At 36.5% G+C, this 72,089-nt stretch overlaps 3 protein-coding genes across 3 annotated transcripts; all 3 read right to left on the reverse strand.

The window, feature by feature from the left end:
• Nucleotides 1–8,513: 8,513 nt before the first annotated feature.
• LOC120523314 (collagenase 3-like) lies at nt 8,514–15,139 on the reverse strand. The gene is made up of 10 exons (XM_039744524.1): nt 15,013–15,139; nt 13,759–14,000; nt 13,323–13,471; nt 13,017–13,142; nt 12,699–12,860; nt 12,168–12,291; nt 11,755–11,888; nt 10,527–10,686; nt 10,341–10,444; nt 8,514–8,817 (listed from the first exon to the last, which is right to left on the reverse strand). Exons 1-10 carry the CDS (start codon nt 15,115–15,117, stop codon nt 8,711–8,713), a joined length of 1,413 nt encoding a protein of 470 aa, XP_039600458.1. The 5' UTR covers nt 15,118–15,139; the 3' UTR covers nt 8,514–8,710.
• Nucleotides 15,140–19,128: 3,989 nt separating this feature from the next.
• On the reverse strand, nt 19,129–32,626 carry LOC120523313 (collagenase 3-like). The gene is made up of 10 exons (XM_039744523.1): nt 32,478–32,626; nt 31,334–31,575; nt 29,188–29,336; nt 27,981–28,106; nt 27,734–27,895; nt 25,597–25,738; nt 22,589–22,722; nt 20,466–20,625; nt 20,282–20,385; nt 19,129–19,256 (listed from the first exon to the last, which is right to left on the reverse strand). Exons 1-10 carry the CDS (start codon nt 32,580–32,582, stop codon nt 19,150–19,152), a joined length of 1,431 nt encoding a protein of 476 aa, XP_039600457.1. The 5' UTR covers nt 32,583–32,626; the 3' UTR covers nt 19,129–19,149.
• A 16,814-nt stretch (nt 32,627–49,440) lies between these two features.
• On the reverse strand, nt 49,441–56,013 carry LOC120523315 (collagenase 3-like). The gene is made up of 10 exons (XM_039744525.1): nt 55,886–56,013; nt 54,719–54,960; nt 54,323–54,471; nt 53,602–53,727; nt 53,333–53,494; nt 52,835–52,961; nt 52,298–52,431; nt 50,487–50,646; nt 50,285–50,388; nt 49,441–49,750 (listed from the first exon to the last, which is right to left on the reverse strand). Exons 1-10 carry the CDS (start codon nt 55,988–55,990, stop codon nt 49,650–49,652), a joined length of 1,410 nt encoding a protein of 469 aa, XP_039600459.1. The 5' UTR covers nt 55,991–56,013; the 3' UTR covers nt 49,441–49,649.
• Between the last annotated feature and the right edge of the window lie 16,076 nt (nt 56,014–72,089).

Raw genomic sequence — 72,089 nt, forward strand, 5'->3', positions numbered from 1 at the left:
TTAGTTATATATTATTAAAATTATAATGAAAACTCTCTGACTCATTACACTCATTACACACACTGTAGGAAAATGAAGTCTTCATCCATCACCAGCTTTTTTTAAGATCATGACTACAGTTTTCCGTGCATTTTAAAAAGACGTTTATGAATGTGTGGTGTCTAATAGGTCAGGTTAAATAAAAAAGTTAGAATATTCATCGCCCTATTGTTCCAATCTGAGTTATGGCACCAATATGATATAAGTTGAATATTAAAATGCATTACTGTTGATTTCACTCTTAAAATTAGATCATTTGTACATTTACACTCACCTTCTTTGAAATATCAAGTATTTAGTTTTTGGTGCAAGCAATACATCAAAACATCCTTAACTACTAGCTATTAGCTATTATTGAAATTATTTCAATGAAATCTTTGTCCTCAAATTATAATATCCTGGCCTTTGTCATATTGGTAGTTCAACATCCTAATACATTAGATAAATAACATACAGCATTTTATTAAACTAAAAAGTAAAATAATTAAGAGGGATCTGATCAGGTTTTCTACAGGATATGGGATAGTGGTCTTATTTTTCAACTTATTATTTTTCAGGCAATATATGCTAAAGAGGTACTAATGACGTCTACTGGCACTAAAGGAAAACAGAGCTCATAGGGCATGGGAAGAAGGCCAGCTGAGATCCATAGAATGAAGAGTAGGAACAGATGGAAGGCTGTATTAGAGCACCAAGGGTGCATATCCCTTTAACTGTATATAGAAACTCAAGAATGTAGGGGTATCTGAGTCCATCAAAAGAAGTTCTGGGTACATAATGTAAGATCACTCAGAGAGCAGTGACTCCAGAAGTAACTCTCTGTGGAGTTGAATGGCTGCTTCGTGCCAGTGGCTCCCAGAGATTAGTTGCCAGGAAGTGAATTGGGGCAAAGGCTCAACTGAGAGATGAGAGGAACTGAGGCCAGGGATGTGAGGAGAGATTATGAGAAGGGGTTGTCGATGATATGTTCAGATGTCTATGTGTCACTTTATGTCATTATGCGAACAACACACTATAAAAAATGTCCAAGTAATTTTGCAGTCCATGCATATGAATTAAAAAGACAACAAAGCAGTTCTATTGTGAAACTTAATCAGATATTTTTCAGTTAGCATTTTGGCTTTGTTATTGTTCTCTTTGATATTTTGAACTTCATTTTTAATTTTGTCACTTAATATTTTTGATTTCCCGGCTTTACACTTGTTTAACCATTTGGCTCTTTATATTTCCCTGTCCTCTCTGCTCAAATATCAATAATAACATGTTTCCCTATTGTTGGCAAGCCATTTTGTCATCCTTGGTCAAAATAAATCTGAGCTTTTTGTCAATGATAACGGCAGCATTATTTATCCGTTAAACATTACTCATAATATCTTCTGCCAGGTGCGCTTTGACCATAAAACTTTACAGTTATTGAAGACTGATTATGAAATGATAATCCAGGCGCAGTGTTTTTGAACTTTGACTAATTCAGTAGCAAATATTACATATGATGCAGAATATAGTGAAGGACCTGAACTAATTTACTACTATCATAAATAAATATAGACTTTACTGCTCTTTCCATTCATCCTTTTAATTTTGCCAAAACCACAGAACAAGGTCAAGTTGTTAAAAATCACTCTGTACAAGAGCTGCAATATAAATGGGTTTGGAAATTTTAGACATTTTGATCTCAACAATCCTATAAATTCTCCAATTATACCTTGTTGCTGTTTATACCAAATTCTTCTATGAAACAACAACTTCAACAATGTATTTCTTATATAGCCCAAAATCACACAAGGAATGCCACAATTTAAATTAAGTTTCATTCTGAATGGGCTCATGGTGTGGTGAGTGATTTTCTGGATATTTTGAACCATTGCTATGTTTTTTGACCTCACCATTTGGATTTGTAATGGTAGAATGGTTTCTATTTTTGTGCCTTTTGCAGAGCTTATCAAAGCTTATTTTAGTGTTACTGGGCATTTATGCAAAATTAATCTATTATCAATAAAGCTTCTTCTTTGTACTTTGTGAGTGACTAGCTGGGGTTGATGATTTCCTTCTCTAGTGGATATTTTTGAGTCATTGTTCATGGTTGTGTGCTTGGGAACTTTCGAGTTCTTAACACCTTTCAAGTGCAAATATGAACCAGCCTGCTGAGCACACATATTTAGATAATACAAAGTTCATACTAATAATAATTAGATGGGTTTTCAAGAGGACATATCATCTGCCATTTCATCAAGAATCCTTTATCCCTTGTTCATTTCTCACCAAAGAATTGTTCCTTCCATTTTGTGTTGAAAGACATTAGAATTAGACTGATATCACCTGTATTTTTTTGATCTTGCCTTAAACATTTTAACATACTCATTACATATATGAATGAAATAATTTCTTAACTTGAATTTTCATCTTTATTCTGTCAAGCTTTAAACATCCATTTTTGTTTTATTAAAATCTTTAAAAGTCAGATATTCACGTTCCTTTATTGTCTTTTTATTTATTTAATGAGAAAAATTACCTAAACTACAGGTGATAAAATTGTCGTAACAAAACAGACCTTTTCTTGTATGGGCTGATCTTGCGGAGGCTTGAACTTAGATGTTTAGCATTTGTCCTATAAATATTGTCAACTTTCACGCCCATGTTCAAAACTAGCAATGATGTTGTACAGGGCTTCCTCTGTTCAATCCTGGGCGGATGTACCCCTGGAATTTATGGAATTAAATCTGAAAACAACCCTGGGGCATTGTTGTATCCAGTTCATACTTGACTTAGGTTGTTTTTCTCAGCCTGTTCCAGATTTAGATGAAAGATTATTGAGGTCTTCAAATGGTGGTGTTAGCTTAGGGATATGTGCCAGTAAATAAACTGGAATGCAGACAGTTTTTGTTTAATGATGTACTGGCACCAGATACTCAATTTCAATTTATTTATAAAACAATAACAAGTCCTACAACCTCATTAAACTGTAGGATTAATAAATTCCAAGAATTTTTGATGAATTAATTTGTCTTTAATGACATTTATCTTATGATCTAATCAACTACATGTATTGTTCGAGCCAATAATCATTTTTTATGTTCCTGTGGCTACACAAATTAAGATAAAGCAATAGGAACACTATATTGTTTAATTTTAAGTGAGTAGCTGAGAACTGCAAAACACAGCAGATAACAAAAAGTTAAAATTATTTCCCCTTTTCTACAGGTTAACAATGAAATTCTAGCTATTCAGTTCCAAAATTCACTTTCTCTTATCTTACGTTGAAAAGCCATCATCACAGAACATGATCCCGTGTAACTGTTAGAGTTGCTTGCCCAGTTGCTCATCCCCAAAGACTGCCAAAGTGCCCATTTCATGCATTGAAACTTTCTTCTGGAGTGACTTGCAGCTGAGCTTATTGTCATTTCTTAGCTCAGGAATGAATGAATAAAGTCTCAAGGCCACAAAGACCACTACAACTCCTGGTCCATCTGTACCCCATAAAATCCAGAACTTTTAGACAGTTTCTAGCAGTGCTTATTCAATGTGTTGCATCAATCAGTTCTCTTGACCCCATTCAATTAGAACTTAGAAACAAACATTTTTAGTTTAGTTAGAGGAAAACAAATGAACATAGTATAATCTCAACTTTGATTTGCGTTTCAGTGTATTTGGCTTATAACAATTGATATTTTTATTTCTCTGTGGTATTCTGACTGTTTTACCTGTCCTTAACCTCTTTCTTGCTCTGTCTTGTCTTTGCTTATATCTTCGTTAGCATCTTCCAAGAAGACCTTAGTGCTATGATCCAGCCTATGTCCTTCACTACAACTTTGGTTTGTATTTCTGGATACTCATCTTCAGAGGTGGGTAGTAACGATTTACATTTACTCCGTTACATTTACTTGAGTAACTTTTTTAAAAAATTGTTCTTCTAAGATTAGTTTTACTGTACCATACTTTTTACTTTTACCTGAGTACATTTGTGAAGAAGAAATGCTACTGTTACTCCGCTACATTGGGCAACACTCAAATCGTTACTTTTTTTCCATTAGATACGCTATACAGTACAGTATTTTTGCCACAGAGAAGCTGCCAGTGGATCTACTGCATGACTGTTTCACCAATCAGACGTAGCAACAATAATCACAAGACTGTTTCACCAATCAGACGTAGCAACAATAATCACATGATTCCGTTTCACAAATCAGGTGTAGCCATGCAGTCACATGACCACACACAAACTGTGGCGGCATAGACCCTGCCTGACTGCAGTGTCTCTGTATAGGAGATCCCGCTACAATAAATAACCGCGCTGTTCCTGTTTCAAGCTGAATAAAGATGGTGTCACTAAAGTATTGAGACTCAGCTTTGTGTTTTGGGGTGCAAGACAGAGACTCACACATCACAGCGCACACACACGTGGTCGCAATACTAATAAACAGTATACACTCATGCGGATGTTGACTATATGAGTGAGGCACGCCGACTGACAATTGCCCACAATCCCACAGTGAGAGAGAAGAACCATCAGCTTAATTGTGATCACGTGATGCTCGGCAGACAAAGCGTATACGGACTACTTGTATTGCAAGACCTCGCTCGTTTATCAAGTTAAAATTTATTAAAAATTTTAGCTTGTCTTGCAAAACACTGCAAAACCAAGTTACTCGCAATCCAAGGTTCCACTGTACTTGAAAAATAAGAGCCAACCATTACTTCATTGAGTGAAGAACAAACACGTTTTAACCAAACATGCGCAGACACAGACTGTCAAGGTAAAGTGAGACTACTTGTATGTACACAAGCTGCCTTGTTCTAATGTTATTTTCTATCAGCTGTGCTATTTGGAGGGCAAGTGAACATGCAGTATTATACTGTCAGTGTTCAGTATATCTTGTCACTGTAGTTTGCACTGTTGAAACATACATGTTACCTTCTGTAGGTATTGGCTTCAAAAGCTTTGTTGTGAAAAACTGAGATTTGGAACTTTGTGTTATTTGTGCACCTTTATTTTGTAAAGATGTTATTTATTGTTACTATTTTTTTATTTTATTATTTGTAAATAGCAGAATTTGCACATTATTTTATATTTTTGTCTGTCTTATTTCAACATTTCTAAAACATAAATCATTTATTATAATCAAACAGTTACTCAGTACTTGAGTAGTCTTTTCACCAAATACTTTTTTACTCTTACATGAGTAATTTTTTGGATGACTGCTTTTTACTTCTACTTGAGAAATATTATTATGAATTAACACTACTCTTACTTGAGTACAATTTTTGGCTACTCTACCAACCTCTGCTCATCTCCCTTTCTCTTGTCACTTGGTATAAGACTCCAGCCTGATTCTTAAGACTTTTATTATACCATTTCATGCGATCTAGTAATCACACAGCCTCCTTTTGATCTCCCTCAGATCATAAAACCTATCAGCTTTCTTTGTTGGCTCGGCGATGTCTCAACCTCCTGCCATACTGATTAAGGTTTTCATTTCTCCTGCTTAAAAAGCAAGGCATTCTTGTCATTAGCTGGGACACCGGCGCTTTAACATCCTAAGGAAGTAGCACCAGTTTCCTCCAAAGTTTCACTTCTCTTGCTTTTTCTCTGATGCCACTATTTACGGCATGCTAACATTCCTTACTGTCTGCTTTGTTCAACTGTGTATATGTTTCCACCCATATTGTTATGACAAGTAAAATGGCCACTTGCGTGTTTTTTCTCATTCAGGTAGGACCTTGCTGGAACTTGCCTCCCTTCGCTTCTAAAAAATACAATGTTTCATAGTATATTGTATAGCAATTTCGGTCTTAGGTTTGGGAGTTAATCTGAGCAGCATCTGATGCAAGGCATAAATTAACCTTTAAGGGACAGAAGTATCTTTCCTTGTTAACTCAGTTATTTCTTTAACTGATCACTTCCAAAATTGATCACTGATGACTGTGCTGGTTTTCTTTTAAACAGTTGTGAAGACATTCACCGTATTATATTGAATTTTTAATAGAAGAATTTTTAATAGAAAAAATTAAGTGACTTTAAATAAAAAAACTCAAACGTTCAATAGGATAATATGGTAAAGAAGTACAGATAAATTGAGAAAAATTCAGTATCTAGGTAGTCATTGCAGACATTGAACTTACAGTACATGTACTTTTATGAAGTAAGACTCCTTATTTATGAGAAACCTGGAAGACATGCAGAAGGCTCTTTAGCATGTCAAATATAAAAGGTTTTTAAAGTCCTCCTACTTAAGCAAAATAATACATTTTACAGCCTTGATACTAAAATAGTAAATGGTTAACATAAAGACAAGGATGTGCAAATTCAGCATCTATGTTTTTTTGTGGGGCGGCACGGTGGCACGTGGGTAGCACTGCTGCCTCGCAGTTAGGAGACCTGGGTTCGCTTCCCGGGTCCTTCCTGCATGGAGTTTGCATGTTCTCCCCGTGTCTGCGTGGGTTTCCTCCCACAGTCAAAAGACATGCAGGTTAGGTGGATTGGCGATTCTAAATTGGCCTTGGTGTGTGTCCTGCAGTGGGTTGGCACCCTGCCTGGGATTGGTTCCTGCCTTGTTCCCTGTGTTGGCTGGGATTGGCTCCAGCAGACCCCCGTGACCCTGTGTTTGGATTCAGCGGGTTGGAAGATGGATGGATGTTTTTTAGTGTCTAGCACTTGATTGTTCAAAATAGAGATTCAGAATGTTATTACTACAGTATATAAGTAAGATAAAGGTCAAATCATGTGAATGTATAACTTATAGGGGTAGCAGACGGAAAACATATGCAGTGTTTAAATTTACATTTAAAATGCTTAGTAAAAGAGCAGTTTAATACAAAATGTGTGTTACTTTGGCCATTGCATAATCAGTCCTGTTTGATGTTTGGATTCACACCTTTAAGAATAAAAAGCTAATGTAGCACCTTGAGATCAAAGTCACTGATTTTAAAGAGAAGGAAGCTGGCATGTGTTGCAACAGGAAATAGAAGGCATTTTTCCAGACACCCTTTAAAGCAATAGTCTGCACCCCTAAAGTAGTGTCTATGGTGCCTCCGATTGAAAAAGGTAGACATACTATATACAGTATAAGTTACTGCTTGACATAAGCACAGGTTAAAAGATATACAATGTCTAGAGGCATCGACCTCAGAGTTAGATGTGTCCAGCTTTTTTAAGCAATTTGTATGCTGTAGCTAGACAGCAACTCTGATGCATTTCTGACTGGGTTCAGGAGTTCTAGTAACTCACTAGAAAACGCATTCACAAAAAGATTAAACTCATGATAGTAGGACAATCAATTAATAGTTGGATAATGCTAGAAACTACATTAGCAAGGGGAAGTTTTGCATAGTGAATTACTTTTTTGGTGCACAGACTGGGAACATTCCTGAACATCTTAATGAGCTCTTGGCCAGAGCTGGGGTAAATATAATTGTCATTGTTCACATTAGAAGAAAGAGCTTAGACCAGATAAGACCAAGATAAGGGTAAGTTACAAGGTCTGTGAGAAGTCTAGTAAAATGACACCTTTTATTGGCTAACTAAAAAGATTACAATATGCAAGCTTTTGAGGGAACTCGGGTCCCTTCTTCAGGCAAGGTCTGCAAGACAAATTTGAAAACCTGAAATTAGGGACCAGGCTTGACAAGGTGGCCTCCCAGTGCCTTGTGGCAGTACAAGAAATTTTAAAGGAGATCAAAAGACATGTCTTCCAAGTCTTGCTGTAGGATGGTGTTGTAGGATTTATTGGGCATTGAACTGCCTTGTAGGAGGGAGGTATGGGTGTATTGGGAAAGTGTATGTATGGGATAGTTGTGCTCTAAAGAATAAGTAAATCCATCCATCCACTTTCCAACCCGTTGAATCCGAACACAGGGTCACGGGGTTCTGCTGGAGCCAATCCCAGCCAACACAGGGCACAAGGCAGGAACCAATCCTGGGCAGGGCGCCAACCCACCGCAGGAATAAGTAAATATGTAAGTAAAAATAAACTAAAAAGTACATTAATTCTGGAAAAACTAATATAAAATACATGAAATGGAGTTGTAAACAGCTGTAAATAAATACAATATTTTGATAGCAGAAACCTAGTTAAAGTTTCAGGGTGAGAATAAGTATAGTAAAAAGGGATGCATTTTATTGAGATTAGATAGCTATATACTTAAGGAATAATTGAAATACAAGATTTTTTTTCAAATGGGAGATTACTTATGTTTCTGTGAAGATATATTTGGTTTAGAAAATTAATCCACAAGGACAGAAGTGCAGATTTTGCAAATGCATGTTATATTATTGCAATGCCATGCTGATGTTTTTATATTTTCGCGGTGCCTCCCATCACCTGTAAGTAAAAATTACAGAAAAGAAGGGCCAGAGAAATACGACGGAAGTAATTAATAACATAAACGGAATAAGCCATTTATTATATGTGTTATAATTTACAACATATTATGAAATACAAATAGAAAGAATGACACAAGGTAAGGTAAGTAAAAAAAAGTTTTGTTTTAATAAACAATTGCAAAGAGCTTTTACAAAATATAAAAGTGCAAAGTAAATATAAAAACACTTTGAACGCTTGATAACTATTATAGTTCAGTCTAAGTTACACTCACATGCACATACTGTAAGCAAGTATATAAAAAAATCACAGTAAGATACTTAATATATTTTTTTGAACAAAACAGCTTTCTTTTATTTTTGGCAACCAAGAAAGTAATTTCCATTTAAAACACCAAGCACTTTCTTTGACTGAAAGTCATATTCAAATATTCTTGGACCATTGAAGAGATACATGATACCTAAAAAAAAAAAAAACAAAAAGAATCATAATGGAATAGTTGGATAATTAAAAATGAGTCATTTAATTCATAAGTAAAATTTCAACATGCCTGATGAAGGCTATACAGACAAAATGTTCTACCTCTGAAACATTTGCCACTTTTTATTTTTGCAGAAACACAGTAAGGTGCCCATCACTAACTCCGGTAACTTAATTAAATAAATGACATCTTGCTGAACAGAGTGTGGTACTTTGCAATGCTGGAAAACAAATTTATAGGTGGTCGAGGACTTTTTATTCCTACAGTTGTTTATGCTTTCTTTATTGATTTTTTATTTGCCAAATTATTAGAAATATCAACTTGTGCTGCATAAAACTTCTTAGAGTCCTAGAATAATGCATTGGTTGAATCTATGGCCTCATTCTAGTTCTTATTTGCCTATTCCTGCAATTACAGAAAGTCCCATTCATCCATTTATTATCAGCACTTTCATTCATATTGCTGATACCAGGGCCTATTCTGGGAGTATCGGTTGTAGGGAGGGATCCACCATTGGATAGAGGGCACTGTGCTGGGCACAATCATACGCAGACCCAATCTTGCTATTTTAGAAAAGCCCATTAATTAAATGTGTATGTGTTTGGGATGTGCAAGGATGACCACCCAGAAATGAGGAGACTGATCAAACTCCAAAGAAACACTAACTAGTCCAGCATTCAAATTTTTTTCTCATAGTATGGTGAAGCAGTGGTGCTAACCATGGCACAACCATGCCAACTTAACAGGGTAAATTTTGCTTTTCTTAAAATAGCAGTGTTCTGTTTCTTAGATCACAGGACAAACATATATTTGCAACGGTAAACTTAGTGAATTAAGTACAAAGAAAAACATTCCAGACATTTTATAATAGATATAATTCAAGCCAAAGTATTGTATATGTCATTGTTAAAATGATCTGACTTATAATTGACAATGATGTCTGCTCATTAAAAACTCCTCCTAAACAGGACCATTTAGAAAACGGTAGTCCAATTCAAACTAAAAAGACACCACAGCCACCTTTATGTGAACAATTATTACCAAGCCAAAAGGAAACCAAAAAATATACATATATATTAAAGAAGTAGTTCAGCTAAGCAAGAGGTCATTTGCAGGAATAACCTGACTTCTGATAAAAACGTTCAGCTGTGAAAACCTGCAGCCCTACTGAGTCTTCAGGACTGAGTATACCTGTGTATATTTGGGACTTACGTGGCGCCTACAGTGAGAAGAAGTGACAATGCCAAGGCATTGTGATACTTTGTGTGCTTTACTATGTCTCTACCATCAGAAAGTAGAGAATTTTTTTTCCACATTGACACTGTACAAAAGCAAGACATAAAGATCCAAAGACTTTCATATTTGTATAAGGAGAGCTTAAGCTGTAAAATATTTCTAAATTACTTAAAGTGATCTTGAACAAATGGGAGATGGTGTCATGTAGTTCATTAGGCTTTTAACTAACAAGCATTAATTAAAAAAAAATAATTTGAAATAATTACCATTGCTTTCTAAAGCAGCATTAACTTGTCCACCAATTCCTGGGAAGTCGGCTTTTATTAATTTGGGGTAGCCTTTTTCCATTTTTTTACTTGTCTCATCATAACTGAAATTTGAAAAAAAAAAAAATGACTTTCTGTCCTTCAAAATATGAAATGCTCTACAACATTTCATGAGAAAACGATTACCTGTAATAATGAGTTCCAACAAAGAACAAAGTCTTTCGAGTCTGTTCAATGTACAATGCAGCATCGACCTTTTTCACTTTTGGTGGGAATCCAAATTTCTGGATACTTCTTGGATAGCCTTGTAAGATATCATAACCTTGCAGACCCCAAACCCTCTTTCCTGAAATTAAAAAAAATATATATTTATACTACTTAGATGGCATTCTGTACTGTGATTAGAAGAGAAGTCACGGTAAGTTTTGTTCTGGTTCAGGCCTTGTAATAATAGATGAATATATGATCTTAAAATAGAGGATTGTACTAATATAACATAACATAACACAATCAAATCTACAAAGTCCAATTAAGGGATATTTGGACTAAATAAAGTGCATCGCCTTGTTTTATTAATGGCTTAATACACCAGCATGTCAGGAAATGTATTCATTCTTTTATATAATTAACTTTTACAAGTTTACTCATGTTTTAAAAGAATTCAGAATTTTAAAGTGCATCATGCTGTGTACACTATGATGAACCACTAAAAACAAAGAATTTTTAGTTAGGTTTAATTCCGTTTCCAGTAACAAGCTCAGGGTGTTTGTTGCACACATTTACAAATATAAGGTAACATCAACACAGACAACGTCTGTTACGGGGAACGATACAAAAATAAAAAAAAAGCCAAAAAGCACAACTGTTTTAATAGGTTAATTTGAAAGGACAGCTGTGTGAAGAAAGAGTTAAGAAAATGCCAGAGTTGGCAGAAGCCATAGCCCTTTTGACTCTGATCACCCATCACTGCCAGTGAAATGGGCAATTTCATTCATTCATTCACTCATTAAGCCATTTCATAAAATTACTTAGTCTGGGTTGTGAAGAGTCAGATCTCATCACAGCTAAGCAAGTCCTGGACAGGATGGCAGTCAGAAAGTGCTTTTTTTGGATTACTTTACTGGCTGTTAGTCTTACAGCAGTGATAAACTGAAAACATTACTAGAGGATGTAGGAATGTAGAAAACATTCTTATTTTTTTTGCATGTGCTGTAGATATACTGTAATTTTAAATGAGTGTTGAAACTGACAAGGGTTTCTGTCCACATGGTGCATGAGTGTTCCATGTAATGGACTGGCATCCTGTTCAGGGTTTAGTCCTGCCTTGCGCTGGATACTGTAGCATAAGTTTTTACTGCTTATGTATTTACTAAATAGAGCAAGTTCAGCTATTAGATAGAAGAATAGCTCATACCTTTAAATACAAATATTGTATCCCATACGAAGCTCTCATACACTGCATCAACTTTGTCAGGAAGTTCTGGCCAAAAGGTTTTGATGGTGGTCTGTTCAACTTCTACACTACCAGGGCTCTTGCGCCAGAGGAACCTAAAAAGATATGTATTGCAGTCTATTTAGAGAGTTCCATTGTAATATAGTTTTATAGTCATATTTTCCTTTGCGATTAAATCACACAATTACACTGTAAAACATATCAGATATTATAGGCAGACTATAGAGTTTTTTTCATCACATGATTCATGATGAAAAGAAAAGGAGCATATCTGAAACCTCAACCCATGTTTACTGGAAACATTAGTATAATCATGAATATTGGAGTATCTTTTGCAATATAAATGACAAGTACTAAAAATGCTTTTCCCTTACCTGTCCTTAAAAAACATTGTTTCCCCCCGAAAAGTGGTCGCTGCATCTAAAACCAAGCTGGTATCACATGCACTGGGAGTTTTTGGTGGAGCTGGTTGTTGTGGATGTTTGTCAGGATTAGGCCCTGTGAACCAATTACAGTTTAAGTTGACTTACTGAAAACCTCACATTTAATGTTCATCAATGGATTTGTTCTATTTATATTATACAATCTGGAGATTACCTCAGTAGCAATAAGAGCAGATAGGGATTTGGACTGCACACTTTATGCTAATCTGTCTTTGAACACATAGACTTAGACATGTTTGTTTAAACCAGCTAGTATCAACAAACACGAATTTTTTACCAATCACTGTTACTCATTATTGGGGAACTCTGGCATCATGGCGATTTCATTTATTTTCCTTATGCTAAGGAAAATCATAGATGTTCAAGTTAGAAACCATTTTCTGTTTTCTTTAGCTACCACATATGTTTTATAATCAACAACAAGAGTTGTAAGAGATCTTGATAAATCTATACAGCACTTACCATATAAAACCTGAATCCCTTCAATATCATCGCTTGACAAAGTAAAAGTTTCTAGGTTGACGTAGCTATAGGTTGGGTACATCAAGGCACCTGGATCTTTTGAGTGTGACAGGCCTAAAGCATGACCAAACTCATGGGCAGCCACGAGAAATAAACAGTATCCTGGAATGGAGATAAGTAAACAGTGACAAATCACTTTGAAAACTCAAAATGCATTTTTTTAAAGTGTTCTGTTGTTTAGTTAGAACTTTCAGCTGCGAACTGTAACATGAATGTGGAGACATTTCATAAATTAAAGTTTTCCTGTGAAAAACTTACCTGATGTGCCAGTGGAAAAGGACTCAGCTTCATCAAAGTGTGTGTCTCCGCCAATGCCTGGTGAAGGTGCAAAAGCATGAGCGAGTATTCCTTCATGACCATCAAAGGGGGAATTGTCACCATGGTCTATGTGTCAGAAAGAATGGTTGAAAGTATTAATTCATGTGTGTGTGGACAATTCCATGGTTAATTTAGATGAAGGATGAAAATGGTCTATCTATCTATCTATCTATCTATCTATCTATCTATCTATCTATCTATCTATCTATCTATCTATCTATCTATCTATCTATCTATCATATTTACCTCCATAAACAAAGGAGATCACAATGTCAGCTGTTCCACTGTAGATTCTGGTGATTTTTAGTGGGGTAACTTCAGTCCAAACTTCAAATGCATGACTTATTGCTTTGTCTACATCAGCTTTAGAAATATCAGGTGTGTAGTTTTCAATTCTACAAAACAAAGAAAATTATTGTGTTAGGGCAACTTTATTAATTATGTGACAACAAATGTTTTTCATCTAGAAAGTCATTACAATCCTGTGTTGCCTCATCTACATACCAACTTTGCCCGGCCATTTAATGATAGTGTATTCAATATATCTTAGTAGATTTGTTTAGCTGTTTTTGCTTACCCTTGGGCTTAATGTCTGTATGGAGAAGAAAGTAACGGACCTATTTCTGCTGTTATTACATACATCATTCCTGCAGTTTTTAACAAATTGTATGACAGATATTACCTGTAAGTCAGATAGTTTGTTGGCCACTTTAGTTGTGTTGGAAATGTAGAGTATGAAGCCACCTCAGGTACCCCACATCTGGGTGTTTTCATCTTCTGAATCGTTTCAGTATCTAATTTTCCAGTCACCTTCAAGCCAAAAAACTCCTGCATTTCTTTAAGTTTTTTTGCAAATTGTCCACTGCTTCGTTTTAAGTGATCTCCAGGTGCACTTGAGAGATTGTAGAACCTGCGTAGATAATCCTATACAGAAGATGACATAAAAACACTAAATATAGGTTCAAGTATTTATTTTAACTAGAGACACATTTGCATCAGTCACAGTAAAAATCTTAACCCTCTAAACATATTGTCACTGTAGAGTGTAACTGAGAACTGAGCACAAAATCATAAGATAACAAAAAGTTAAAAACTCAAAGTCCTTTATGTAACAAATTATTCAGCAGAAGGGTGTCAAGAAATGCTACTGGGGCTTCTTTATATCAACAGCAATACATATAATGCATAAAGCCTCAATGTGACTGTGACAGCCAGGTCAGTACTTTTCTTTCTCTTTAATTTTCTTGCTATATTGTCGTTCCAGTGTGTGTTCAGACCAAAGTCTGTGTGTGTATATTTATTTACTTATCCAGAATTTTTTTTATTTAAAGAACTTCTGTAAAAAGCATAATTTCCCCCCCCTGGAGACAAATAAATAAGGTTCTATCTATTTAAATCATTTTAAAGGTGTAACATTATGAAACCAATGTTAGGTTTTGTGTAATCAGCAATTAGTGTTTGAAAGTATCTACAAGAAATGAAAAATCAATGAATTTTTAGAATGATAATATTCCTTAAGATGACACAAGGAATGAAAGTTTATTCTAACCAAAACAGACACAAGACAGGGACCAGTGTTGGTCATGCCTGCTGTCCATTGCAAGCCACACTTACAAACACACCTAACGTTGAATTCATTTTAATATCTATAACAAACGTAACATCATATCTTTAGGCGGAAGGAAATTGGTGTCTATAATGGAGAACCCCACAAGGTAAGTACATAAATGCCACACAGAAAACACCCCAGGTCATAAACTAATGCAAGGTTCTAATCCATGGAAGATGGCAACTTTTTTCCATTGTGCTGGCCTGAAAAAAATATTGAAAGTATAAAAATAGAGTTTGTAGCAGTTAATATTTTTTATATAATATAATTGATTATAAAAATGCCATTCTATGATTTAATTAAAAGAAAACACAGAACAGCAATTACCTGTGCTAGTTGGCCGTCATTTTGTTTAGAGGTGTCTGGAAGGACTGGGATGGCATACCCTCCTGCCACAAAAAGAGCGAAAACGAGAAGCTCAAAAGACAGCATTGTGCACTTTTGCAAACCTTTACAGTAGTCAGTGCTGCCGTTCGCAAACTCTTATCACTTATATACTGTTGGACTGCAACCCTGTGACTGTTATCAAACTGAATTAGTCATTTAATTATTGTGTAAATAATAAGGAAAGGAAGTGGAGTGTCATTCTGGGTAAATAAATGATGAGGCAAGTGATTTAACAATATTTAAAATATATGTTTTTTTACTTACGTCATAGCCTACCTTTTTTAGTTCCTTGTTTTTAGATATGCTGAATTAAATGATGTGAAATATTTTAAGGCTTTATTAGTTTAAAGTACCACCAGTAATCTGATATAAACTGCTCTTCTACTGTCTTGAATTTTAAGATTGAAATATTTCATACTGTCATTTTCTGAGCATGCTGGAGCATTAAAACAAAAGGGTCAGAAGTGGATTTAGCTGAAATCTGACTCTCTGCAAACAACATTCAATATCCAGGTTCCAGAATATAAAATGTAGATCATTGTAGCATTTTTTAGCATTTTATTTATTGGGGAAATTCAGATTTTTTTTTATACTCTGATGGATCTCAAGTGACGCCCTTTCCCTGAAAGAAATACGTGATCAGTACAAACGATGGCTTCAATGGCTTCCTTACTTTTCAATCTTACAACATAAACTTTAAACACTGTGGTATAAAACACAGGCAGAGCCATGAACATAAACTAGTACACTCCATTAAAAGTGAACCGATTCATCAAATAGGTGATCAAAAATGCAGGAATCAAGCATTAGGTCAGGCAGCTTCCAGGGTTGTCCTAGATGTCTAGGTGTCGTCTCACAGGATGTAGGGGGTCATGATAAACCAGTCTGAGTGGTATGTAATCTGGCATTATGCAACTGGAACATTGCTTTATTTTCCTAAGCCAAAAAGGGGGACAACTGCTGGGTTTATCACCTTTTTAACATTCCATTATCCAACCCGCTATATCCTAACTACAGGGTCACGGGGGTCTGCTGGAACCAATCCCAGCCAACACAGTGCGCAAGGCAGGAAAATAAACCTCGGGCAGGGTGCCAGCCCACCCTTTCTCTTTACAGGATGTCTTTGCACTTCTATACAGCTATCAATCACAGTGGTACAGAAATGCCTTTCTTTACTGCACACTTATTAATTCTGTTCTAGCCATAAGTTGACCCAAGCACCAACCCATTGAAGACTCTCACAAAAGAGAAGCAAATAGATTTTACCTTGCAAACCTAACAAATGATACAAAACTGCACAAATGGAGTCTTGTGCTACAACAAGGGTCTAATCCCAAGTCCATTGACTCCTGGGTCTGACAAGGAGGAAATCTCTTTTTTTATGGAGTGCAGAGACATTTATTGCTCAGCTTTTGATGCAGAACAGTGATAGCAGAAACAATTACAACACAGAGGAAAAATCAGCCAGAAGCTCTACATTCGCCCATCCTGAAAATACGTCAGTGACTACTTGCGGAGTGTGTAAGACGAAAAATGTGCACTCTTAAATCAAAAACTAAATTGAGGAGGTGATGTATGTCACCTTCAAACAACCATTCCTGCAGTTCTGGCAGTCAAAGACTTCAGTGTATCTCAGTCTAATTCTAGTTGGTGAAGATATTGCACCTACTCCAGCTTCCCAAGCATTGTTGAGAGGTCTTCTCCTTGTATGAGCCATTGTCTTTTGGCTTCAGAAACAGAATGGACAGCTCTTTGCAACAAAACGTCTTTTTGAAAATCAGCCAAAAGCAATATGTACATTTCGGGATGTTGGGCTTAAGCAATACTACAATTAGTAGATTTAGTTTTTTTTTAAGTTTTTCTGTTTACATTTAAATAATGCATCATTTGCTTAATTTGCTATGTTTTCTGAGATTGAAGGTGCAATTAATTGTCTTAGCTCACTTTTGTTCCAAAATTGAAACTAAAGTTAAAAATAAAAAGAAGTTTGTACATAAATAAAAATAGATCTAAACTAACACTAAACTGTAAAGAATGATATAATTTAAACAGATATATAAAAAAGCTAAAATAACCATGGTACCTTTTATTCAGGGCATATACTGTATAACACTCATTGCATTAGAAAGGCTAAAAGTATAATTAAAGACCTTCACCATGTTACACTTTTTCTGATTCCTATCTTTTTGCAAACAGCACAAAAATCACAACAGATTTAGTTTCTTTTCATATGTTGTAAGGTTGAACAGTTAGTCAAAATAATAATATTTAATATTTTATGCAATTATATATGTTGTTAGGCATGAGAGAATAATGTTTGTTTCGCCAGTGTAGGGTTGATTCAGGTTGATTACTGTTATGGGGAAGGATTTGATTGTGACACCGCAACTAACCAAGTTTCCATTTGCCTTAAAATGGAGGACAACCATCCGGAGGACTCATGAGGTCACATCGATTGAAGACAATGATCATTTTCTAACGCTTTTGCTCCACTATATTTGAGGTGTGACAGCTTAATTCCTGGAGTGAAGGTCCTGAAAAAAAGTGAGCGTATCTGTGCTACTGTCACCTTGAGGTAAACTCCTTCCAGGACTATGCATTTAGCTAGATGATGTTGCAATTGCTGGAAAAATACCTGTAACTGTACTTCTGATATATCATTGAGTTCCATTTGTAAGTTACACTGGATGTCAGAAATCCGTTTTTGGGAATAGCTTGAAATCAGAAGGGGCTAAATCAGGTGAATAGGGTGAGAGATCCAATTTGGTAATTGCTTTCTTTGTCAGGAAGTCATGAACACTGAAGGCATCATGGCTTGAGGCATTTTCATGATGTATGATTCCCTTGTCAGGCCACAGTTCAGATCTTTTCCCTTAAAAAGAATCCCATAACCTTTTTAGCATGTCTAAAAAGCATTATTGGTAGACTGCTTGTCCCTGTTCAATTATTTCCTTAGGGGCTATCCCCTTTGTGGTCAAAAAACGTGATATTTACACACATGGGCAACACTACATGGCCTTTAGAGGAATTAAATTGTCACACCTAGTTTATCAAATTCGAGCAACCTTCAATGAGAGTGCAACGCAGGGAAGTGTTGACAGAGCTTTAGTACATTGATACGCACTATTTTCTATATTTTTCAGTCCTACAACAAAGTATATAAAACATTGTTATCCGCTGGTATCCCAGCTCATCTTTTTTCTCTCTCTTGTTTTTTTACAGTATACTGTATATACTGTATGGGTTATATATTATATACGTGGTGAGACACAAAAATAACTGGATTGGTAAAAAATAAATATTTCTTGATGAATTACAGCATTCTAAACTTTGTCACCTTCTATATTCTCCCCCCTCCTGATCTCTACACTGCTCCATATGTTTCTTCCATTAATTGAAACAGCACTGGGAGTCTTCTTGCTTGAGGCTCTTCAACAGGCTTGCTGTTTCTGTCTTCACTTCATCCACTGAAGAAAAATGTATTCCCTTTGGGTCACTTTTGGTTTTCAAGAGCAAGTAAAAATCACAGGGAGCTAAAACAGGAGAAATAGGGAGGATGATCGAGGACAGGAATGTTTTTGTCAGTCAAAAACTGCTTTACGGAAAAAGAGAAAATTTGTGAGAAATTTGATGTTGATTGCTGTTCAAGTTTTTCACCCAACATTATCGCGACAACTCTTGTAGCGATTGTTTTGCAAATACTGACTGGGCTATTCACAGGATATACCTGGCTGGTCAGTGGTTTGAGAGGGCGTGTAGGAGGGGATATAGTTCTATGATTCATGTCCAGACGACCTCCAGACAGTTTTCCAGGAAAGCCTTAAGCCTTAAGGTGACACAAAAACTAAGCAATACAAAGAAATTGTAATAAAACCAATAGAGATTTATTTAAAAATATTAAATCTTACAAAAAAAAGCAGAAATTCTATAATATCAATACAGTAAAAAATCTGTTCATATGCAACATGGAATATAATTTTAAACAAAATAAAACTAATGGAAAAATAAATGTACTTAACAGTATTTTTCTTATTACAGTAATGTCAAAATAACATGTTTTTTTTTTTTTTTTGATTTTTACTTCTGACAACCTAGGAAAAAGTTGCTTTTCAAAATTCGTTGGACCTTCTTTAATTTGAAGTTGAATTCAAGCATTCTTGAGCCACTAAAGAAATACACAAGGCCTGAAAAAAAAAATAAACAAAGGTGAATCAGTTAAATCCAGCAAATCATATTTTATTAAATATATAAATCACAAAGGAACATTAGGATTTATAATAATAATATATCAATTTATTTTAGCCATTCAACCATTAGTTTCTAAACTCCTTTAATCTATTAAGGGAGGGTTGAGACAGCCTTGAATATAAGATGCGAGAAAAGTTATTCTTTGACATTGAATTGAGAAAAATGATAAATATTTATAAATTTCATAGACATCTTTTAGGAAATCTGGAAAAATGAATGTTTCAAATCCATGCATTAATTTACTGAACCTTCTTCATCCCATTCAGGGTTAAAAGGAGCTGATGTTTAGACTAAACAGCATAATTCACAATTCAGTTGGCACCAGTGTGTCACATGGCACACTCACATACACTCACACTTAGAGTACTCCATCACCAATCAGCTAAAGTGGCTTGTTTTAAGACTGTAAAAGAAATCTGCTTTATTATTATATTTTTTTAACTAATTTCATTCTTTAATTCTGTTTTTTGAACAGCTATTTTCAAAGTAAAGTGATTTAATCAACCCATCCATTCAGAGTCACAGGGAGCTGAAATTGGAGTAAAGCAGGAAGCTACCCATGATAGAACATGGCTGGATCTATTGCAAGGCACAGCAATGCATATTGTTGATGGACATTTGAGCAAAATGAAAACCCTCTTAGACAAAAGGAAAATGTCAAAACTCGAACCATACAGTGACCAGACTGGCACTCAAGCCCAAATGCCTAAAGATTTGAAACAGCAGCACTTTGCCACTATGCATAACCACACCGTCTGTGGAATTAGTTTTAATGGACAATTGTTTTCTTAGTTTTAAAGCATATTTAAAAGGCATCATACAGATTGTGTTGTGATCAGATTCACTAAGACAGAAGGCGACCTGAAAGAAAAGCCATCAGTTTATTTTTTTATCTCAGTCCACTTTGTGTCAGAGCTTACTGATAACATTTCATAGCACTTAAATAATTGTATTTAGTTACCATTGTGCTCAACAGCAGCATCAACCTTTCCACCAATTCCAGGAAAGTCGGCTTCTATTATCCTTGGGTAGCCTTTGTCCATTTTCTTCTTTGCCTCATCATAACTGAAAATTGAAAAAAAAAAAAATTTTGTTTTCAACTTTACCATTGGGCCTTTAACATGTCTTCTTTACAAATTAATTACCTGTAGTATTTTTTTCCAACAAAGAAGAAAGTTTTTTTGGTTTCTTCATTATAAAGTGCAGCATCAATTTTATTCACAGTCTTAGGAAGTCCAAGATTCTGGATATTCTGAGGATAACCTTGTAGGATGTCATACCCAAAGAGTGCCCAAACCTGGCTTCCTGAAATAGGTAATAATCAAAATGTTTCAGATAGTTACTTAACAAAACAGTGTATAACTAATTTAATTTCAAATGAATCCACAAAATCTATCTATCTATCTATCTATCTATCTATCTATCTATCTATCTATCTATCTATCTATCTATCTATCTATCTATCTATCTATCTATCTATCTATCTATCTATCTATCTATACTAGCTCTATGTTGTCTTCAGGACAAAAAACAACTTAAAGACTCCCTGGCAGTTTTACAATATTGGTCAACTTGCAGAGGCATCAGCTAAGTTGGCCGAGACAGACATGAAAACGATTACAGCTCTGGCACAAACTGAGTGGTACAGACTTGAACCGGTCTCAGGCAAACATATGGTAGCTCGTTCTGTGAATGTACAACTTGCATGTACCACAAAGCTGAGTTAGTCTGCTTGGGTAGAATAAGAAGTAAGATGCATGCAAGCACTGAAAAATGAGCTTGCATGAAATGCATGCATTTGCGATCTCGCCAAGTGCAAGTCATGCTTGTTTAAGTGACTACATCACACCAACTCTATGTGGCTGTGGTTGAACGTGAGCAGAGTGGACTGATCCATACACAAACACACTCACACATGCACACACACATCTTTTGTAATGAGAACAGAGGTTCATGAAATGCTGTAAAAATTTAAAAGTGCATGCATGCGCCATCTAATGGCTGTGGTTGAGTGTCAGCTGAGCGGACTGCTCCATACACACACACACACAGCGGTCTTTTGTTTATATATATATCTATATATACATATTGTGACGGATAGTCAGGGACATGACCTGACCTGGATGCTGGCTGGCTGGGTGGAAGGAGCGAGGGAGAGAACATGTTTGGGACATTATCTTCCCCGAGATGCTAGAGGGTGGCCCCTCTGGGATGCTAAAGCACCATGGATCCCCGCAGGGTATGCCAGCAGTTGTAGTTTGAAGCAGCACTGTTGGGTTCCATGGGAACTGCCAGGAAATGCCTCACATACAGCTGAGCCCTTTTTGGCACCATTTCCACCACACCCAGGGGTGCTGCCGGAAGAAGGCAAAACAACACCTGGAGCACTTCTGGGTGTACTATAAAAGATGCCACCTCACCAAAGTCGAAGAGCTAGAGTTGGGAGGAGGTGGACAAAGCTTGAGGGAGGAGGAGTGGAGATAAAGACAGAGAGAAAGAGACAGGAAGAAGGAAGGACTGTGCATGTTTGTATATTTTGTGCTTTGTTCTGTGCTGTGTAGTGGTGAGCAACAGAAAAGCGCTTCCACACTTAAATAAAGGCTTGTTGTCTACCAAGCATTGTGTCTCAGCCTGTCTGTGTCAGGACTGGGGGAGCCGAACGTCCCCTGGTGGTCCACAATATATACAGTATATGAGATATATATAAACGTCTTGTTAAGTTCCAGTAAATGCCTCCAAACTCATGGGATGGCACTTTTATCCTACAACAATCGTAACTATCCCAAACATACTTAGCACCTGGTGATGTCTATGAATCACAGACTACAAGCAGTCATTGCATGCAAGAGATATGCAAAAAGTAAATATGACTGCTTTAATATACCTAGCATTGCTCTGCCCCAGATATTATTGTGCCCTGAAATGAAGGGACCATGTAGCAAAAGTGTTGTCATTTCTAAATGATGTAACTGAAATGTATGCAAATACCCTTAAATGAAAGTCTGCAATGCAATATATACACTACAAATGTAAAAGTTAATCTTACACTTACAGACTAGAAGCAGTAAAATTATAATTTCAATTAAATAGTCAACAATTTCTGGTAGAATTATTAATTTTCATTAGCATCAGTATTTTCTGCCCAAAAAGATTTTTGAAGATATATTTGATAAATGCACAAGCATTAATAGAGAAACACTTGTGCTGTGTCACAGTTTTGTGGGTACTTATGGCATGTCTGTTTAAGAGAGATTAAGAGAGTTCTTGCCTTTAAAGAGGAACACAACATCCCTCTCTCTGATCTCATATGCTGCATCAATATTATCAGGTATTTCTGGCCAGAATGATTTGATAGTGTCCTGTTCAACAGTTCCCATCTGTGGACTATTGCGCCAGAAGTAACTGAAAATAAAAGAATACAAAAATAGATGCCATATTTTGGTTATGCAGTATAGAAGAAATTTTTTAACAATGTTTGAATTCACCTTGTAAGATCTATTTGTTATTGTTCACATTATGAACTGAGTTTTATGTAGTACATATTTTAAAAAAATTATGAATATAAAGTATAGTTTGTTTAGGAGGGTTAGGAGGACAACTAAGTATAGGAAGTATGGGTACAATAATTTTTTGATTTTTTGTCATTCTTCTAAATAAAATGCATTATGTTAATAACAATGCTGAAGGCACTTAAAACAAAATGATACAAATAGTTTCTGCATTGAACAATGAACAAATAAACACAGTAGCCTTCCTGAATAGATGAGTTTTCAGTTGCTTTTTAAAGAAATGAATGGAGTTGGCTGATCTAATTAATCTCAGGAGGTCATTCCAAAGTCTGGGCACTATACAGCTGAAGGCCCTCTCACTCATAAAGAGCAGGTTAGTGCAGGACACAATAAGATTGCCAGAATCAGAGGACCTTAGTGGTGAACAGGAGCATAGCGATGGAGAAGGCCAGTGATGAAGTCCTGTATAAGGCCATTTAAAGCTTTGTAGGTTATTAATAGAATTTTATACTTGATCCTGTAAGACACAGGGAGCCAGTGAAGGCGAAGAAGGATGAGTGTGATCTGGTCGCTGTTGCTGGTTCATGTAAGGACAATCTTGCAGCAGAGTTTTGAATCAACTGGAAATGTGATATAAGATTTGAAAGGGCACCTTCCAATAGGGGGTTACAATAATCGATGCAGGATGTGATAAAAACTTGGACAAGTTTCTCAAGCTTAGAAAAGGAGAGGAAAGAGCGAACAAGGGATATGTTATGGAGGTGGAAGTTATAAAGTTTCTTAATGTGGTTTATGTAGGTGAAGTAAGAAAGGCAGGAATCAAAAATGACAACCAAGATTCCTTGAATTAGAAGAAGGTCTAATGAGGTCACCATCAAGAGTGACTGAAAAGGAGCTCATTTTCTTAAGTTGTGCTTTAGTGTCAATTTGCTGGAGTTCAGTTTTGTTGCAATTTAATATTAAAGGGTTCTGCTCCATTCGGGTTTTAATTTCACTGAGGCAAGTTATGAGCTGAGAAAGCTCTGATGAAGTTTTGATTTTAAAATTGAAATAGAATTGAGTATCAGCTGCATAAAAATGATACAGAAGAGCAGAGGACTAAGGACAGATCCTTGAGGAACTCGTTGTGTGATTGGCGCTGAGCTGGACCTGCTGTTAACAAGCCTAACAAATTTTTGGCTATCAGTCAGATAGGACTTCAACCACCAGAGGGCAATGCCATAGATACCAAGGATGTTCCCCATTCTGGACAGTAGAAAGACATGTCTGATAGTGTTAAAAGCTGCACTGAGTTCTAACAGAATTAATATGCTGGTTGGTTCAGAGTCTGCTGCCATAAAGAAATCACTAGTTACCCAAAGCACCACAGTGCTCTGAATCCAGACTAAAAGAGTTCTATCAAATTATTAGATGTTAAGTAATTGATGAGTTGGGAGTTTACAACATGCTCAAGAAAGTTTGACAGAAAAGGTGAGAGATAGGCTGAAAATATTTAAGACTGTCTGCATCAGGACCAGACTTTTTTAACAACGGGGTTACAGAAGCGATTTTAAAAGTGGCTGGCTGAAAGCCAATGTCAAGGGATGTATTTATTACTATTTGAACAGTCGGGTTTATGGCATGAAGGCAGGATTTAAGAAGTGTGGTGGGGATGGGGTCCAATAGACAGGCAGTTGGCCTTATCTTACAAAGCTGGTTAAATTTTAGTAAAGGAGCTGGATGGAGAGGGAAGACAGGGGAAGATATGGATTTATATATTGATTTATAATGATATGGATTTAGATTGATATTTATATGGATTTATAACTGCGGTGGGTTGGCACCCTGCCCAGGATTGGTTCCTGCCTTGTGCCCTGTGTTGGCTGGGATTGGCTCCGGCAGACCCCCGTGACCCTGTGTTCGGATTCAGCGAGTTAGAAAATGGATAGATGGATGGATTTATAATTATTTCCATCTTTAATTTTGTTATGGAAAAAGTGGAGAAATTTTTCACTGACTTCAGTAGAGGAGGTAACTCGGCTAGATGCGGGTTGAAGAGAACAGAGAACAAAACCATCGGGTTATCACAGCCACTTTCTATTATTCTTCCATAATGCATGTTTTTGGCTGCAGTTAGTGCATTATGCAGAATTATTTTTTTCTCCAGCCTTTGGAGTTTTTTTTTGTTTTTTCTGTCCACCCTGGCCATCGGACCTTACTCTTATTCTATGTCAATTAATGTTGACTTATGTTTATTTTTTATTGTGTCTTCTATTTTTCTATTCATTTTGTAAAGCACTTTGAGCTACATTTTTTTTTGTATGAATATGTGCTATATAAATAAATGTTGATTGATTGATTGATCCCTGTAAGCCCTTTGATGGTCAGAGAAAGCCTGGATATGCATAGTGAGGTTAGTCTTACGTGACATTCTTGGCCAGCTGCTTTCATAGACTGTAGTTTTGAATTAAACCATGGAGTTAAACACTTAAAGGAAAACGCTTCGTAACCTCATTAATTCCATAAGTCTATCCTGCAACAAACTATAGCTCTGTAAAGAGGAGTGAGACTAAAGCAATTTTGTAGAAGGACTGGAAGTAAAGTTTTCTGACTGTTACATTAAGTTTGTAAGCTTAGTGTAATTTGTAATACACATAGGGAACATTATCTATGTCAGGATAAATATGTTAGTTTTATTTGTTATTTTGCTTACATTCTATAATAAAGTTTTTTAATGGGTACCTGTTGATGATTGTCACAGATAAAATAGCAGTAGTTATTTTCTTACCTATCTTTAAATAAAATCATCTCTCCACGTAGAGTAGTGACAGCATCCACAGCCAAACTATGATCACAGTTGTTGGGCTTAGGCTGCTTGGGTGGCTTTGGGGGGGGATTTGGATCTTTAGGAGGAATGCCAGGATTGGGTCCTGTGAAACAAAGTTAAATTCAGTTACCTGTATTAAGTCATCAGTGTTCAGATTTTTTGTATTATTATGATATATGAAAATTTAATGCAAAAACAAGGATAGAAAAAATGTGAAAACTGCAAAAAACAGCACCTGTTAAACAAGAAAAAATTAGCTTTTTAAAAGTTAAAAGGTAAATCAAATATTTCTCATGTCAAAGCTATTTATTCACAATCATGGTATATATTAATTTGCCATGTGAAATTGTGTTCTAAAATGAAGCATTTTTCATTAATTCTGAAAAATACCTGCCCTGCTCTTGCACTTTAAAATGGAAGCGACTGGTCCAAGTGTGAAAGCAAATACTTTACTATTTACTGAATATGTCCACTTTGATGCAGCAAAGTTTTTGATTTAAGAATTACACCTCGTACATTTCTGAGGCATGCTTGTGACAACAAAAGTAAACTGCAAGTAATACATTTTATGACAGATTCTTGGTACTATTTTCTTAAGATAAGGTTATGTTTCCTCTTCGATTATCTGCTCACAGTGGCTGTCGCGGGTGGAGGTTTGACATTTCTTATGGGCGCACTAATGCTGGCACTGAATCATACAGAAGCTTCTTTCTGCCACAAAAATAATTATAGAGTTATTTTGAAAAGATACTGCCTGCTGCTGCCAGTGTCAAAATGCACACACATACTTTGGTGTTTTAGTGGTAGCTAGTGAGAGATTGATTATGCACATAGCAAGCAATCAACTGGCAAGAACTGAACAGATGACATACGCATACATTTTGCTTTTTTTAGGTTAAAGTTTAGTAAGTTTGATACAGCTGTTTTAACATTGATAGAGAGACAGTGCAGATCTGTCATTCTTGCTTCACAGCACCAGTGTCTGAATGGGGTATGCAGTTCTCCTCATGTATTTATGGATTGAGTGTTATCAGTCAGTTTGTTTAACTGTTAAAAATGTCCTGTTTTAACGCTGTATACTGGAAATATGCCAATAATATTTGTCAATTGCTAAAAAAAAGTTTAGTTCTTCATGTCATGTAAATTTAATTTCTCCCCTTTTTCCTATTGTGCAGCCTATTATGCATGGCAGTGTAAAGACTGTGGGTGATTGTGCAGCATTGTTTCAGAGATTATTGTCTAACTGTTAACAGAGAGAGACAGCAATTTATATCTGGATGTCAACATTCAATAACTGTGCTTGCAGACAATTTCTTGAGGTGAAGGAGGAAAGCACACTTCTGGGGCTGAAAAGTTGTCATGGAGGAAGACTGGCTGAGTCTCACAAAAATGTTTTGTTCTTTTCAATCCTAAAACAACATTGATGTGGTGTTTTGCAATATTTGTGCAATCTCAAGACAAGGATCAATATTCGATAACTATATTTGCATTGCAAATGGATATATTTGGTAAGTTTAAGACATTTGTTTTTATGTTTGGACTTCAGCATCCTTCACTTCTCTTTTAAAGTACGAAAACAGGCTAGGTAATTTTGGAAAATTTATAAAATAGGCTTCTCTTTAGAACACAAGTTCATGTGGCAAAATAATATATTACTTGATTGGGAGGGAATACATTTAATGAGAATTTTCACAATTCATTCATTAATGCATTTTGAGTACTCAAAGAACTTAGTAAATGTTTGCCCATTAGTTGACGGTTCATTTTCTTTACTGATTACTTTTCAGAGTTGTTAGTCGTCACAGCCTATTGTGGTACAAATCTGGAACCCTATAGCAGATATCAGTCAATCACAGAGCACCCTTACATATAAATTCACACTCCCTCATATATAGCAAGCCTCCAATTCACAAATCCTGCACTTTTCCTTAATGTGTGATGGTATTAAAAAGCTTTGTCCGAACTAAAAAAAACTTTCTGTATAAAATAAAAAAGGGTTTGCTTGATTGATTGATTGACTATTGCTGTCCTACAAAAGCATCTTTAAAAGCCTATTCAAAGGATATTCAAGGGGTGTTTTTAATAATACTGTACTGACCGTATAAAGACTGGATTCCCTGAAGATCATCTTGAGGCAAAACAAAGGTCCCAGGGTTGACATAGTTGTAAATTGGGTACATCAGTGCACCTGGGTTATTGGAGTGGGACAGACCAAGGGCATGACCAAATTCATGAGCTGCTACCAGGAACAAGTTGAACCCTGGAACCAACATGCCATGCAGTTATAATGAGGTTGCTGCTGTTTTTTATAGCATAGCTCATATATTTTTTTGACGTTGACTTACCAGCTGATCCAGTGGTAAATGTTTCAGCTTCATCAAAATGAGTGTCTCCACCAATACCAGGTGAAGGTGCAAAAGCATGTGCTAAAGTCCCTCCTGGACCATCAAATGGGGAGTAATCACCATGTTCTAGAAGAAAGAGACAAGTTTTCTTTATCGTTATCTTGACTTTAGAATCCTAGACTTTCATGCTGAACCTTTCTGTTAATGGCTTAAGTATAAAAAAATACAATACCACAATAGTCAGAGTTCTAGGAAGAACGTAACTAAATAAAAAGCTGTTCTCTCCAACTAGCATATTCTTTGATCCAGTTTAGGCCATGTCATGTTACATGACAAATGTTTCCTTCCCCATTGGTCTTACAAATGGGGGTTGGATGAGATGGCTGCAAACGGTAGAAACTGGAGAACTGCCCTGTCTGCCAAAGGTTTTGCACCAGCCAATAGGAAATCTACTGTTAGACTTTCAAATTCAGTTCTAGGCTAGATTAAAAGTAGATATTTTAAAATATGACACTTTGTAATAAAATTGTTATATCACTTACTCTAAGCCAGGCTTTGCAAGAAGGAGAGACACCAGTATTAGTGATGTTATGAGATAAATTCTTTATAAAAAACAGCTGTAACAGTTCATCTATTTTCTGAACCTGCTTAATTTAATTTAGAAACACAGAGGACAAAATTCTATTCTGTGAGTTTTGGGTGCAAGGCAGGTAGCAACCCTGAATGGCCCCTCATTCCTTCATATAGCACATTTGCTCTTACTGGGCCAAATGGAAGCTGCCAGTTATACTAGTATGTATTATATGTGTTAGAACATGGAAAAACATCAAAGTATCCCGATAAATCCTCACACAAATGCAGGAATAGCATGTAAATTCCACATAGAAATTGTCCAAGTTGGTATTCAAACTCTGTTTTATTGTGGTTTCTTTTCAGGCTGTTACTTTGAAGTTGGTGGAGAATTCTAGAGCTCCAAACCCATTTTGGAGTAATGTAACGTATAATTTGTTCACTATACAGGCAGAGACACATAGGTATTATGTAAAACCTGAGTGTTTAGTGAGCACAAGTAAAGTTCCATTGTTCTTAACCCTGGTACTGAATTGTGAAATAACTAGTATTAACCTGTTAATGTGTCTACTCTCAGAAGATTAAATAATGGGATTTGTAGGCAGCTTCTCCGTTCACATGTTGTATGCATACATACCGCCAGTAACAAAGGAGATCATAATATCAGCTGTTCCACTGTAGATTCTCGTGATTTTTAGTGGGGTAACCTTGGTCCAGACCTCAAAAGCCTGCTGTATTGATTTGTCAACATCAGCTGTTAGCATATCAGGTGTATAATTTTCAATTCTGCAAATGAATAAAAATAATAAAAATATTCAGGTATGGTTTTAAGGTGTTTCAACCTTTGTCTCAACCTTTTGTTTGTTTTTGTCTATAGAGGAATTTCTAATCTAATATTGAGCATTATATAATTACTGTCTCCACCTTTCTGACAAGCTTCAAATATTTATGAGTTAAGGAAAGAAAGACAGAAATTACTAATACCGTAATTCAAAAGAATTTACAAATAATACACTGATTTTGGCAGATCCTTAATAAGTATAGGTAACCCAGGTCATCCTGGTAGTAATGCCGAAAGTGTGTAAAGAGAAATCATAACTAAACTGCAATATGTAATTGCATATAAAAACTAATGCTTTGTTTTATGGCATTCTGACTAAATATATCAATAGATTACAATATATTCAGAATTCTGCTGCTCGTTTACTTACGCACACTAAAAAATCTGCTCACGTCACTCCTGCCCTCTATGATTTATATTGGTTACCAGTTTCTTCAAGAATCAAATATAAAATTATTCTTGTCACCTTTAAAGCCCTTCATGGGTTAGTCCCTCATTATCTGTCGGAGCTGCTGCTTCCATACACTCCTGCCCGTGCATTATGATCATCGGTTAGAGGTTAGTAACTTCGCGAGAAAAAATCTATTATTAATTTCAAACTTCTGTTCTGTTTCAATGAGTATTATTCTTTTTCGTGTATGTAATTTTTTATTGTCTTGTTAATGTGTGTATTGAATTGTAAAGTTTCCTTGAGTGTATGAAAGGCGCTACATAAATAAGGCTTATTATTATTATTATTAATATGTAACAAAAATAGCATCAAAAGAATTGTAGGAATTAAAATAATAATGGAACAAATCAAAATGTACAATATGAAACAATTTCGTATTCACTAGATATTTGTTTATACAAAGTATTGTATGCTTTGCTGCATTGGATAGCTATAAATATGTGTCATCCATGGTGCTATATAATATACAGAATAAAGGCAATCATTAAATACTAAAATATCCTAGGTGAACGAAGAGACATAAGCAAAACCTTAACAATTACAATTAATGTTCCTACAAATTAGTAATTGTATGATAGAAGCAGCATAAGAAAGGTTATGAAGTACCATAGAGCAGTTGTATTGAGTATATCCTAAAGCACTTTGTGATGGTATGTGCAATGATACCAGCTACTACTGTATATAATGTAAAATTAAGATTTGTGTAGTAAGTAGATAAATGGTCCTGCGGTGGGTTGGCGCCCTGCCCAGGATTGGTTCCTGCCTTGTGCCCTGTGTTGGCTGGGATTGGCTCCAGCAGACCCCCGTGACCCTGTATTCGGATTCAGCGGGTTAGAAAATGGATGGATGGATGGATAGAAGTAGATAAATGTCTATACTAAATATGTATATATATATATACATCAATTTCAAGTCATCTCTTTAGAAATGTAAAAACAAACTCCAGTAGGGTGATTAAGAAAGCCGCTATTTTAATATTTTAATTTTCTTAGCTAGTATTAGACTACTGCCAGTGCTACAGTACTGCTACATGTCAATCTGGGTGAACACCTCTCAACCTGGCTACACTGTGCTCAATGTGCTGCCAGTACCTCATCTTGAAATGAGTGAGATGTGTCAGATGAGCAAGGAAAATAAAAATTAATCAAAATGCATTATTTAGCCAATTGTTGAAATGTCACGTTAGCTAAGGTCAGCTTGATTCATGAGGCAGCTTGCCAAAGCATAACTAGTAATTACTTCTTACTATTATATATTGTACATAGTGAGAGGAGAGATGATCCTTCCAAACATCCATAAGTGATATAAAACTGAATATTAAAGCTTCCATTTTTTTATTTTTATTTATTATAGTGCTTTATTTTGTTAACATGCAGTAGTTAATTATATTGACGTTTAAAACTGCAGAATACAGGCAATATAACTTTTTAAACTCTCACACAATTCCATAAAAGAGCTGTCAATAATTTTAAATGTTAGTAAATTTACTACCTGTAAGTCAGACTCTGTGTTTGCCACTTCTGCCCTCCAGGGAATGTGGAGTAATGAGCCACATCAGGGACACCACATCTTGATTTTTTCATTACCTCCAGCGTGTTTGAATCTAACATTCCAGTTACTTGGAGACCGAAAAACTTTTGCATTTCTCTAAGTTTGTCTGTGAGCTCATTGTGATGCCTTCCTGAGCTGCCTCCTGAAGTAGATGTAAGGTTGTATAATTTTCTAAGGTATTCCTGGTTAAAGAGAAAAAAAAACCCCTTAATTTTATACGAATGCACTTACAGGATAGCATTGTATGTTTTGCAGTGTATGGGTAGCTGTACAGGTATGTCATGAATGAAGCAAAATAACTTTTTTTAAGTTTTAATAATTTTCTAAGGTATTCCTAGTAAACATAAAAGAGAAAATAAAACACATTTTTCCATGCTATACTAATGTACTTCAGGAAACAGAGAATAATGCAGCTGCTATTTAAGCAAAAACCTGTTACTTTTAAAGCATAAATAAGAAGTTGCTTTTTCAATAATTGCAAATATTGTGAAACAAAGTCTGGATAATCTATAATTCCTTTAAGAAAATAGCAGTAGAAATCTTTAATTGGTAATAATGAAAGGATTGCCGTATTGAGGGCAAGCTAAACCTATATTAGAAAAAATATAATGGCCATACTCCATGCAGTTTGTAAACAGATTTTTAGGAATGCAAAAGTAGGTTGAAAAAATTAAGGAAAGGGAAAATAATTCAAAGTAACATAAGCGCACTTAATGTGGACAGCTGCTGAAGACTGCCATTTAACAGCTACGTATTTGTCAAAACATGTTTGTCCCTAATTCTGTTCTCTCTCATGTGAGACTGGTGAGTTTCAGATTGCAGGTTTCTACAGAAATAAAAAGTATGTTTTTCTGTTACAACCATTATTTGACATTTATTATGTTCACAAATTTTCTTTCATCAGTAAGAACTCTCCAATAAATTGCATATATCATAATAGGAGCAGTGTGAGAAAAAGAAATTTTATTTCTGCTGTCACTTACTGTACAACATCAATTGTATATCTGGCTGAAAATTAAAAAAGACAAACTAAGTCTATTACTCTCTGGTATATTAGAAATTCAGTAAGAGAAAAAGTAGTTACCTGTGCAAACTTCTGATTCTCTTCTACTGTGGTGGCTGGTGATATTGGAGCAGCGCACGCTGCAGCCACTAAGGCAGTGAAAAGCAGGAGCCTAAGAGACACCATTGCACTCAGTAGTCACCTCTGGAGTGGTCTTCTCTGCTGTTTCAGATCTCTCTTGTTCCTTATATACGGTGGGTCTGTGCCCCCAAGAATGTTGCGCAATAAAATTAGTCACTTGAGCGATGAGTAAACATCAGATACAGAGGAAGTTGTGTTTCACCAAGGATAGAACAGATGTGTAGCATTCCATCAAAAAATCCTAAAAGGTGAGTACCAATGTCTTAAAAATAAAGATTATTGCTTGAAAAAATGACAGCAAGTTATTTAAGTTTTTACAAATGTTTGTCTTTAATGTTAGGTATTGTATGCAAATTTAATTGTTAAACTTTCCTGAATGATGTGCTTTTTGTCAAAACATACTTATATATTAGATATTTTATTGTTTCTTTATTGCATCCTTGATTAACAAAAACATATTCAATTCTGTCTACTGTTATGTGTCTTTATTATTTTGATGAGCGTGCGCCAATATTTCATCCCAAGGTAGTTCTTGACTTGAGCCCAGTTCCTTCAGTAACCATGTAGTAAAATAGGTAAGTCTGAAAAAGAATCAATAAATCAATAAACTAATCAACTAGATGTGCTGGTGCTCCAGGCACTGATGGTTCTTATCTTATGCTCAATGTTGCTAAAAAAACAGTGATTGATCTGATGAATATTAATAAGTAAAATTAATAAAATTGTCCTACAGTTCTAATATAATTACAATAATGACCTTGATAAAATTGAATAATCTTTACTTCATTAAATGACAAATAAAGAAAAAGGATTATAAAAGACAGTGATTATCAGGAACATGTGGCGTACTGTTTTTTTTTTCTGTTGTTTTCTTTGTTATCCTTTCTCTTTTTTTTAAATCTTTACTCTGACCATTTTATGTCCCTATTTCTGCATCTTGTGACGGTTTAGGAAACGTGATGCATTGCGTGACATCAATCTCATTTCTCTACATGAGAGGCAAAGCACAGTGCAAACCATTTCAAATTTGGTCAAATGAAAATAGGACCTTCGTGAGAGACTCGGTCCTCAAGCAGATATACAAAATATTTTGAAAATATGCTACTGACTTTGAATATTAATTAACTTTGACTTTGAGTTGTTTTTTTTCCTAATAAAAATAAAAAGTAAAAGTTGAATTCTTTTTAATTATTTTGTTAATAATGATTTCCCTGACTTGTCTCAAAATGAAAGACAAAATAGATAGAACTTCACTGGTTTCTACACCATTTGTTGAATAGGACTTCTATTACCTTACTGAAGACATTAGCAGATACTACAACCCCAAGTTGGAATGGAATGAAAAATGTAAATAATAATTGAAAGTAGTGATTTCATACAGTATATAAAGACATGTTTAATGTTTGGTCTGGCCAACTTCACTTTCTAAATATTATATCAATTTTTGGCATTGAGGACCAACAACACATTTCAGTAAAGTTGGTATGGACAATTTAGGGCCGCTGAAGAGTTAAAAAAAAAGATGATGTTTTTAGAAAAAGATGATGTTCAACAGGTAATTATAATCGTGCTGTGTTGTAAAAGCTGCACCCAGGAAACGTATAGTCCTTTAGGAGCAAACATGCACAAAGGATCACCACAAATGCATGAGAAAATCATTCAAAAGTTTAAAAATGATGTTTCTCAGGGACAGGTATGATGGGGTTTAGGTATTTCACTCTCAACAGAGCAAAATAGAATTAAAAGAATCAGAATTTAGAGAAAACTTGGTACATAAAGTGCAAGAGTGCAAGACTAAGCTTACTGTTGATGATTCCTGATTCCTCAGGTAGCACTGCATCAAGAACTTCCATTCATTAATAAATGACATAACCACATGGGCTCAGCAGTACTTTGACAAACATTTATCAAATAACACAATATATAGTTGCATTCACAATTGCCAGTTACAACTTTACTGCACAAAAAGGAAGTCATATTATAACAATGTCAAGAAGCACCATCAACTTCTCTTGGCTCAGAAGCAACTGGGGTGGACCATCACAAAGTGTGTGATTTTGTTGTTGGACAAATCAATATGACAGGCAGTGTGGTGTACTAGTTAAGGCTTTGGACTTCTGCTACTAACACCTGCCAGACCTGCCAGTTCTCCAATTAGAAAACCAAAAGAAATGTAACCCATTACTATATATCATAAATGTTTTAAGTCACCTTGGATAAAGGTGTCAGCCAAATAAGTAAATGTAAATATTTCAGGATTGTTTTGGAAGAAATACATAAGTATCCTCCAGAACAAAGAGGACGAGATTCATCCAGACTGTTACCAGCTACAAGTCCAGAAGCCAACATCTATGATGGCATGGGGTTGTATCAGAGTTCTGGTTAAGGGCAACTTGCTCTTCTGTGAAGGCACCATTAATGACAGAAAGAAGTACATACAATTTCTGACGACACCTTTTCCTTGGATACTCATGCATATTTTAGCAAGACAGAACAAAAACACATTCTCCGTGCATTACCAAGGCAAGGCTGCATAGGAAGAGGGTGCGGGTGCTTCAAATGGCCTGCCTGAAGTCCTGACTCGTCCTCAACTGAAACACAAAATGCGACAACAAAGATTACATACTGCTGTATACCTTAAAACCTGTTTCCAAGAAGAATGGGGCAAAATTACACCTCAAACACTCAATAAATTGGTGTCTTCAGTACCTAAAAGTTTATTAAATGTTATGAGAAGGAAAGGCAATGTTACAAAGTGGTAAATTCTTTACTGTCCAAACTTTTTGGAATATGTTGCAAGCCTCAAAATCAACATGTGTTTATTTTTGAAAAATAATAAATTTCATTAGTTATAACATCAGATAATGGGTGTTTTTATTGTTTCCAGGTCAAAGATAATTTATTATCATATATTGATCACTGTTTTCTGTTTTTTCTATACCATTCCGATAATTTTCCGAGTTGGGCGTGTATGTCAATCAGCAGTTAAACTTGCTGTTAAATACTTTTATTTTTCTATTATTCTTCCACATCCCAGTGAGGTTGGGTTATAGGCAAAGTTTCTGTGTTATGTGGTTAACCATACAGAGTGGGGGGATATTTGTGCCCTGCGATGATCTGGTATCTCATCCTAGATGGATTCATGCCTTGTGGGTTCCTCTACGCTCTATATGTTTGTTCATAAAAGGAGTGGCTGGAAAGATGTTAAAAATGCACTTAAATTACTCTGTGTGAAAAGTAGATGACTGGCCAAAGAAGGAATGGTCATATTTTTTTGCTAGAAGAAGAAATAAATCAGTCATCACATGCTTTAGAGAAAGATGTAGATCTAAATATGAAATATAGATTCTGCAACCCTTTGCAATTTGGTGATTTTCTAATAGTTAATAAAAATATCTGAGTCATGAAGTTACATCTACAGCTGAAAAGAAAACTGAAATAGGGCAAAGAACAAAGAAATGTATTGATTTCTTCAGTTTGCAAAGCTACTGGAGACTATCAGCTAAACATTACAAATTTGTCAAAACATGTTTACCTCCACTCTTTACTCTTTTTCAGTTGAAACTGACATGTCTCAGGCTGCAAAGCATGAAGAAATCAAAAGAATTTCATTTCCCTCTGATATCCATCTTCCAAACAAGTTATTTTGTTTCTTCCAACAGTAAATGTTTCACTCTAGGGTGAATGCATGCTGCACAACAGCCTTGAGAAATGAATACTTGTTTTCTTTGTATAATCTCATGAATCACCATATAGTGTCCATAATATTCCAGCACCCTTAGACAGTGACTCCAATGTTATTTTTGAGTTGCATAGTTAAAGAATGGATGCCTCTAAGGTTTAAACTCCCACCTTTTACTGTAAAAAAATGAGTTTAGGCAAAGTAATTGGCATGCTTAAACACAATAGTCAGTTTATGATGACAGAAAGCGGGATTGTCGTCTTCTGTTTCTGAATTGATTCTCCCTGTAAGACAATATGAAATGAATAATAATAATTCTTATCATTTATATAGTGCTTTTCTCACTACTCTAAGCATTCTCCATACAGTGAGAACCTGGGAAGTGAACCCCCATCCTCCTTACTGCAAAGCAGCAGCACTACCAAACAAGAATGCTTCTTTAAGAGTTGTTGTATAGTACCATTCTTCCACACTGAAGGGATTGAGGCAAGGGTCTCACATCAGTTGATTAAAAATGTGTCACATCTAGTTAGATCTGCCCATTAAAAGATTAATTGAATAGCACAGCAATGGGCCAGCACTAGGCAGGCTTAGAATGAGGAAGTGGATATGTGTGAAAAACTCTTGATCAATTGAAATTGCTTCTAAGCACGGTTAGACAAAACACAAAGTTAATGGTAGTCCAAAACTTACAATCTTGATATCTGGAGGAACATTGTGTCTTATGTATTGAATTACTGGGGCAGGTTCAAGGTGTGGACTGATGACGGTACAGGAGATAATTATACTACACAGGAGCACTATAAGAATGAAATGCTTAAGCCCTACACCTATGGATCTGCATGTGAGTTGATGGCTGCCGCTGAATTGTTCGGTTGTCGCTTTCAAGTGTACCGAAATGGCCAAATATTTTACACCTTTCGACATCCGCCAATGCCTCTTAAACATCTTAGATTGACAGGTGATGATTTCAGTAGTGGACACTTTGATGTTTATGAATGTTTAAACTCTCAAAAGCTGGATGTGAAGTTATCAATGAAACTGGTTGTATACTTACAACGCTTGACAGATGCCGAATGTCTCTTCAACACAAGTCCTACAAATACTGTCGTAATTGAAACAAACCATGAAACTCAAACCGATTATGACAGCAGCAATTCAAGCTGTGAGATTTGAAACAAGATTACTTTTCACATGGCCAACTGTACATTGCATGCTCAAGAGTAAGCTCAGCACACAGCTTGGTCATATTACAACCGGAGTGCTGAACTGACAATGTGGTATACAAAGGGATCCTTAACAAATAATTATTGGTATATTTTCCCTCAGTTTTAAAAGGTTTAATTTTCTTCTTAATAAAAATTTTAAGGCAGTACTTCGCCGCTGCGAAGTGCGGGTATTTTGCTAGTCTTTAATACATTCCAGTTTGGTTTTATGATATTACTGGAGGGAGCACTTTCTCAATCCTTTTAGCTAGGACTTTGAAGAGTATCTTAACATCATTATTCAGAAGTGAGATTGGTCTGTATGACACACATTAGTCCTTATTTTTCTTAGGAAAAACAGTAATTAATGTTTGGTAAAAAGTCTGAGGTAGAATTTTATTGTCTCTGGCTTCTATAAAAGTTTGAGTTCTGATTGCAAAGCCTGCCTTTTACTAAAAAGTGCCTAATTTGGAGACATGGCATGTTCTTGATCTATTCTGGTAATTTCGCTGATTAACTCTGAGTCCTTCTTGGTTTCAGATTTATTTTTGTGGGAGAGATATGAGATAATCTGGCCTTTAAAATGCTTTCAGAGTTTCCCAGTGTATTCCTGCAGAAAACTCTGAGGATGCATTTGTCTCTAAAACTTTTGCTTGGATATAAATTCTTTACAGTTCTTGTCAGCTAATAACAGGGAGTTAAAATGCCAGCTGCAAGATGAGTATGTGGGGCATAGTGATGTGAGCTCTATGATCAGAGGAGTGTGGTCAGAGATAACAATATTGTCGTATTTGCAAGATTTGATCATGGGCAAGAAATTGTTATCTGTAAAGAATTAATCAATTCTTGAGTAATAATAGTGCACTGATGAGAAGAAGGAATATGCTCTTAAGTATGGATTTAAAAATCTCAATGTGTTTGATCAATTAAAAACTGTGATTATTTTTGCAGTGTTAGGTGTTGTTGCCTTTGTAGCTGAAGACCTTTTCAGGTCTGGATTTAAAACACAATTAAAGTCTCCGGCCATTATAATTTTGTTAGTGTTCAAGTTAGAAATCAATGCAAATACATTTTGGTTAAAGTCTGTATTATCCACATTGGGTGCGTAGACATTTATCAAAATCACTTTATAATTACCCATCACCATCAAATCTACATACTACATCTGATACTGCAATTGAAATTGTTCTGTGAATTAAGATTCCTACGCCTTTAGTTTTCTTTCTATAGCAGGAGTGGAATATTTGGCCAGTCCAATCTCTTTGCAGCCGAAACTGATCCTTGCTGATTAAGTGAGTCTCCTGTAAAAATGCTGTTTTGGCATTTAGACCTGTTAGGTGAAAGAATACTTTCTTCCTTTTTAACTCCTGATTAAGACTTTTGACATTCCAGCTCACAAAGTTTACTGTTTGGCCATAGAGACATTGCTTTTGAATTTTTGTTGTCATTTTATAAACATAAATTAAGGTTTTGCTTTACTGCATATGATAACTTTAACCTTAATATCCATATTTCCAGGAGTTATGGCTATCAAGGCTATTGTTGTGTTGGAACATACAATTGTGGGCATGAATAGGATAGACCGGAAATAGTTTACTCTCTGTCTCTCCTCCCCCAGACCCTGATTTTTTGCCTCCCCAAGTGAGGGAGACCACACTTCATGATATCCCAGTCCTCTGACATGCCTTGAGACAGACCACGTCTAAACAAAATAAGCCCCCTTGCAGCGGTGTAGGAGCCAGCTTGTTTCTTTAATTTGTTTAACTGCCTGACGTTACTGATGTAGAAGGGAAGGGAGGAGGAAGTGCTAAAGTACCTGATCTCAAATTGGTAAGTGTTTGTGATTTTAGACATTTTGTTAATGCCTACACAATAAAGTGTATAAAAAGGGAAACTAGGGTCACCTTAGGACCTTACACAAGTAAACAGGTGCACATAAAACTTCACAAATCAAATATTACATTTATGATAGGTAGACTCTTCAGATACAAACTCCTGACAGGATGATAAATTCAGGACATCTTTTAAAGTAGCTGCTTCATACATTAATTGCGGCCAAATTTTTCTTCCACTTGTGTCTGTCACTGAACCGCACAACCGCACAACTCTGAGCAGGTGCTTTGCATGCTTCTCATGTACTGTGGTTTATAGGCGTGTGCAAAGTTGTTCACCAATAAAACCACAGTACTCCCTATTGACGTGGTTTTGCTTTCCTTTTTCAGGTCCAGGTAATCAATTAAAATCCTTAAAGACAATAAATGACTTAAGCAACAGTAAACACTCAACTGGGATGCTCACAGTATCAAGACAATAATTCAGCACAGATATCCTCAATTTGTTTTCAGTCTTAAAATGCCTGATTGAATGTATTCCCTGATTCATTAAGCTCATCTGATCACATTGCCCTCTTAAGGTCAATTATGCAAATTAATGCCATAGTATAACAAACTGATGAATACGTAAACATTATGTGGCTACTCCATACAAGTATGTTCTATTCAGATAACATTTTTTAGATCCCAAAATGCTTCAAAATGAAAAAAAAAACGAATATCACAAAGCAATGGAAACAGCTACAAGGGCCAAAAAATATGAACATACTAGCAGAATAATTGCGCTTCGCAGCGGAGAAGTAGTGTGTTAAAGAAGGTACCAAAAAGAAAAGGAAAAATTTTAAAAATAACGTAACATGGTTGTTAATGTAATTGTTTTGTCATTGATATGAGTGTTGTTCTCATATCTATCTATATATATCTCTATCTATCTATATATATATATACCCGCGCTTGGCAGCGGAGAAGTAGTGTGTTAAAGAAGGAAAGAGAAAGAAAAGGAAACATTTTAAAAATAACATAACATGATTGTCAATGTAATTGTTTTGTCACTGTTATGAGTGTCGCTGTGATATATATATAGAGCAAAATACCCGCGCTTCGCAGCGATGTCATGTGTTAAAGAAGTTATGAAAAAGAAAAGGTAACATTTTAAAAATAATGTAACGATTGTCAAAGTAATTGTTTTGTGTATTTGGCGGCAGCGTCACAAAGTTGTTTTCGGTAGCTGCATCAGAAAATGTACCACGACGTCTGACACGCCTCCTTTTTACTGTTTTCTCACAGCTTGGATTGCTGCTGTCATATATATACACACACACACACACACACACACACACACATACATACATACATACATACATACATACATATATATATATATATATATATATATATACACATACATATCTTCATATCTACATATCTATATACATATCTACATATACACATATATATATATATATATATATATATATATACATACCTATCTACATCATATATACACACACATACATACATACACACACACAAATTATATATATGTGTACATGTATGTATGTATGTGTGTGTGTGTGTGTATATATATATATATATATACACATACATATACTTGTGTGTATGTTTGTATGTGTCTATATGTGTGTGTATAGGTTTGGTCACTGAGTGCAAGGGAAAAATAATAAATTATAGTCTATAAGTTATTAAACAGTAAAACATTAACATTTTAAGAAGTACAGGTACATTGAAATTACATTTTCTATGTGAACGTTCAAATTTGTGCCTCTGGTAATGTGCCTTACCGGCATTTAAAGAAAATTAGTTTTGTGTCCTCTGCAGTGTTAAGAGAAAGGCTTTGGTTTGGGATAAAAGGAAAAAGGTGTAAAGAAAGGAAAGTTGCCTTTTCTTTTATATAGTATAGAGATGTGTTCGCTGGCGTTATGATCGCCTTTTGGGACAGTCGCGGTGGGTCTTGTGTAGACTGGTGAGGCGTCCCGCCATTAATCGGCTGTGATGGCACTGTCAGTCCTCCACTCCTGTGCGTGTCTTCATAATCCGAGCTGAGGACCTCATAATCGTATACGTGCAAAAGAAAGTGTGAATCGCCTTAATATTATTTTGCCGTGGTGTAGAAAAGGGGTCCCGTGTTTGCACTTGTCTGGGCTATAGCGCAGGGGGAGGATGAAAAAAATTAAAAGTGCTCACTTTGACTTAAGGCAGAAGCGCAGTCAGCGTCTCAAAGGCCGGCACAGCTATGCACACGCGCTGGCTGCTCGACTTTTGCTGGGCAGGAGACCCCAGTTTTTGCAGACACGTTCATGATATCAAAAGTCTCAGCGCTCTTTGGAGGTCATTCATATATATATATATAGCAAAATACCCGCTACGCAGCGGAGAAGTAGTGTGTTAAAGAAGTAATGAAAAGAAAAGGAAACATTTTAATAATAACGTAACATGATTGACATTGTCATGAGTGTTGCTGTCATATATATGCCTGCCTAAATAAGTCACCCTCGCTTTGCTCTTACTTTTTACCGTTCATTTAATCATGGCTAGTGGCGGAAAAATTATAAAATGGAAGGAGGATGGCTTTACCAAAACAATTATTGATGGCGAATCGATTATTCATAAAGCTTGAATTGGTGATCTGTTTTCTGTGTTAACCTCATATTTTTCATACTTCTCAAACTAAGGTGGTGCGAGGGTAAAATGAATCGGGATCGTTGATCAATGTAATCGGTGTACCAGGAAATCATGCATTGACAAAAGCTCCCCTTTGCTTGTAATGCAAAGTGTGATTAAATGCATTATTTTTAACGCGTTATGGAGCACATGCATCGAAGCTTCTCAGCTGTGCTTGTGCTAAGAAAAGGAAAGATTTTAAAAATAACGTAACACGATTGTCAATGTGACCTTTTGTAAGTAGTGCCTGGAGGATTCAGTGTGTAGAAACTCTAGAGACAGCGTGTGTATTAACTTGTGGATTTTTCTGTGAGTATTTGGTGGCAGTCTGACGAAGTTGCTTCGGAAGACGGCGTTAGCCGCGGAGCTCAGCTCAGAGCGAAATCAGATGAATGGGAGGGGAGATGATGACATCACTCCCCCACCCGCCTTAACTGTCAATCCCCCACAAACACAGTCTCTCGGAATTTGCATAAGCACACCCCTTCACCTACAATTTTAACTTAGTTACAAAGTGATCAAAACTCTCGTTTATATCCTGCGTCCTCTCATTAAACTTGTATCCCGCATTACCTGTGGTCATGTGAAACGCCAGCGGTAGCCTGTCTATGAACTTAATTTAAAGTTTAGGTTTACACCTTGCTTTCTTTCTGAGGTAGCAGCACTCATGAATATGGTAGTATATGTCACTCGCTCGCTTCTTATTGTTTCGCTGCCTTCTCAATTATATAATGCATGTTTTCTTAAGCGCTTTTTGGAGGTCTTCCTGGTTTTCTACGCACTGCGTTGACAGTCAGTTCACGTGATTACGTGGGAGGATGATGATGTCACACGAAACTCCGCCCCCCACGTCTTTCCAGCTCAACTCTATTACAGTTAATGGAGAAAAATACCTTCCAGTTATGACCATTAGGTGTAGAATTTCGAAATGAAACCTGCCCAACTTTTGTAAGTAAGCTGTAAGGAATGAGCCTGCCAAATTTCAGCCTTCTACCTACATGGGAACTTGGAGAATTAGTGATGAGTCAGTGAGTGAGTGAGTGAGTGAGTGAGTGAGTGAGTGAGTGAGTGAGTGAGTGAGTGAATGAGTGAGTGAGGGCTTTGACTTTTATTAGTATAGATCACTCTCCATGTTATTAAGGCCAGCTTCATATGTTTCATTAAATACATTTGGATGACCTACTTGTACTTCTATGACTACAAACCACAATGAAAATCATGAGGACTCAATATTTGAAACTATGCAGCTCAAATGTATTGTCTGATTAGTTGTTTTTTGGGAAATGTATTTCAATTTGTTTGTTTAACCAATACTGTGTGTTTTTGTAATTGTGATTGTTAATACTGCAAAAGGTTTTTTTAATGAGATGGATAGTGGTGTGATGACTTGAGGCCTCATGCATAATGCCGTGCGAAGAATTCACACTAAAACAGGGTGTATAGACAAAAGTGGAAATGTGCGTACGCACAAAAAATGCAGATGCATAAATCTGTCTGTATGCCAACTTCCACATTCTTCCGCTACATAAATCCCAGTCACTGTGAAAAGTAATGCATGTGCATGCACCTGCTGTCCCACCCTGTCTCCTCCCAGAATTACACCTCTTTGAATATGCAAATCAATAGAATAGTGAATACCAAGTGGAGGCAAGGAAAAACGCACTATTTGTTGGTTTAAACAGTGATATAAACAACAAAAGAAAGTTGATCAAGTGACATAGAGTGTCAGATAAACTCAAAAGTTCAAGTTCACAATGTTGCACAGTGCCCGAAATAAAAAAGAAGTTGTCAGATATCAAAGTTGCCGTGAAAAGGCGAGTCGTAGCCCACCATCTGAGGGTCCTATGGAAGCTTATTAGGGTACAGAGAAAGGAAAAAAAAATAGGCACACAGTGGGAAAAAAGCTTGAAATGTCAACTTTAATCTCAAAATTTCTACTTTAATCACATACAGTGGAACCTTGGGTCACGAACGTCTCTGAACACGTACAAATTAGGTTACGACCAAAAAGTTTGTCAAACTTTTGCATCTGTTCACGACCACACACTCGGGTGACGAACAAGCCAGTTTCCCTTCCGGTTCGTAAGCGCCGATGATTTCCCGCATGTATTCACTCTCTCCCTGTACTGTACATTGTTCTCTGTGCATCAAACAGAGGGACTCTCCCTCAAAACTGTAACCCTCTATCAACCCAGCTTCCTCTTGTGGTATAGCGGGTCCACAGCTCCCGTCAAAAAGGCCAGTTTTAATCAATAATCACCGCACTCACAGCTTAGCGAGGGAGCGTGGTGGTGTGTGGCCAAAGCGGTTCCTGAGGAGTTGGTGATGTGGGCATTTCTCACCTAAGTGCACATGTGAGAAGCAGTCAGCATCCATAATTGTTCCCAGTCGCTACTGATTGCCACGACTACAACGTACTCTTCATAAATAGAAGTACGAGTCAGCTAAAGGAAAAAAGAAGAGAACAGGAAAGAACGGGAGGTTGCAGGAGAAGGCAGGAAGCAGGAGGAGACAGCCGGTGCAGGAGGGAGAGAGAGAGAGAGAGCGAGCGCGCGAGAGAGAGAGGGAGAGAGAGAGCGAGCGCGCGAGAGAGAGAGATGGAGAGAGAGAGCGAGTAAGCGCAGGCTGGCGTGCAGCTGAGCAGGAAGCCTGGGTGTTTGTCTCAGTGTTATTCAATGTTTTTACATTTACCTTACTATTATACTGTGCATTCTATGGTATAATTAACTATTTTTGTGCTTAGAAATCTTTAAAGAAAACATATTTACATAAAGTTCGCACGGTCTGGAATGGATTAATTGGATTTACATACAATTCTATGGCGGAAATAATTTTTGAGGTTTCACTGTAGTTTATTTTGTCATTAAATTACAACATCATAAACTTCATCTTAAAATTGTTTGATTTACTAGTTTCTAAAGTCGTACATCGTAACTAAAGTAGCACATTAGATGCTTTGTATTGTATGTGTTCTTCTATCTACTGTATGTGTGTGAATCACTATGTGCTTCTTAAACGGGCTTTCTGTTTTTTCGACAGGACACAGGATCCATTACCTTCATCATATTACAGCTCTCTGAATAATTTAAATACTGAGATGTATACTTAATATCATTTTCATGATGATAGGAATTAAAGCATGTTATTAAACATGGGAACACAATGGCTCAGTGATAGTGACGAACTGATGCCCTGTCCAGAGATTGTTCCTCCTTTCTGCAAGATGCTTGCTGAGCCGTGCGTGACCTTTGATGAAATAATTTACTGCGGCAGTACTGTCTCTTTCAAACATACTAACTCCCAATTCCTGTCCTTCCTTTTCTTTCTCCAAGCACTCAATCAGCACACCATCAGCTCTGTAATAGATGCCAAGCCATCTAAGCTTAGAATACAGATTCTTCAAAACTTTTAAGGAACATTGAAATATCTAACCTTCCAGTGTCACGCCAGTCCCAGCAAGGATACAGCACGAGGCAGGACCAATCTCTGAATGGGGCGCCAGCTCTTTGCTAGCACTGTGACACCGTGTCCTCACATGTTTAATTATTAACAATATACAGTCATTCCAAAAATTTGGGGAACACCTCTTAATTCTTTGGATTTTTGTTTATCATTGGCTGACCTTCCAAAGTAGCAACTTACTTTTAATATATGACATGCCTTATAAAAACAATAGTATTTCAGCTGTGACATTAAGTTTATTGGATTAACAGAAAATATGCAATATGCATCATAACATAATTAGACAGGTGCATAAATTTGAGCACCCCAACAGAAATATTACATCAATACTTAGTTGAGCCTCATTTTGCAAATATAACAGCCTCTAGATGCCTCCTATAGTCTTTGATGAGTGTCAGGATTCTGGATGGTGGTATTTTTGACCATTCTTCCATACAAAATCTCTCCAGCTCAGTTAAATTTGATGGCTGCTGAGCATGGACAGCCTGCTTCAAATCATCCCATAGATTTTTAATGATATTCAAGTCAGGGGACTGTGATGGCCAAGAACATTGTACTTCTTCCTCTGCATGAATGCCTTTGTAGATTTTGAACTGTGTTTTGGGTCATTGTCTTATTGGAATATCCAACCCCTACAGATTTTATTTTTTTTATTTTTTTTCTCCAGCTTTTGAAGTTTTTTTTTTGTTTTTTCTGTCCACCCTGGCCATCTGACCTTACTTATTCTATGTTAATTAATGTTGACTTATGTTTATTTTTTATTGTGTCTATTATTTTTCTATTCATTTTGTAAAGCACTTTAAGCTACATTTTTTTGTATGAAAATGTGCTATATAAATAAATGTTGATTGAACCCCTGCGAAACTTCAACTTTGTGACTGATGCTTGAACATTATCCTGAAAAATTTGTTGATATTGGGTTGAATTCATCCGACCCTCGACTTTAACAAGGGCCCCAGTCCCTGAACTAGCCACACAGCACCGCAGCATGATGGAACTTCCACCAAATTTGATAGTAGGTAGCAGGTGTTTTCTTGGAATGTGGTGTTCTTCTTCTGACATGCAAAGCGCTTTTTGTTATGACAAAATAATTAAATTTTTGTCTCATTAGTCCAAAGCACTTTGTTCCAAAATGAATCTGGCTTGTCTAAATGAGCATTTGCATACAACCAGCAACTCTGTGGCATGAGTGCAGAAAGGGCTTCTTTCTCATCACCCTGCCATGCAGATGTTCTTTGTGCAAATTGCGCTGAATTGTAGAACAATGTACAGATACACCATCTGCAGCAAGATGTTCTGGCAGGTCTTTGGAGGTGATCTGTGGGTTGTCTGTAACCATTTTCACAATCCGGCACATATGCCGCTCCTGTATTTTTCTTGGCCTGCCAGACCTGGGTTTAACAGCAACTGTGCCTGTGGCCTTCCATTTCCTGATTACTTTCCTTACAGTTGAAACTGACAGTTGAAACCTCTGAGATAGCTTTTTGTAGCCTTCCCCTAAACCATGATACTGAACAATCTTTGTTTTCAGATCTTTTGAGAGTTGCTTTGAGGATCACATGCTGTCACTCTACAGAGGAGAGTCAAAGGGAAGCACAACTTGCAATTGACCACCTTAAATACCTTTTCTCATGATTGGACACACCTGTCTATGAAGTGCAAGGCTTAACAAGGTAATCCAACCAATTTGGTGTTGCAAGTAATCAGTTTTGAGCAGTGTGGCAGATGACCAGGGACCTTGCCCCACCAGGACTCCTGGAGCAGGGAAGGACCGGGAGAGGGGCAGTATCTCCCCTGGGCGCAAGAGGGCAGGCTCCCTGGATTCCATCAAGGGCCACGTATATGGATCTGGGAAGCTCAACCCTGTGGGGGTCCATGGCCACCACCAGGGAGCGCCTGAATGGTTCCTGAGCCCTGGAGGACAGCACTTCCGCCACACCTGGTTGTGGTTGTGCAATGACACTTTTGCTTTGCGTCATACTTTATTTAGAATTTTCTTTTATGTTTCTTTGCTTCGTTAAGACTTTAATTCCTGGTTAGCATTTTGGCTTTGCTCCTTGAGAATTCTGACTTTGTTCTCATTTTGAGTTCTAGTCCATTTAAAATATCAGGACCCTCATGGCCTGTCATTTACAGTCATTGTGGCAGAACAGAATCTTGAGTCCACTGATGTAATGAACTCTGAGATGAAAAGAGTATTTAAAGAAGTAAGGGAAATAAGAGGGCAGCTTGATGATGGATCTAAGCACGTTAGAGACTGAATGGTGTCTCTTCAGCAAACGGCAAATGAACTAAAGCGTGTTCAGGATTAGCTGGTAAGACAGGGTCTTGTACAACAAGTGGCAGTGAGTGTGGCTAATGCTCAGACAGTAAGCTCCAAATAACCTGTCCCTCCTGTTTTCGGTGGGTAAGAGATCATGTGTCCTTAAGTAATGTTGCAAAGTGTTTGATTTACAGTGTCATACTTGTGCCTCAAAAAAGAGTAAAAGTGGCATATATAATCTCAAGTAAAATGGAAAATACATTTAATCACTAAACTACCATCCTTGTAATTGTTGATCGATTTTCTAAGAGTGGCTATTTTATTCTGTTAAAGAAAATTCCCTCCATTAGAGAATTGACTAAAATTTTTATATTTCTATTTCTGTTTACATAGTTTTCCCACATTTCAGAATAGGACCACACTTTGTTTCTCAATTCTGAAGATTCTTCTGTGATAAGATTAGAAATTTATGTTTGCATTATCCACGTGTACATGATTGTCAAATCAAACAAGTTGATCATGATTTGAAGATGTTTCTTAGATTTACTGTTTGATCAATTTAATACAAATGGAGTGTGAGTCAGTGCTCTTAGTGGAGTTTGCTGGGTCTATACTCTGTTTATACCTCTTATTAATAGATAGATAGATAGATAGATAGATAGATAGATAGATAGATAGATAGATAGATAGATAGATACTTTATTAATCCCAAGGGGAAATTCACAATTTTTTGTTTGCTTGTTGTTAAGCCTAATATGTTAAATCTTATATCTTCTGCTCTTCCTAACCTATCAGAGAACTTGGCCGAGCCGAAAGACTTTGCAATGGGTTAGAGAGAACCTGCATTCAGCAGAAGCCTCTGTCAAGTCATCCTCTGACTGCAAGTGTCAGGAAATGCCAGCATTTCAGACTGGACAGAAGGGTTCAGTCCCACCAACTGGCTCCAAGTATAATATGAGCCTATGCCATTTTAAAACATGTATTAGTATTACCTGTAAGATAGCTTTCAAGGTGCATTTCAGAATTCTTCATATCTTACGTGTTTCTAGTCCAAAGTTTGTGCAATTAATTTCTTATTTTTGTTCATTCACACTGCTGCCACCTTTTTCTTTTGGACTCTCATCACAGAGTGGTGACTGTTGTGTACCTTATTCATTTGCATGGATATAGCCCCAAGCACCATTTATAGGTTTCTTAAAGGCCCTTGATTATTAGAAGAATTTTACGCTAAGCACACAAATAAACGCAAAGGTCATTGTCTTAGAAACAGGGACTCTGTTATGGTTTATACACTTTCAAATTCTTTTCTCTCTTTCAATACAATTTTTCTTTGAACAAACTTCAATAAATTAAATACATTCATCCCTTTTCCTAACCCACTAATCCAGGGCAGCATCATGGGGCAGCTGGAGCCTACCCCAGCAATCATAGGGTGCAAGGCAGGAACAACCCCTGGACAGGTTGCCAACAAACACACACAAGCTTCCACACAAGGGCCAGTTTACCTAACTTGCTTATTTTTGGACTGTGGGAGGAAACCAGAGAACCTGTAGAAAACATAGGGAGAACATGCAGACTCCTCACAGGGAACACCCAGGACACAAGCCACAATCTTCTTACTGCGAGGTAGCAGCCCTATTGATATTTCATTTTTTTCCACTCTTGAAGCACACAGCTAACATAACACTCTTGGCACTGTTGTTCAGGTAGAAGAATTATTATATATGTACGTATTTAGAGAAAACAAGTTTTAAAAAGATTTAAAGCAAAACTGAAGAAAGATTCAACAGAATTTTATGTTTCTTTGTACACATTTCAATAACTTCATTGCAAAAATTCATAATTCATTTTCTTCCACCTTAGAAGACAATGTCACACAACAAATAAAATAGATAAAATAGTAAATACAATCAGGTACAAAGTGCAAGATCTTTAGTAGTTAAAGAAGTGAAAATATGGTAAGAAAAAGGGCCACTTCTTTTTCTTCTAACAACCCAAGAAATAATTGGTAGTCAAAACACGAATAACTCTCTTGGACATGATGTTGTACTCAAACATTTTTGAGCCACTGAACAAGTACATTAAGCCTGTTAAAAAATATAAATATTTGAAATTAATTAAGATGCAGATATTATAATACACTAAATAAATTACATGGAAGACGTTTCCATCACAGATGTTTAGATAATATATTTTGTTATACTTTAGAAGAGCTATATACATGTAAAGAATTATTATTATTATTTTTATATTATTATAATTTCTGGAGCACCATTTAATAGTGTAATGCATACTAACTGCCCCTAGTGGTTGGTAACTCATACTGGCACATGGGGGGACTTACCAGTTAAGCAGTGCTCCTCTTTCACTTATGCTATATAAATAAAATGTATTATTATTATTATTTAAAGTAGGGACTCAGCCTGGCCTATCCCTTGTCACACCACCTATGCTTTTTAAACTAATTTCAGTGCCTTGCCAGCCACATAACTTGTCATATACATGTTGTTTTTTAGTCATATATTCTATTAAATTAAATTAGTCTTTGTAACACACTATGTAGCACTTAAAACAAATGCAGAAGGCTGCTCTTTTTTTTTGTACATATACAATATACTTACCATTATCTTCAACAGCAGCATCAACTTTTCCAACAATTCCAGGAAAACTGCTTCCTATTGACTTGGGATACCCACTGTCAATTTTTCTTCTGGCCTCATCATAACTACAATTTTTTAAAAGGTCAAGTAGTGTTAGCTATAATTATATTTTTTAGCTTTTCCTTTGTTTTAAATTTTTTCTTTTTAGATATGAAACATCTACCTGTAGTATTTGTTTCCAACAAAGATTAAAACCTTCCCAGTGTTTTCATTATAAAGTGCAGCATCAATTTTATTGATTCCTGCTGGAAGTCCAAACTTCTGGACACTTTGTGGATAGCCTTGTCGGATGTCATATCCAAACAGAGCCCAGACTTGGTTTCCTGACAAAGTAAATGGATTAAAGAGAATTATTCATTAACCAATTATGTAAACAATTTTTTTTTATATTTTTTTTTTGTTCTGATGTTAACAATACATTATAATTGCAGTTTACAATAGGTTTCTGAATTTTAAGATATTTAACTTTATTGTTTACCTTTGTTGGCATTGCATCTAGTAAGGGTGGTGAAAAGATCCTCTGCAAGGAGCACAACCACCAAAGCTTACAAAAATTTTCTTTGGAAAGCCATGGAGCTGTTTAGCTTCATTCCAGCTGGTTACAAGGCTGAGAACATTTCCTTCACCTGCTACAGATCCCAGCTGGAGTGTCACAATTCAGAAACAGCAGAGATATAACCCTCCTCTTCTTGAAAAGCTGTGGCCCTTTTGTTCCTACCCCCTTAATGGATTTACTTTAACATTATAAATACAGACAACACTTTAGTTGCAAATACAGGCACTGAATGCCATCACCAGACGTCCTAGAATTTCTATCGCTTCTCATGAATCTAAGGTTCATCTATTGGCCGTCATGTTTACAGTCCTAAGGTTATCATGAGATTTACCAACAATCATTCATCAGAGGCAGTTCTAAAATTATTTAACCAAATGGTGGTGGTGAAACAGGAGATAGAGTCTCAGGTCATTCCTATCCCCTTTATCTGGCAGTAACAAAAATAATGAAACCAAGGGTACAAAAGCATGTTCCTTCATCATGTTTTAGTGCACACTTTTCTTGATGAGGTTAAAAGTTAGCATTGCAGTGGAATCTGAAAACAGAGCTACTGCTGCTCCAGATTCGGAGCACCTAGTTTTGAGAGCTTATCAGGCTATAAAGACATATTTGCACCTTCAGTGGAGAGGGGTTTTAGGCAAGAACCCTTCAAGGAGATTCATAGCAAAATAAGGGATTTTTTTATATTACATTATGTATAGAAATAATCCAGGTGCATATGGGGGAAAGAACTGTAAATAGAACCACTATAACCCTCATCAGGAGAAGTGAAAAACAATCCAAAGACATGCAGGTTAGGCGGAGTGACTCTTGATATGTGAGTGTGTATGGGTGTATGTTCATCCTATGATGGGCTGGCGTCCTCTCCAAGGACTGATCCGGCCTTTTGCCCAATGATTGCTGGAATAGGCAGACCCTTCTCCAGATAAGTGGGTTTATAAAATGGATGTATGGAAGGGAAGTGGTTTGTCATTTTAAATAAACCTCTTTATGAATATGTCATCATTCTAAGTAATATTATCAATGTAGACCAAATACAAATTGCTTTTTTGTTATCTTACAGTAATATAGTTTTCCAATTTATTCTCAATAACCTTTCAACCTTTGGCAATTTCAACTTGTAGCAGATCAGCACCTTGTTTAGGATAATAAGCTTAAGGTTGCTGAATAAAATTTGGAGCCCTTGTATCTGAAATGGGACATGCAGACTCGTAAATATATTAAAGGCATTACTTTAGATGGCTTGTGCATGTGTATGTGTTTTATGGGGCTATTTCCCCTGCAGTTATTTGTAGTCTTTAAAGTGAGTTTTAGTAAGATGTGTGTTGTTTTTTTTTTTTTATTCAGGGTGTTGTACACATTTGAACTATGACATATCATGTGTTTTATTGATAATTCAGACAGAAAAAAGAAATTACCTTTAAAGAGGTAGACTAAATCATGTTCTCTGCTTTCATATGCTGCATCAATGTTATCGGGCATTTCAGGCCAGAAAGATTTAATGGTGTACTGTTCAACATTGGCCACAGATGAGCTTTTTCGCCAAAAGAACCTTAAAGAAAAGCATAATATGAAATCAAACTATTATTATTGGTTACTGAGGAGTACACAGAAGTATTTCAGTTATTTTTGTCAAAGGGTTTTCAAACTTGATTGATGATATGTGAAGTGGCTGTACTGTTGAACCTCCTTTTATAAAGACCATTATGGCATTTTGTTTTTCAGCATTTCTTGTTGACATGTATCCACAGTGCAATCAATATTATTGTACATTTTAGATAATAATAAAATAATGAATTCAATTATTATTGAATTTTTGTTCTACAACTGAAGGCAAATGATTAAAAAAATCTTCCTAACAAATGTACTGTACTTGAATGATATTCCCATTGCTACATTAAATGTTTGGCAATTTTTTGTCTGTTACTGTAAACTTGAAGGCTCTTTGCTCTTACCTGTCTTTAAAGAAAATCATTTCTCCCCGCAAAGTGGTCACAGCATTCAAAGATAGGTTTGGATCACAAGCATTTGGAGTTTTGGGGGCATCAGGCACTGGATTGTTTGGAACATCAGGGTTAGGACCTGTTAAAAAAATCATAATATTAGGCCGAATTTAACAAGTCTGTGGTTTACTCTAAAACGTTTTATTGATCAAAATGTAATTAATTTTAGCTATAAAAATGTTGTTAAAATAAGACTGATTGACCTAGCTCTGGAAAATGTAATAAATGAACGAATATAACCTTAATTAAATTCACATGAGATTAGCATCATTTTTCAAATCTTAATTGTAAATAATAAGAATGTAAAACTGATTATGTTTGAATGTTTGGTAGTGAGCCTCAAATACTCAACCAGCAGCTAAAAAGAAGTTGTTTGGAAATAATAATTTATGGAAAAACTATTGTATCTAATTATTAAAATGTATTTTTATATACACCAATGATACTAACCATATAATGATTGGATCCCTTGAATATCATCCTGTGACAAAGAAAACGTTCCAGGGTTGACGTAGTTGTAAATTGGGTACATCAAAGCACCAGGGTCGTTTGAGTGACCCAGACCCAGAGCATGACCAAACTCATGGGCAGCGACAAGGAACAAGTTATATCCTGAAATACAAAAATGTGAATAGTTTTGGACAAATTCCTTCATCACATTTTTCAACTGATTGATCTAGAGTATCTTATTGTAAGGTGTAGTTTTGTTTAAATGTTACCTGCTGATCCACTTGTAAATGTTTCTTCTTCATCAAAATGAGTGTCACCTCCAATGCCATCTGAAGGTGCAAAGGCGTGAGCTAGAAATCCTCCAGGGCCATCAAAGGGAGAATTATCACCATGGACTGAGAAAGAAAGAGAGAAAGACGTATTGATATTTATATGAATAGTGTTAACTAATCAGGAACAAACTTTGAAGAAGGTGCCAATTGATCACAAACCACACAATTGCATATTTGGACAGTTCAGAGTTGGCACTCATCCTAAATTGCACATTCTATGAGCATCAAACAAAGTCAAAGAAACCAAAAAAGTTCCTTTCAGACATGGGAAGCAGTGAAAATTCCACGAAGGACTTAAGAGTTGTGAGGTAGATGCTCTAACCACTATAACTTGGTAAGTAAAGTATTATTATTTATTTTTCATGTTTATTTAATAAATTAATTAGTATATATCTTTGGGAAAGGTGCTTTGCAAAAATCAAGATACAGACAGTAACTTATATTTCACTATTTGGTAGGGCAGTGAAAATGCTGAGAACATTTTGAATAATATGCTCAATGTAAAGTTAAGAACATTAACCTTACTTTATATATAACTTAAGTGTAGCAACAAATCAACCACAGCATAATAAATACATGCCATTCTCTTTAATAACAAAGATATTATGTATCTGTCTTTTCATCTCTTTCGAAAATTTGCTGGATTATTTTTATTTACCTCCAGTAACAAAAGAGATCATAATATCAGCTGTTCCGCTGTAGATCTTGGTGATTTTCAAAGGCGTCATCTTAGTCCAAACTGCAAAAGCTTTCTCTATTGCTTTGTCTACATCTGCTTGGGGCATGTCAGGTGTGTAGTTTTCAATTCTATAAAAGAAAAGTAAATATTGATACTTAATGACATTAATAAGTTTATTTTGAACCTTAAAAAAGACAGAGATGCACACACATCTTCAGTCAGTATTGAATACATTTGTTGAATTGTAATATATAATTTCTTTAACTGAAATGATTACATGTCTTGTGTCCTTCAATTTATGCCCTGATGACACTCTGTAGTCTTTTTTTCTTCATTAAAGTAAGTACCGGTTCATCATTGTAGCTCATTAATTACCTGTAAGTGAGGCCATTTTTGTTCCATTTTAGAGCACCAGGGAATGTGGAGAAATGAGCCACATCAGGGACGCCACATCTTGATTTTTTCATAACCTCCAGTGTGTTTGAATCCAACATTCCAGTTACTTGGAGACCGAAAAACTTTTGCATTTCCCTAAGTTTGTCCGTGAGTTCATTGTGACGCCTTCCTGAGTTACCGCCTGTGGTGGATGTAAGGTTGTATAATTTTCTAAGGTATTCCTGATAAACATAAAACAGAAGAGAAAACAAATATTTTGAATGCTTTACTAATGCGCTTCAGGGTTAGTATTGTATGTTTTGCTATTGGTTACCTATAGATATGTGTAATAAATGAAGCTAAATTATGTAAATAACAGGAAAAAGATTCTCATTAAATGGTATAATATCATATGTAAGCTTGTTTAACTTTCTGTGATATTTCTGGTAAACATAATAGAAAATATAAAACACATTTTTTCATGCTATACTAATATACTTAATGAATCAGGGAATTCATGCAGCTGCAATTTAAATAAAAAAAAAAACAAAGCATAAACGAAAAGTTAGTTTTTCAGTAATTGAAAATTATGTGAAACAATGTCTATAATTCCTTCAAGAAAATAGCAGTAGAAATCTTTAATTGCCAATAACGAATGGATTGCCATACTGAGGGCAAACTAAATTTATATTACAAAAATATAATGGCCATACTCCATGCAGTTTGTGAACAACTTTTACTAAGCCAAAGTTTAGTTGAAAAAAATAAGTTAAGAAAAAAAAATCAAAGTAACATAAGCGCACTCAATGTGGACAGCTGCTGAAGACTGCCATTTAACAGCTACGTATTTGTCAAAACATGTTTGTCCCTAATTCTGCTCTCTTTCATGTAGGACTGGGAGTCTCAGATTGCAGGTTTCTACAGAAATAAAAAGTATGTTTTTCATTTGCAACCATTATTTGACATTTATTATGTTCACTAATTTTCTTTTAACAGTAAGAACTCTCCAATAAATTGCATGTATCATAATAGGAGCAGTGTGAGAAAAAGAAATTTTATTTCTGCTGTCACTTACTGCACAGCATAACTGGCTAAAAATTTAAAAAGACATAATAAGTCTACTACTCTCTAGTATATTAGATATTCAGTAAGAGAAAAATTACTTACCTGTGCAAACTTCTGATTCTCTTCTACTGTGGTGGCTGGTGATATTGGAGCAGCGCACGCTGCAGCCACTAAGGCAGTGAAAAGCAGGAGCCTAAGAGACACCATTGCACTCAGTAGTCACCTCTGGAGTGGTCTTCTCTGCTGTTTCAGATCTCTCTTGTTGCTTATATATGGTGGGTCTGTGCCCCCCAAAATGTTGCGCAATAAAATTAGTCACTTGAGCGATGAGTAAACATCAGATAGAAAGGAAGTTGCGTTTCACCAAGGATAGAACAGATGTGTAACATTCCATAAAAAAATCATAAAAGGTGAGTACCAACGTCTTAAAAATAAAGGTTACAGCCTGAAAAAATGACAGCAAGTTATTTAACTTTTAAGAAGTATTTGTCTTTTTCAATTGTAAGGAAATTTATTTATCAAGCTTTCCTGAATGGTGTGCTTTTTACAAAACTACCCGTGTTAAATTTATTATTGTTTCTTTATTGCGTCCTTTATTAATAAAAAAAATAAAATAAATGCATTTCTGTCTACTATTATGTGTCTTTATTATTTTGAAAAATGATGAATATAGATGCCACTTGATGATTATACTATGAAGTGCTGCTTCAATTTGTCCCCCCAAAAACTGCACCCCCTCCCATATTTTTTTACCAGCCACCATTGTCCAAGTGAAAGTTTATGATAACAGAAAGAGGGATTCTCTTCATCCGTTTTTACAAAAATGTAATAAGCAACAACAAGAAAAGTGGAGCTTGTACTTTGTGTAATACTCTTTGTAAACATTTATTACTATGAATGGATTTGGGAAATATAAGAATGAATGACTATAAAGCTTAAAAAGATTCAGATCCATCAGTAATGAGTTGGAACTCGGGCTCTGCCCTTACTTTTGCCCTTGCCCTTCTCTATTACTACACAACACTTCAGACAGAACAGATGAAAAAAAGTAGTGTTCGATGTTGGAGTAGCTTTCACATTGCATAGTGTTTGATGGCCGCTGTTTAAAACTACCCATGTGTTTCTATTATTTGCAGTATTTTTTTACTTTATTGACCTTGAATTTTTGGTCTCCATATTGTATTTGCCCTTTCATATTTGGCCACTGTATCCCTTTTCTTTCTTATATATGACTTCTAGCCTGTCTTGAATCTTCCTCTTGAAATACAGATTTATTTAGTCATTTGTTTTACCCTTTTCATTATGCCCAATCAGTTATTGGCTCCATCCTATGTTTCTACACTTTGGTCAGAACTTCTGCTAAGTATGCAATTTGAACTTCTAAAATTTTGTTTGTTTCACAAACGTGATTGCAATCAATTAAATGAAATAAACCTATTGAAAGATACATTTCTTAACAAGTCCTAATACTCCTTAATACTTCACCAGCATGACATGACTAGAATGTATCATTACTCTTATACCTAAGAAAATTCCACAGAGCAGACAAAGGTGAAAATCACAACAACAGCTAAAGAGAAGCAACTCCCTATGTCCTGTTTTCGTGGTGATTAAAAGTGACCATTTACGTTACCAAAAACTGTAAGAAGAAACAAGCATGCAACATTGCAACAAAGAAAATAAGAAAGGTTGAGCTTGAACTTGGCGCATTACTATTTGTAACTATTTATTGTTATGAATGGATTTGGAAAATGTAAGAATGAATGACTAAATAGGGCTTGTTATGATTTTCTGGATTAATAGACGAAGGGATAGAAAATGGGAAATAATATTATGTTTGATTGAGACAGGAGTTAAAATTAGAAATGGGCTGGACTGTAAACTGCACTTACTATATTACAGCCTTTAGATGATTGAGTCAGAATAGTTGAAAGAAAGGGGTTTTGGATGGTGGAGTAGCTTCAGCATTGGATAGGTTTTTATGGCCGGTGCTTAAAACTTCCCAAGCATTTATATTATTTCCTGTATTTTGTACTCTTTCAACCTTGAATTTTTGTCCAGTAATTTTTGGTCTTCATATTGTATTTGCACTTTCATATTTGACCACTGTATCTTTCTCCTTTCTTATGTATGACTTTTAGCCAGTCATCCATCCATCCATCTTCTTCTGCTTATCTGAGGTCGGGTCGCGGGGGCAGCAGCTTGAGCAGAGAGGCCCAGACTTCCCTCTCCCCGGCCACTTCTTCTAGCTCTTCCCAGAGAATCTCAAAGCGTTCCCAGGCCAGCTGGGAGACATAGTCCAATCCAGCATATCCTGGGTCTTCCCTGGGGCCTCCTCCCGGTTGGATGTGCCCGGAACACCTCACCAGGGAGGTGTCCATGAGGCATCCTGATCAGATGCCCGAGCCACCTCATCTAAATCCTTTCGATGCGGAGGAGTAGCGGCTCTACTCTGAGCCCCTCCCAAAAATTACTGAGTTTCTCACCCTATCTTTAAAGGAAAGCCCAGACACCCTGCGGAGGAAAATCATTTCAGCCGCTTGTATTCGCGATCTCATTGTTTCAGTCACTACCCATAGCTCATGACCATAGGTGAGGGTAGGAACATAGATCAACTGGTAAATTGAGAGCTTTGCCTTATGGCTCGGCTCCTTTTTCACCATGACAGACCAATGCAGAGCCTGTATCACTGCGGATACCGCACCGATCCGCCTGTCAATCTCACGCTCCATTCTTCCCTCACTCGTGAACAATACCCCGAGATACCTGAACTCCTCCACTTGGGGCAGGATCTCACTTCCAACCCTGAGAGGACACTCCACCCTTTTCCAGCTGAGGACCATGGTCTTGGATTTGGAGGTGCTGATTCCCATCCCAGCTGCTTCACACTCAGCTGCGAACCAATTCAGAGAGAGCTGAAGATCATGGCCTGATGAAGCAAACAGGACAACATCATCTGCAAAAAGCAGTGACCCAATCCTGAGTCCAACAAACCAAACCCCTCAACACCCTCGCTGCACCTAGAAATTCTGTCCATAAAAGTTATGAACAGAATCAATGACAAAGGGCAGCCCTGGCGGAGTCCAACTCTCACTGGAAATTACTTCAACTTACTGTTGGCAATGTGGACCAAGCTCTGACACTGGTTGTACAGGGACCGAACAGCCCTTATCAAGGGGTCCAATACCCCATACTCTCGGAGCACCCCCAACAGGATTCCCTGAGGGACACGGTCGAACGCCTTTTCCAAGTCCACAAAACACATGTAGACTGGTTGGGCAAACTCCCATGCACCCTCCAGGACTCTGCTAAGGGTGTAGAGCTGATCCACTGTTCTGCAACCAGGACGAAAACCACACTGTTCCTCCTGAATCTGAGGTTCGAATATCTGATGGACCCTCCTCTCCAGAACCCGTGAATAGACTTTTCCAGGGAGGCTGAGGAGTGTGATCCCTCTGTAGTTGGAACACACCCCCCTGTCCCCCTTCTTAAAGAGGTGGACCACCACCCCAGTCTGCCACTCCAGAGGAACTGTCCCCAATGTCCATGTGAGGTTGAAGAGACGTGTCAACCAAGACAGTCCTACAACATCCAGAGCCTTGAGGATCTCCGGGCATATTTTTTGACCACCTCGGTGACCTCAGTCCCAGAGATGGGGGAGCCCACCTTTGAGTTCCCAGGCTCTGCTTCCTCATTGGAAGGCATGCTGGTAGGATTGAGGAGGTCTTCAAAGTACTCCTCCCACCGACACACAACGTCCCGAGCCAAGGTCAGCAGTGCACCATCCCCACCATATACGGTGTTTACACTTGGATATTTATTTTTAATACAGATTTATTTAAACATTTGTTTTACCCTTTACATTATGCTCGGTCAGTTGTTGGCATTTTGGACTTACATTTTATTTGTTTCACAAAAGCAATTGCAGGCAGTGAAATGAAAGTAAACTCTTGAAAGATCCAATTCTTAACACTTCTTAATACTCCTTGATACTTCACCAACATGCGATGCCTAAAGTATATCCTGACTGTTATGGCTAAGAAGATTCCTGGAATTAATACCTTGGGACAGGCATTGGGATGGTTTAAAATAGTTAAACCCCATTAAAGTTAATGATGATCTGAAGGACAGCTAAGGAATATTCCTTTATTCCTTACATTCAAAATAAAAATGTGTGCTAAGTCTGCAAACTGGAATAGATGTGGGTTAGCTCCTATCAGATTTCAACTAATTTATGATCGGTGTCCCCACACAGGCAAATGGAAAACAAATTCCATATATCCATGGTTGGAAACCAGTATTGGGTATTAAGTTGAAGCATTTTCCATCAGTGAAAAGTTCAGAAAATATGCCATCCCCAGAAATAAACCATTAATATGGTTTGTATTTTTAAGTGGGATCATAATTTAAAAAAATAGCTGATAAATAAATGTAAATTTTAGCTGACATACACAGCATCATCCAGTTCAAATGGCTGATATGCCCAGATCTCAGAGGTGCACAACAATGCCTGAGATATATTGCTCTTGAAGACATAAGTAGTTATATATTGCAGAAATATCACAGAACTTCATCTGTAGGTTCAGTGGTGGTGAACATGCATTTCCAATGTCACTTAGTTCCCAGAAATTCCATATTAGTTTAGTATTTTCAAAGGTATAAGGTAACATGGGCTTAGCAAATTCAGATGACACATAGGAAGTACCTATAGAAAGGGATTGACATTATCAGTTTTTGTCAGAGCTACTATTTTTACCAAATGAATGTAACAATTTTGTTGACTGACAAAATCAGAATACCTCAGTAACATAAACATCTTCACATAAGGCTTCAAAATTCAAAACATTCCCAGTGTTACGATTTTGTGTTGTTCAAAGTTTCAGTTAGGCCTCGCCACACACTGAGCACCACCCCCTAAATTTAAGAAGCAGACTTCCTGCCTGCACAGACTGAACAAAAAGGGGTAATATTCAAAAACCACACACAAAGTGAAAAGCATAACCATGAAACCTCTGACCCAAATACAGTAGAAAAACACTATTCCACTTTATAAACCCACTTTACCAGAGTAGAGTTGTTCCTTGATATCGAAAGGTTTAATTAACAAAGGAGTCAAAATACAGTACAGAAGGCTGCTCCTGGAATCCAAAATTAAATTCTAAACCAAGAGCAGAGTCCAAAAACCAGAACATCAAAAGAGTGATATATGAAAATCCTAAACAGTCAGCCGAAGGACTGAAATGTAAGCCACAAGGATTTCAAGATCTGCAGGGGGTGGCCCCGACCTCAAGAGGTCCTGATGCTTTCACTCAACATATAGTGCACATGACACAAGATAAAAGGAACAAATAGCCTAGAATAACAACTAAAAATATTCACAAAAATGAAGCTAAGAAAACAAAAATATAATTAATAATATTGACAAACATAAAAGCATGTAGTGTTAAATTAAAAGAACATACACTTAAACAATAAAACCCTGGCTGTATCATAAAACCCAATTCTAAGTGTAGATGAGTTCTTGGAGAAAATATTACAAGTGTCTTACATTATGTGAAAGAATATGTGCTCCGTTTTCATGTGTTTATTCAGGGTTTGTATTCTGTTCTATTAACTTTAAATCCTATCAATAGGAAAATATATGTTGCTGTTTGACAATAAGTATAGATCTTGGTTTCATGTATAATAAATACTTTCATATAGTTATATTCTTTAAGTTGTAACCAAATAAATTAATGATCTCTATAAACAGTAAAGCTGATAAATGTTTGCTAACTGAGAGTTGCCATACATGACCTAACTCTTGTTGGTATGAACAAAAGGTTTATGGGAAGAGTGGGGGAAAGATTTCCAAGCTTAAAAAATAAAAAATGACACGCTTTATCTGGTATTCAGAACTTTAATATAAAGTTCTGGATTAGCATTAATGCTATTAAAGACCTCTTTATTGTTAAATTAAGAATATTATAGCTATACAATTACTACTGTAGTCTTTAGAATAATTTATAAGCATCTTCTTATCCTGTTATTAGCTTTTTAGAGAATTACATTACATTTATTACGGTTTATTTTGTAAATTTAAGTGATTTTTACAAGTTTCAAATTTATTAACATTCTGAGTAGTATTATGTGACAAGTGGTAACATTAATTACATTACCAGATGTGATCATAAAAATATGCGCTGATCTCTGCACTCATTGTCCCTCTGTGGACACTCTTTTAAAAAAACCTCAGGACTCTAAGGCCATGTCCACAAGGGTGTTCAGATCTTGTTTAAATGAATGTGCTCTGACTCACCTAAGCATTTGTTACATTTTGTAGTGCCGCTTAATTGACTTCAATATGACATTACATTCACATTCGTTTGCCTCTGGTAAACGCCAACCTGCAGCCCAGATTGTAGTTCTGTGTGTTTTCCTGTGGTGGGCAGAGTGTTTTTAACCTGTGGGGTTCGAGGTTCATCCTTCATTGGATTCATGAAATATGGATCAGTTGGCTTGATTAGACTTGAAAATTGACCTCCTTGTAATAAAAATCTTCCTGATACAGCGGAGAAAACATCACCGCTACTACGGCGTTCACCCTCTGATTGCACACCGTGTGTATCATCTATGAAGAAACATGAAAAAGAAAAGATGGTACCAACACCATATTACACGCCTGTCAACCAATATGTGAGTCAGTGTTAGTCTTGAAGAGAGGCAACTTGTCACCTTGAAGTTAACAAATATACAGAGTGGTCCAGAAACATTGGCAGTTATCGAGAAAAGGCAAACACATCGCACCCGCTGTTTAACTGACAACCGTCTCCTCGCCATTTTGAAATGCACGGCAGGTGTTGTCATCTATCGGCAACAAAAATAATTTTTTGTGATTTCTCTATGTAATAAACTTAATAAGTTATAGCGTAATGAAAATTGCATAATTAGATCTGGACCACCCTATACAAACAGTTCTTGAGTATGCACTCACACACCAGCATTAATAATCCATAGTACCTAAAGTTACATCATTAGCATAGACCTACAAACTGTTTTGAATTCTCCATTATTATTATTATTATTTTAATGATAATGTGTGTAAATGTGCTTGTGTGTGTATTATATACGTGTAATCATGGGACATACTCAGAACGTTAAATGAACAAAATGCAAACCGTAATACAAACATTTTCTTTGCGTTCATCTGCATTTTGGCAGAAGTTGACGAGAAGAAAAAGCTGCATGTGACTTTTTTTGATGCCATCCAAACGTGCATCTGACCGAACACAAGTGGTGAAAGCCCGTGTGGATGGTCTGATTCGCAGCAATGTGCAGAAGAACGTTCAGCGTTCAATCCATGCTAACCTGATGCTACAGAAGGAAGAAAAACACTCAGTTCAGATGTTCGTGCGGACAGGGCCTTCGTGTTAGCTACCTTCTTTACTAGTAGACCCTAGCATTAGGTCTTTAAACTTTGTTTTGATCTTTGACTCGGATTTTGATTTTGTCCTCTGGTTGTAATTGCACTCTGTTTTATCTTCACAGTTATGGCCTTTGACTTTTTTCTTTTTTACTTCATGTATGCTCAATTCTTATTCTCACAATAATTGCATGAGATTATATGTCTCATAACAACTAACTAATGGTTACTCTTGACAGCTGAGAGAAAACCACATTTTCTACTCCAAAAATGTTGTTCATTTGTTAACCATTTGGACTTTAATGCACTCCTCTAACATTTGTGCATATGATGGATTAGATTTTGCCTTCTGGTAGGTACCTTGATAATGTTGTAATTTTTAGCAATGAAGGCTTTCTCATCTGACTCACCCATAGCTGGTTTTAGAAAGCTTGGGAGATGCTGGATTAACTACTGATTCCTAAAAAGAGGGCATGGTGGGCATGTCAAAGACATTTTACCTCAATTTTTCCATGGGTAAAAATGTAATCAAACCACAGTTTAAAAATGTATATAAGGTTCTTGCATATCTTCACCTGTAGATGCAGAGGCATGTTCTGGTCTTTATAGAACTAGCCAATTAATTCAGATTATGCTGTTAATTTTTTGTTGCCTGTATAACCCCTGTAACTGATTTGACAAAAAGTGAAAATTGGAATATTATTTGGACTGATCCTCCTGTTAGAGCATTTAATTGTTTAAAGAAAGATCTCCTCTCTTACCTTGTACTTTGAAACCCAGACTTTTGTAATAACTTCAGGTACACTTGCTATTGGTTTGAGCACCATTTATCTTTAATAATTAGTTTTTAATCAGCAGGAACATTGGTTCATGTATTTAATGTGGAGGCTTGTGATGTGGGAACAGTATTTTTTACCATTCCACTGGGGACACAGGTTTACATTGGTTATCAATCATATCCTTCTTTAGAGGCTCTATAAGCACAAGTACAAAATTTCACATTAATGTAGTGGTTTTTACAACTCCATCTTTTCTTCTATTTCGGTAGAGAATTCTCTGGGCAAAAATATGTCAATGTAGATGATTTCTCTAGCCTTGTTATAGCCTTGTGGAGTGATTATGGGCGGGTTTGTAGGGCAGTTTTATGCACAATTTACATTACATTTCTATTATTATTAAGTTATAATTTAGTAATAGAAATTATACAGCTTATCATAATGCAGAATCAGTGGGTACCCTGAGCGTGTTTTCCTGCAACCAGACGATCCCATCTGGGGATGATGGAAGACAGTGACACGTGAAGTGTGTTGCTTATGTTCAGTCTACTCCGTAGTATCGTCTTGGTTGCTGTCACTGCTGAAAACGCTGCCTCACAATGATAGGATGTTGGAAATGGAAGCAGCTTCAATAGCTTCTTTCGCGTTATTTTAATGCTGACGAGAATTTTTCTCAGCATTTCCTTGCGATAATACACTTTCAGGGTGCGAATGATGCCCATACCCAATGGCTGAAGCACTGCCGTGCAATTCGTTGGGAGGAATTCAACGCGAACATTATCTAAATGCGGAAGCATGTTATGGTCAGCACAGTTATCAGTCATAAGTCAAATCATCCTTTTCTTCTTCTTCATATTGTGAGGTTTTTGAACTCTTTTGGGATCCCCCACCCAAAAGGAACGACACGCTGAAGTGCATCCTGAAGCGCAATTGTCACGTCTGTGTAAGATTGTTTGTCCGTTATCGGGACAGGGAAACGGCAGGCTCATTGCGTGTTGTCCCATTCACAGAGGTCCCAAGAGAGTTTAAAAACCTCAAATTTTCTTGAATGAGTGCCACATTAATAGGAATGTTTCTTGAATGAGCATCACTGAACCACATAAAAATGGCCTTTTCGGCATCTTCAAATGCAGCAGTTCGCATACGTTTGCAACCCACAGAGATTTGTCTTCTTTTTTTGCATATAACAAAGACATATGCATTGCATTTGTCATTCTAACAGATTGCACATCACAGACATTAACACTGTTATCGTTTTTTCATGTTTGCCGTTTCTATAGGAGGGTGACAATGAGTTAAATTCCAATGGATGTTTTTCAAATGTTGACTAGCAATAAGCAAAAGGCATCAGTGAAAACTATAGAAAACAAAAACAGCAAAAAAAAAAACAATACAAGGAAAGTTTCAAGAAAGAAAAACAAATTTACAATGTTTCTGTTTGGGGATTGTTGTGCAAATGTGCACAACTGAGCTGCGACCACAGAACTGCTCTGTGGATAATTCATTCAAGCATTTCAAGGTCACTTCGTTGTAATGGAAGTATCTGCTGCAGAATGTACTTCGTAGTAACGAGATTTCTATAGGACTCGTGTCATATGGGGAAACTGTCAGGAACATAAAAATACTTTGTAGTAATACTCTCTCACCTCAGTCTCTCTCCTCTCTCTACGCCGCTGCAAAGCCCCACCCGCCTAGCGTTCTGAAAAGTGTCCTCAGTGAAGGGGGCAGCCTTTTAGCTGTAGCCCTTCACTGAGTGAGTCTCCGTTGCTGGCAGTTCTCTTGCGGCCCGGCTGTCGGACCAGGGGTTGGGGACCCCTGTTTTAGACTATTAGTTTGCCTTTTTCCTTTCCCTTTTCACAAATATTTTACTAAAGTTATCAAAATGAGAGAAAAGTCAACTTTTTCAAGAAGAATTTCTAGGCTCTCTGTTATGAAAAGCTGCAGTCTTAGCTCTCTGTTTATTGTAGAGTGAACTGTAAGATAATAAGGTGTGCAAGGATACTGCTGGCGTTGCCTATTGCACAATACTGTAAAGAGTTGTGGTCTTCCACTCGTCAGTCATGAGACAATGAATGAATGTGTTAAACAGAGCGGCAGTAGGTAGAGAGATGGACAGAGCTAGCTGGAGGCCATAGATCTTCTTTCTTGAAGGAAAAAGACAGACAGGTGACCACCAAAGCTTCTTCTAAATTCTCTCTTGTATTTACCTTGGCTTAGTCCTGGTAGCCTTGTTCAGACAGTCATGCCCTTGAAAGCACAAAGTTATTTTTACATCTGTCCATTCATTTTCTTTGGTTCTTTTTTAATTTCATCATTAAACAAATTTATATCCTATTATGATAGCAGGATACATCTAACTAAAAGAAGTGGGAATTCAGGGTGATTAGAAAATTGGCTCAAATATATAAAGCAAAGGGTTACAGTATGTTGAGTGGAACATTTTCAGAATTATGTGATGTTAAAAGTAGTGGGCCTCAGGGATCAGTGCTTGTTTTAATATATGCAAATGATCTGGTTAGGAATATAACCAATAGGCTGGTTAATTTTGCAGATTATACCAAACTAGGTGGAAAGACAGATAATGCAGAATAAGCGAAATTCTTACAGAAGGTTTTGGAGAGCATACAGGCTTGAAAAGATTTGTGGCAGATGAAATTGAATGGAAGTAAATGTAATGAATTAGATGTAGGATGTAGAGGTGATAGATTTGAATATAAAATGAAAAGGCTGAAATTTGAAAGTACACTTTATGAGAAGGATCTAGAAGTCATAGTGGATTAATCGTTGTTGACATCCAGAAAGTAAAGGTTCAATTGGGATTAATTCCCAGTACAGGAAGCTTATATGTTTTCCCCATTCGAATAATAATATTTTATATAAATTTTTCTTTGCTCACAAATCATAAAAGCATGTGTTAGATTGATTCTAAATTGGCTTATTATAAGTCAGTGTGTGTTTGCTCTGTGATTATTCAAGTCTAAAGCTGCGTGCTTTTATGACCAGCTAAAGTGATGCTATTGGATGTGATAGTATAACTATGGTAGTGGATTAAAATAAAACTGTTGCTCTACTTGGGCGGCACGGTGGCGCAGTGGTAGCACTGCTGCCTCGCAGTTAGGAGACCCGGGTTCGCTTCCCGGGTCCTCCCTGCGTGGAGTTTGCATGTTCTCCCGTGTCTGCGTGGGTTTCCTCCGGGCGCTCCGGTTTCCTCCCACAATCCAAAGACATGCAGGTTAGGTGGATTGGCGATTCTAAATTGGCCCTAGTGTGTGGGTGTGTTTGTGTGTGTCCTGCGGTGGGTTGGCACCCTGCCCAGGATTAGTTCCTGCCTTGTGCCCTGTGTTGGCTGGGATTGGCTCCAGCAGACCCCCGTGACCCTGTATTCGGATTCAGCGGGTTAGAAAATGGATGGATGGTTGCTCTACTTAGTGACAGTTATATTTTTACCAAGTAGGCCATAGTAGTAGGATTTTGTGTTCTAGTTAACTTTTTTCCAAATTTGACTTACCTTTTCATTTTGCATTAAGTTGCTGACAACAATAAATGCTAAAGGGAAGCAAATACTTTAACCCCTTATGAATGTGTCTGTGCATTTGCAAGAAACATTTCTTAATTAGTAGGCAAGTGAAGGTAGCAGTGAAGTTATTGCCTCACTTTAGCACCTCTGCCTGCAGAGCTCATTGCTAATTATTAAGGGAGCAAACTCTATAGAAAAGAGGAAATGTAAAAGAAAGGGCAAAAGAAATCTAAGCAGTTAAAGGTGTGGAAAAAATAACAATAATGACGAATTGCTGATAGGATTTCTAGCATCTGAGTTGATAAATATTTTGTATGTCTTTGTTTGTAACTAGACAAAGCAAATATAATATTAGATATTGTTTCAGGAGACATGTTTTACTTCATTGAGGGGACGCAACCAATCCCCACAGTCTTTAGGACTGACTCAGGAGGTGAAACTTACGGTAAGGGGGATGGAGAATCAGACCAGCCTGGCAAGGGTGATTGTGTTTGTACTTAGAGCTTATAAACTGCCCACTGCAGGATGGCCATAAACTGACTAAACAAAGAAATTGGTGGATGAGTTGTGTACCTGAGCACTTTCATTGGTAACTGGTCATGAAGGGACTGGAAAATGAATTCTGTTGGTCTAAAGCAGGGGTTCTCAAAGTCAGTCCTGGGGGCCCACTGTGGCTTCAGCTTTTTGCTTCAATCAGATTCATAATCAGTGACAACTGATCTCAATTAATTAGCTGGTATTTTTTTCTCTCTTCTCTTATTCTACATTAAGAAAGCACAGAAACATGATTTTTACATTGATAAGACATTTAGAAATATTTCCATTTTTGCTATAGATTTAAATGCTTAACTCACTTTTGTTGCTTTCATTATATTTCATTTTCAGTTTGCTCCCTTCATTGTATGTTAATAATGACAATTAGAAATTAGCAGAACAGACACCCAGGCAAACAACACTGAGTCATGAAAGGCTGCAACTACTTTAGCGTTAGACCCACTAATTAGAAAATAATGGATTAATTAAATAATTAGAACACCTGGAAAAATGAAATGAAAATCAAGATGAAAATATTGTTAAAAAAAAACCAAGAAGCAATCTGGGAAATAACAGTTCACGTAATTAGCCCAGGGTCCAATTAAAAACAGAAGCTGGTTGTAACAAATACCTGCAGCCATAGAGAGTCCTGGGGACTGGCTTTGAGAACCCCTGGTCTAAAGTATGGCTGTTTATGATTGGTTTCGAATAGGAGGCGTTTCTGTACAATGATCCCCAATTGGTTTGTGCTTTGTGGTATGAATGGCATAAAATTGGTCACCTCGCCTTTACCTCTCTCTCTCACCATCTGGCCATGAAAAGAAGACTGTGATGAAGATAACTCTGTCTCGGCAGCCATACTGAGAGGGCCATGTGGCCTGTTTTAATACTCCATTCAAAGGCCATGTGGTAGGAAAGTAAACTAGCTTGAAGATAAGTCAAGAGCCTCCTATGTACAGAAGGTGCACTGCTGTAAGGGTATAGTTTGCCAATATTCACATAGTATTCTGCTTCCTTAATACTTTTGAGCATTATTATCAATAATGCACAATTAAATGTGTAGCTTTAATCCTGCCTGTTTCTCTACTCTGTTTAAGAGATTAAAAATGTAGCAGGGATGGGGGGAGGAAGTGCTATAGTACCTGATCACATTGTGGTAACTGTATGGGATTTTTGACAGTTTATTAAGGCCTACACAATAAAGAGTATTGAAAGGGGAAAACAGGGTCGCTATAGGACCTTACAAATTAAAACCGGTGCACTTAAACCTTCGGAAATCGAAGTTTAGATTTATGATAGTCAGATTCTTCAGATGGAGACTCCTGAGGGGTAATAAATTTAGGACATATGTTAAAGTAGCTGCTTCATGCAGTAATTGCAGGCAACATTTTCTTGGTGTCTGTCACGGAAACCGCACAGTCACAACTCTTAGCATGTGCTTTGCTCCTTATTGATGTGGTTTTGCTTTCCGTTGTCAGGAGCAGATAAACAATTAAAATACTTAAAGACAATAAAGGAGTTAAGCAACAGTGAATGCTCAATAATTCAGTCTTAAACTGCCTGATCGAATTGTGGCTTATGTACTGTTTATTCCCTTATTCATTAAGCTCATCATATCACCTTGTCCTCTTAAGGTCAATTATGCAAATTAATGTTATAGTATTACAAACTGATAAAAATGTAAACATTATGTGGCTACCCCAGGTAAGTATGTTCTAACCAGTGTCATACACATGTGATTAGGAGGCAGCTAAAGGGCCTAAATAATAGTAATTCCATGCTAAACAAGGGGGTGGCGAGGTGCACTGACTTTCTTTCTCAATCTCTTGCAGACCATCCACGGGAAATCCAGCACGGTTCCAACGCTTCTGATGATGTCAGTTCTGGTTCCGATGCTTCTGATGATGTCACTTCCAGTTCTGGTACCTCTGATGATGTCACTTCTTGTTCTGGGCCATCTGATGACATCACTTCCTATCTTGGTAAATAAAGCTGCCATCTTTGACATCCTGCCTCAGTTCTGTTTTGGACTCAAACCTGTAAACAACTCCTAAGAATTACACATTTGCAGCCAGGGAATATTATATAGGTGGCTGCCTCAAACCTTTCTTGATGTCTGGCTCATTTTTGTGACACCAGATAACATTTATTAGACCCCAAAAAGCTTCACTATGAAAAAACAAATATTATAAACGGTAACAGCTACAAGGGCCAAAAAATAATATATCACTATCCATCTTATTATAGCTAGCTTCATACGTTTAATTAAATACATTTGGAAGAACACCTTGTACTTTTATAACCACAAATCACAAAGAAAAGCCTGAGGGCTCAATATTAAAAGCTGTGCAGCTTAAATGTTTTTTTTTTTTTTGGGGAAATGTATTTCGAGTTACTTGCTTTACCCTGCTGACTTTTGAAATTGTGATTATTAGTACTGCAGTGGGTTTTTTAATTAGATATATAGTGATATGATGACCAGGAACTTCCAAGTCAGAAATAACTTTGCTGCCTACTTTGCACATTGTAAAAAGAGCTGACAACACAACAAACTACATGAGACTGTATAAGGCTAAAATGTGGAAATGTGTTAAATATTACAGAAAGTAGAGACTTGTCCTTTACTGAAAGATACAAAAACTTTTAACTAATTTAACTTTTAAGTAATTTTTAAAATATGGAGCAGGACTCCTCCATGCAGTGGTGGCCCCACTTCTATGCATGCGACTTACACCTTTGCTATCTAAGGAAAACGAAAAATTCTAAGAAAACTGGTTAAACAGATAGGTATCGGGTCAGTTACAACAGTGAGAAATTATATATAGAAACACAGAAATGTTAAATATGCAAGTAGATTTTGTGTTAGGATTTGGCTCAACCCTCGCCTCTTTGTTCATGTGGTGCATGGGGAAGTGACAGTTACTACAACACAGAGCCAACTTACATCTTGAGAAAATACAGAAGTTTAAATACTTGGGTCAGTTATAACAAAAGATTGGCTGTGTAGTGGAAATAGATGAAAGAATAAAGGCAGCTTTGAAACAATGGCTAGATGTTTCAGTGTGTTATGTGATAAAAGGATGTCAAGCAAAATGAAGGTAAAGATCTCTTTTATAGTAACAAAGGTCAGTGTTGCTGTGCCTTTCAGACACAAGGATGATGAGGAAAAGACTGAAAAAGATATTTGCAAGAATGGATTATGAGGAAACTCCATAAAGGGTAGACTGAAGAATGAGCTGGTTAAGAGAAAGACAGTAAAGGTAAACAACAACAAAAGCAATGTTTGTTTGTATAGTACCCTTTCAGACGGAATTTAGCAAGAAAGAAAGAAGTCTCTAATGATAATAGAGGCAAAAGTGGGTGGTTAAGTTTGGAGGCAAGAGTGAAAAACAATAACAACTTCTGTTGGTTTCATTGCCAAAAGACCACCTGTCCCTGGAAATCGTGAAGTACTTAAATGTGACAAAGTTATTAATTAATATCTAGATATGCTTCAGTGTCCTTAAAGAATTGACACAGAAGCAGAGGGGAAGAGACTGTTAAAAGAACACAGAGCCAGTTTAGATCTTGAGAAGGCAGAGAAGAAACTGGCTAGAATGGTCACAATTCAGCTGCCATTAGAAAAAATTTGCTTAGCCATCACCTTTACTTCCTTGGCGAACCAGGCAAGCAAACTTAAAATTTGTCACTGCTGTACCACATTTCACTCAAAATTAGAAAATCTGTTTTTCTATCAGTAAAAACACTATTTACATAAAGTATCTTACTATTGTAGTTAATGCACTGCTATTCAGTAAAGCCATTTTAAGTGTCTTAGTATGGCACAACTCTCTGCACCTATTGGACAGTTTGAGATAATTAAATTATTTAAATTTTCACCAGATTATTACTTTAATTTGTATACCTAAATTTTTTTTTCTTTTTGGTTACATTTTTCATTGGGTTTCTGAAGGTGGTTTTGGATTTTGTTACATAGAAAATTGAATTACATTGTCTTCCAGTTTCTAGATTGAGTATTTCACAAAATTATTTTTACTTTTGTTGTGGTCTCTATTTCTTTGTTTGTCATATGGATGC

Source organism: Polypterus senegalus, chromosome 2 (assembly GCF_016835505.1).
Source record: "Polypterus senegalus isolate Bchr_013 chromosome 2, ASM1683550v1, whole genome shotgun sequence".
NCBI lineage: Eukaryota > Metazoa > Chordata > Cladistia > Polypteriformes > Polypteridae > Polypterus > Polypterus senegalus.

Coding starts and splice junctions, on each gene's coding strand:
- LOC120523314 (XM_039744524.1), bottom strand. CDS start 15,117: ATGCTGTCTTTTGAGCTTCTCGTTTTCGCTCTTTTTGTGGCAGGAGGG. Junction 12,292..12,698: donor AGGGATTCAGGTTTTATATG/GTAAGTGCTGTA, acceptor ATTGGTTCACAG/GGCCTAATCCTGACAAACAT. Junction 10,687..11,754: donor TACAATATTTGTATTTAAAG/GTATGAGCTATT, acceptor TTTTAATTTCAG/GAAAGAGGGTTTGGGGTCTG.
- LOC120523313 (XM_039744523.1), bottom strand. CDS start 32,582: ATGGTGTCTCTTAGGCTCCTGCTTTTCACTGCCTTAGTGGCTGCAGCG. Junction 28,107..29,187: donor GATCTCCTTTGTTACTGGCG/GTATGTATGCAT, acceptor TCTTTCTTCTAG/AACATGGTGATTACTCCCCA. Junction 20,386..20,465: donor GTTGGAAAAAAATACTACAG/GTAATTAATTTG, acceptor TTCAATTTTCAG/TTATGATGAGGCAAAGAAGA.
- LOC120523315 (XM_039744525.1), bottom strand. CDS start 55,990: ATGGTGTCTCTTAGGCTCCTGCTTTTCACTGCCTTAGTGGCTGCAGCG. Junction 52,962..53,332: donor AGGGATCCAATCATTATATG/GTTAGTATCATT, acceptor TTTTTTTAACAG/GTCCTAACCCTGATGTTCCA. Junction 50,389..50,486: donor GTTGGAAACAAATACTACAG/GTAGATGTTTCA, acceptor AAAAAATTGTAG/TTATGATGAGGCCAGAAGAA.